This window comes from Tauraco erythrolophus, chromosome 8, assembly GCF_009769465.1.
Source record: "Tauraco erythrolophus isolate bTauEry1 chromosome 8, bTauEry1.pri, whole genome shotgun sequence".
NCBI lineage: Eukaryota > Metazoa > Chordata > Aves > Musophagiformes > Musophagidae > Tauraco > Tauraco erythrolophus.
This window is the reverse complement of record NC_141472.1, coordinates 44006586-44078259: the sequence shown is the minus strand read 5'-3', so window position 1 is coordinate 44078259 and position 71674 is coordinate 44006586. Positions and strand designations below refer to the sequence as shown.

The 71674-nt window shown below is 49.0% G+C and overlaps 1 protein-coding gene across 1 annotated transcript; it reads right to left on the bottom strand.

Moving 5' to 3' along the window:
• Positions 1-30003: 30003 nt before the first annotated feature.
• Positions 30004-70711, bottom strand: KCNJ3 (potassium inwardly rectifying channel subfamily J member 3). Its single transcript, XM_086615403.1, has 3 exons — positions 70034-70711; positions 64131-64347; positions 30004-30587 (listed from the first exon to the last, which is right to left on the bottom strand). The coding sequence occupies exons 1-3, from the start codon at positions 70709-70711 to the stop codon at positions 30004-30006; spliced, it is 1479 nt and encodes a 492-aa protein (XP_086471529.1).
• Between the last annotated feature and the right edge of the window lie 963 nt (positions 70712-71674).

The window sequence follows — 71674 nt, the reverse complement described above, 5'->3', positions numbered from 1 at the left end:
GTTTGGAGGTGATTCTCAGGTACTCCCAAAGGCAGCTGAGCCGTGTCCCACAGGCCATGCAGACTCCCAGGGACTGTACATCCACCCTGTAAATCATAGTTTAGTGACTGCTGCAGCCCTGTTTCACCTGGTTTCACCTCCTGAGCATTTGCTGCTTCAGGATTATGAAGTGTTTATGTCCTTACAGGAGGGATTCTGACCACCCGCTGCTGATCCTGAATTTCATGCGCAGATACCCTGATGCAAAACAAAGCTCCCAGGAAAATAAAGTGGCAATTCTCAGACTTCTCCAAATTGGTGTAGTTTAGTGTTTAGATCATAGAATGGTTAGAGTTGGAAGGGACCTCAAAGATCATCTAGTTCCAACCCCCCTGCCATGGGCAGGGACACCCTCCACTACACCAGGTTGCTCAAAGCCCCATCCAACCTGGCCTTGAACACTTCCAGGGATGGGGCAGCCACAGCTTCTCTGGGCAACCTGTGCCAGTGCCTCACCACCCTCTGAGTGAAAAATTTCTTTCTTATATCCAATCTAAATCTCCCCTCTTTCAGTTTAAAGCCATTGCCCCTTGTCCTATCACTACCTGCCCTTGTCCAAAGTCCCTCTCCAGCTTTCCTGTAGCCTCTTTAGGTACTGGAAGGCTGCAATAAGATCACCCTGGAGCCTTCTCTTCTCCAGGCTGAACAGCCCCAACTCTCTCAGCCTGTCTCCATAGCAGAGGTGCTTCAGCCCTCACATCATCTTCGTGGCCTCCTCTGGACCCGCTCCAACAGCTCCACGTCCTTGTGCTGGGGACTCCAGAGCTGAACACAGTATTCCAGGTGGGGGTCTCACAAGAGCAGAGTAGAGGGGAACAGTAATTCTAAAGGAAAACAAATACTGTAATTAAAGTGTAAGGATTACATATTTTAGTTCTGAAAACATAATAATCACAATAATGATGTAAATAATAAAACGAATTAAGAAACTGCTCCCAACCCTGAGGTCCTCAAATAATCGGTGCTGCAGCAGGCGCGGTTCGGTGGCGGCGATGCCTCCAGCTCAGCCTAGCAAAGCTTGCTTTCCACCGACGGTGATCTATTTTCCGAGGCAGTGTGTAGCCGTCTCGTCCTGCCCCCTCCTCCCCAGGACCCTGCGATGCAGCACCCCGAGCACTGAAGACAGAGGGGGAACATCTGGAAGCACATCTGTGTGACGAGGGTGTCCCGTCTGCCTTCACCGAATGGACGTGATGGGCGGTGGGGAAGGGCAGGGTGCCACTGCACCCCCTTTATTTCTGTGGATAATTAAGTTTTTTCTTAAAAAAACAACCAACACCCATCACTCTGCCTGTCCCATTGGAATGGCGAGCTGGGGCTGTCTGCATGGGGGGGCCGAGGGAGTGAGGGGTCGTGGGAAATGCATAACAACAAATCCCAAAGCTGCGTTAAACTTCTGTGGAGAGTAAATGCAATTTCGTCTTTATTCAATTTTTTTTGCCTTCTATTTTTATTTCCCCAGACGATATGCAGGAGTGGGGAGATGTGGGGGTTTGGTGGCTGCGTTCAGACCTTGGGGTGTTCTGCACTTGTTGTGGCTGCTCCCAGGGCCCAGAGCAGCAGGAAAGATGGTGATGTTTCCAGTACCCTCAGAAACCGTACTGGTTTGGCACAGGCTGGGCACGGGGGTCCCACGCAGCCCCCAAGAGCACTGTGCAGGAGGTGGGGCAGGACAGTAAGTTAAAAGAGCAATAGAGTATTTCTTTGTTCTTTCTCTTCCTAAAAGTAAACTGATGATGTAGCTGTATTTTAAGTGTTATTCTGACACCTCTTCCCCTTATCCAGGCTCTAAAAGACCATGGAAGTGATAATTGCTGTTGTTTTTCTCTGATTTGTTTTGAGTATGGAGTGATTTCTAGAGGGAAAAGTAAGTAGACTGTGCTTCTTCAGTTGAGAAAATGACAGAAAAAGCACCTGAAATGAGTGAGCAGGATATATAAAACAGTCAGTGTCACAGAGAAGGCAATAACATGAGAAATAGGAGACATGAAATTCATATGAAGCTCAAGGGAAGATGCAGAGGAAGAACAGGTTCTTTCATCCTCTGTAATGAGGCTGCAAAACTCATTGCCCCAGCAAATTTGTTTGAAAGACAAATTTTATAAAGTATTAAAAAAACCAAACCAAAACAAACTTTTTCAGCCCACGTACTGGAGCTCATGGTGAAGCTCTCGAGACAGCAGTAGGAAAACAAGAGGGTGAGTTTGTGGAAAATAAACCTTTAGTTGGCTTTATGTACAGGGAGGAACAGAAGCTGTGGCATTTGACTCGATTGGTGTTTTCCATTTACCTTCTCAAAGGCCAAACTTGGGTTGGAAACATGTAGCAGGGTGGGAAAAGCACAACTAACCTGTAAACAGAGCACGGATGAGCTGATGTTACATGGTGGTCACAGCTGAAAACAAAAAAGGTAACTGCATTTTTGGGAAAAACATGCATGTCAGCTGACGTTGTCATTGTGAGCGGTATTGACCACCACTTTAACTCTTATTTTCACTGGTGCAAATAGACTAATAATAGTTTTTCTTCTTTTTTTCCTGGGTTTACGATTATTTATTAAGCAAATTTTAACTGTTGACAAAACAAAGATCAGAATGTTGCCTTGTTACATGCATGCCCCATCAGAACATGGATGTTGAAGGAGTCCAAGGAGATACACTGAGATATCTGTGCAAGAACTCTGGCACATGGAATTATATGTGGACCTCATGTTTTACTTTGCTAGCAAACCTGAGTAACTCCAATACACGGCCTGTATCTTGAATAAGAGGTATTATTGCTGGTAACTCCAGTGTTTTCGGAGTCGTTCTTTCTTTCTCCTGCCCCAGTGCTGTGTGGTCCCTTCCCACCTGTCACCCCAAAAGTGGTGGGGTGCTGGTGGCCCCCAAGGGCTGCCCACTGCCATGGCCTGGGAGCTGCTGCAGAAGGCTGAGGAGCACTTTGCTTTTGAGAAATATTTCAATTATGCAAACTTGACTATTTGTTTCACACCAGTGTCGCAGTCCTGCTCGATAACGCTCAGGTCTGGTGCAACGACAGGAGAGAGGGAGCAGAAATCCCTGTCGTGGGAATGTCGCTGCAGACAGGCTCCCGCGCCAGCGTTCAGGCTGGGTACTGTGCAGAGCAGCTTTCCAAAGGATAATCGGGAATCTGGTGATGCGCACAAATCCAGGAATTACACCACAGGCGAGATGCGCCCCTGTAGAAAAGAGCACAACTCGCTGCAGTGCTTCACATTACCGGAGCGCTAAACGCTGCCCTTTCTAAGCCAGGTTGTTTCCATGGCACCCGGGCACCACCGCTGGGACCGCCGTGGCTCTGCTCCGGGCACCCGTGGTGGGAATTCTGTTCTGTGCGTTTTCCCGTTCCAACAGGCAGCGTGTTGCCGTCAGCGCAAGGGATGGTGAGAGTCTTGGGGCTCCAGACCTTCTCCCTTACGCACTCCGCCCCTTTGCGGAGAGAATTGCGTGATTTTGGGATGTGAAAACTTGTAGTCCCATCAAGCCGACGGTTAGTCGTGCGTTTGAGGTCTCCGTAGCATCTTACCGTGATCCCTCTGTTCCTCCAGTGCCAGAAAGCCCCAGTCTTCAGCTGGAGACCAAAATCCTGGCGATATCCCTGCACGTCTCCCTCTGTTTGCCATGCGGTTTTGCTTTTGTTTTCAAGACTGGCTCGAAATAGCTCGAAAATGTCTGTAGGCTGCAGGTGATGGGGCTGGACTGGGAGCTGGCGGTCATTCAAAAGGGAAAAGTAGGAATGCTTATTAAACAGCAAGGTCCTGAGGATTAGACTGAACTAATTAGTGGGTGCTGTATCCGTGACGGGCAGCAAGTTCAAAACTGCATCGTTTTATTGGCCATTACAGAAAGAGTATCTAATGAGGTTTTTGGGGGTGTGATGCTGCCACAATGACACCAGCTGCTGTTCCTTTTTATCAGCTGCTTTATCACTTTTTTAACAATAATGATACAGAATACGTATATAACAACTCTTCCTTTGAAAAACTCAGCAAGAAGGAAAAAAAAAAAAAAAATCCTTCCCTATTTTCCGTAGCTTTTGAATTATGCTTTAATCAGGATTACCGAAGTACTGCGTATAAAATACGGCGCATCTGTAACGAGAAATTATAGATGTGGAGCCAAGCTTTGATAAATCACTGCTCCCCTTTCTCGAGGGCTGAAGAACACGCACGGTGGGTATCTGTAAGCGGTTCTCCCTACGGTGGATGCTTTATGGTCTTGAAATGGAATGTGAATTACCTGCAAATACCTAATGAGTCTCAGCCTGTGACCTGAAAAAAAAAAAAAACGGGGCAAATAAATCTTTCCCAAATAGCAGGATTTAAGTGCCTCACGGAGTAGGGAGCTCTCATGCAGCTGGCAAAGTTCAAGGTGTGCTCGTATATACCTCAGCTTCTGTGCCCCTTTTTAACCCAAATTATTCGTGCTAACTGCAGCGTGGCTTGGGTGCCAAAGCTGGAGATTGTCTTTGAGTGTGGGTTGTGTGTGTTGTGGTTTGTTTTTTTTTTTTTTCTCTCTTTAATGCCAGATGTAAAGGGTTTTTTGAGTAGTTTTTGGGTATTTTGATTTTTTGGGGGTAAATGCATTTCCGTTGGTGGTCACAGTCAGCACTACTCTCCAGTTGAGTTAAGCCTACTCCATCCCCAGGTCGTAGGAATGGTGAAGCTGGTCCAGGGAGGAGGGCATACGTGGGATGGAGCCCTGCTCTGCCGGTGAAAGTAGGAATCCAATGGCAAAGCCATCAGGTCCTGCAATCTCTTTACAAACAGTCTTTCACTAATTAGACTCATCTGCAAGCTCGAAATCCCGGCGGATTGCAATTATCCGGCATATTTAATGTTGTCCTGGTGCCTTGTCCTTTTTTCCATCTTTTTTACAAACCTTTCACTGAATCAAGACAGACCTGTCTCTATAGAAACAGATTCTGGGGTTTTCTGCAGTCATTTCTTAAGTGTTTCATCTAATAAACGTTTGGAAATTTAAAGGCAGAGGGCAGATATGATGAGGAATAAGAAATGATCAGTTATGAAGATCTCAAATCTATGAATTGAGGCAATGTTTTACCCTAATGGAAGGGGGTAAAGGGGAAGAAAAATTACAGTTACATATATTTCATCAACATTTGAATATACATGAAAGAATAGAAGTATTTAAATGACTTTTCAACCCACAGTGGCCATCTCGAGTAACCAAAGTTTAACGGAAAATAAACACAAATTTAAAAGAGCATCAGTCACTGACAGATTTATCTCCCTGCTGTCAGTGTTTTCCCCTCTCTGGAGGCAATAGTTCAATGCTTCTTTGGTTAAATTCTCTGCTCTTTCTACTATACCTGCTGGTTTTCAGAGCACTATCAGTTGCAGATTTCCTGCTTATTTCCCAGCCAGTGCTGTAGTTCATTCCCATATAGACCGTGCTTCCACCGCGGGGGGAGCACACCCAAACACTCATTTCCCTTGGGAAATGGAGTTAAACCAACCCGGCTGTTGGGGCGGCCTTGGAGCATCCCCCCTCTCTGCAACGGGAGGCTGGAGGGAAAGATCTGCATGGGCTGGGGACCAGAGGGACTCCATCCCCCAGCAGGACTGTCCCACCAGTCTCACCGTCCCCAGCACAGCCACAGCTGTGATTCCATGTACCAGTTGTATCTCCTTGGGAAATCCTTGACTAGTACCACATTTATTCTTCCTCTGTGAGCAGCTGTCATATGAATATACATGTCTTTGGTTTAAGTTCCTAGGAAATTATTCAAAAGGGTGAGCTGACTACATCTTAGGTTAGATTTATCTTTATTTTAGGGCATACTTTTAGCAAGTAATAGAAATTCTAATAAATGCTGGAACAGTCTATACTTTCAAAATACCCTGGAAAAATAAATTAATGTGCTATTCTAGCTATGACATTAGCAGGTGCTGTGTGGGCAGTTGTTTTACAGAAACAGTAGCGATCTCTTTAATAGCATGATGAAAAGTGAAAGAAAAAAATAGAATGTTTTTACTGCTGCGAGTGACTAATTTTAAAAAGTCTTTATTGTCTTCTGTAGAAAGTAAAGTCTTCTCATCGGAAACCCAACCAACCAATCCAACCTATTGCTTCTGAATGCTTTTTTTTTTTTAAGAAATTTCTATAAAAGTCTAAAGACAGCTCAGAAAATGGCAAACCAAGGAACTCCAGAGCCTTCCCGACCTCGAAGGACTCTAAACAGCACGTATGCAGCACTCTGAAAGTACTTGGTCTGAGCTGTTTCTCAAATTACTGTTATTATTCCAGGGATGGGAGTTGATGATGTGACCATCAGAGCCTGTTTTGGGCAGGCTGAGGGGCCCCTCTTGCACCAACCCCCCCTCTGATCCGTGGCTGCCGTGGTCCAGCCACAGCATCCCTGCCCGGCTCCGGCCACCTTGCTCACTCCCTCCTCAAAGTTGTCATTTCTCTCTGAGTAAAGAGCTCACAGAGAATACACTTTTAATTTTTGACATGAAATTTCTTTTAGAAAGTACGTGCATCCATCAGAATAATTTACCGAGAGAAAATCACCTTTTGCTCTCAAACCTGCATCTGTATTTCAGTCCCAAAATGATCTGGCTCGCAGCCATCGCATTGCCTTGTTCTCATCTGCAGAACTGAAGAGCATCTCTCCTCCCCTGAGCTCTTTGCCTCCCCTTGGATGAAATCTGGGAGGCTTTCATAACAAAGCTGGTTTTTCTACTCTCAGAAATCATTCTGGTAGCTTCCTTCTGGCACCCCTTTGGATACATCATCTTTTGCTGGGAGCTGAAAAAAACCTGCAAACTATTTCACTCCAAAAATCTGATCTTATTCTCTATTAATGAGTGCTATAATCCTGTTTTTCTTTGTAATTTCTCTCCGGGTTGCTTAGGCTTTGTGGTGCAAACCTGCTGAGGCACAGCCTGTAATTGCTTCTGTCTGGTTTTTGAACATTCTGGGTTTTTTTAACTTTATACACTTTGGGTTTATATTTTAACATAACAGTAGTTGCCAAGGGTTAACACTCCCAGTTTTTCTCTCTGATTCGCTGGCAAGCTCCAGTGGATTAGACTCACCACCAGCACCACACCGAGATTTCTGCAGTGCCATGGTTGAACATCATGGAATCACAGAACGGTTTGGGTCGAAGGGACCTCAAAGACCATCTTATTCCAAACCCCCTGCCATGGGCAGGGACACCTTCCACTACACCAGGTTGCTCAAATAGATGTTGGAAGTTGCCCAGACGTCCTCTCCTCCTCTGTCTGGTGGTTGTGGAAGTCTCTAGAATTGGCTCCTGCACTGATTAGCTAATGGCTAGCCAGAAATCAGTGTCCAAGTGAATGTGGTATTAACTGTGGTCGTTAGGGAACTCTGATGCTTTCAGCAGAATTTACATGTACAGTCAACGCAATTAAGGCACTTATTCGGAAGGGACTAATGCATCTGGCAGCACTGCAGTAACATATTTACCTTTCTTGATGTCAGTCTTTGACATCTGGAATTGAAATCCTATTTTATTTATATTTTGCTACATGGTAGTTAATGTTTGGCTTTTTCCGTTAAAAGAAAAAAAAAAGCACATTTCCATAATAAACTGTTTTCTTACTGGCCAATTGTTTTCTGGACGGTCACAGAAAACATTAATGCTTCTTTAGTTTTTGATTGTTTAGGTTTTTTTATTCTCTAGAGGCTATTTTGTTCCTCATGTTTTTGTAATGGGCTTTGTGCCCTTTGTTACATGTGCTGGGATTTTGTTCACAGGCCCTGTAAAATTTCCGTGGAGATGATGGTGCTGATAATATAATTCAAGGATAACATAATTTAGTTTTGTTAAACTGACTTCATTTTGCTATGAAATGAAGAGACTGAGTTTTTCAAAGTAACTTCCACGACACTGGTCTTTGGACTGCAGTCCTGCTCTGGACCCTCCCGCTGTGGCACCTCCTTCAAATTTTGGCAATTCCAGCCTGAAATGACCCTGGGTGGCTGCTTCTGGCTTTGTGAGCTGAGACAGCAGGACTTGCTTCCTCTTAAACACTTCAGTGCACTGCTGTCTTCAGGGAATTAAAGATTTGCTGTTTCTGACATCCCGGTCTATTTTGGGGAAGATGCGGCTCATCAGTTGCCACCTCCTTTATAGGCTCAGATTAAAAAAATAAAAAACTCACTTAGATCCCACTTTTGTATAGTCTTTATGGGGATGACCCTTGAATCCATAACGTGTGTCAACACAGGGGACTCCATGCAAAATGGGATGAACTCTCCCTTGGGGCAGGTTCCTAAATAGCCTTAACTTCCAGCTGGGCTTTTAACCCCGCGGGTGTCATTCTGGTGGCTCCCAGGTCGCGTGGTGCTGCCTGACCACAAAGGTCACCAAGGAAAACACCGGGCGAGTCGCAGGCGATCACTTTTATACTCTAATCACTGTCCTCTTGGCTGGTTTTCCTCCTAATCCTTGTGACAGTGGCTGTTTCCATCAACTGTGCGTCCTGCAGATTTTTCTGTATCCTCTGTTTCAAGCAGAACTTCAATAGAAACTTCCGAGATTGTCGTGGCCAGAGCTGCACTAGTCTCTCCTCTTCTGGCACGACAGCCTAACAATAAAAATGTGGTCAGCTTGTTGTAGTAAAAATAAGATTTTTATTACTGTTGTTATTATAATTTGAAAAGCAAAGCTTTTTCTAAATGTGCAATCCATACAGAAAACAAGGATGTTTATGGGATTTCTTTCGCATCCGTCTCAACGCTGGAGAGACTCTCTCCTCTCCAAGTAATTTCACCTGTTTCTCACCTCTAGAATTTAATGGTCACTTAAGACATGAATGAAGTTTTCTCTACATGTCTCATGGAAGTCAGAGCTTTCCTTTCAAAATAAAATTTTCAAATATGCATTTTAGAAGGAAGCAGACACTTGCAAGCTCTGTTAGAACTTGCAAGCTAACATTGCGTTCCCTAAAGGAAACAAATTTTGTTTGCATGCTTCTAATAGAGCTTGACATGACAAGTAAATAAGCTTTGGCCTCCTATACGTTAGCATCTTTTAATATTCCAGACATTACCATGTAGTAGTTCCATGAAATTGTTTCTATTAGATATACTTTGTGCAACTGGAGTAGGCAGAGTAGATGTAAGTGACCAATAAAGCAGAAGATTTAAGATCATCCTTCAAAGTGATGGATCTCATGGAGCCAAGTTCTTCAACAATCCATGGCTTTTAGAAGGAAAAAGATGAGTGGTTAATCTCGGCTTTACTCCTCGTAGCTCCTTAGAGAAAAGGAGGTAGGTAAAGGAAAAAAATAAAGTTAAGTCTTCTTAATAGACTGGTTTAGTAATTATTATTTCTACCAAAATGTATAGACCTTCCCTGAAAAATTAGATTCTATTGTATCCCATAAATAAAAATAGGGGATAATATACATTAATGTGCCCTGTAAATGAGGGGAAATAAAACTCACAACAGAGATCTTTGTAACTGGCAGTGGGAAGTCCAAAATTTATATCAAGTTTAAATATTGCAGATGTGAGCCAGGGCACTGGCAATGACAAATATCCCACCAAGCTCACTTGGGTTCCCAAAGGAGGCTGTAACAGGCCACAGGCAGGAAAACCAGCTCATAAAGTATCTATGAAAAAATCTGAAGTCTTGAACTTTCTAGGTAACAGACCTGCTTTTAGCAATAAAACTCAGTTAAATTTGTTTTTACTGAGAAATTGTGCTGCAGTTCCCTTGTGAAATGTGGCTGCAGCAGGGTCAGTGGTGAGCCTGATGCCCCTTCTGCCCTGAGAGCTGAAGTAGTTGAGATGTCCAGGGGAAGTGGTAGGGAGAAACCTTTTAACTGGAAAAAGTACATATATTTTTAACAAATACGTTCTATTCTGGCCAATAGGATCAATTCCCTGCTATACCTCCAAATCCCAAATATAACTCACAGAAAAACCACAATCACCTCCTTACTCTGCTCAGACCTGGTGTTCCTGCCCCAAGTCCAAAGCTGTTAAATAGAGAAGGAAAGCTCTGATGGAAACGCCTGCTGGAAGCGCACAGAGAAGCGGTGAGGGTGAGCGAGCACCTGCTGGTTTGTAATGGTTCCCTCGAGGCTGAGCCTGTTTCTGGTGGGTAAGAAAGAAATCCTTGAGAAGCTTCGTTATGTTAAAATTTTAGGGAATCAGCTCTTCGGCTCACTCTCCGCTGTATTCCGCCTGTCGTCATCCAGGTCTGGCTGCTCAAACCGGGGGTGGAGGGAGGGAAGGGGCTCGGGAGACAGTGCAGAAATCTGGGATGCTGAGGACCTGAGACCACAGAGTGGGCTCCTCCTGCCCCAGAGCACCTAATCCCTTTGCATTTGCTATTAGAGTAAAACCAACGCCCTGGGAAAAGTTAAAATTTGCATCTACATGTGGATTTCCACTTCCCTGAGTTGGCAAATATGTGTGGATTTGGGATTTGTGGATTTGGGATTTGTCGCTGCAGGAGCTCTTGTGTTTGACACCCCTGTGTTTCCCGGTGGTATAGTTCATAGTGGAATTAATTAATTAGAAAAATAAAATAAAAAGAGCAGTGCCCACGTGGTCCTTAATGTCAGCATGGAGAATGTTCCTCTACATGGAGAAATTGAACACGGAGTTGGTGCAGAGTCGGGCCGTGGGACTGGTGGGGTCTGCTGTGTCCCCCACTGCTCACCAGCCCAGTCAGCAGCCCCCGTCCTGTACCATTGGCTCGAGGTTTTATTGTAAATAAATATAAATCAAGACCAGGCAATGTTAGCCCTGAGCTATGTTTGTACAATAATTTTAGGTTGTTTTGTTGGTTTTTTTTTTTTAAATCCCTATGAAATAACAATGGTAGAAAAGAGTTCTGTAAAACATGCTGCTGACTTCCTAAAAAATCAGATATTACCGGTGCAGTAAATGGAGCGTAACTTTATGTGGCCTCTAGATTATTTTTTTCTCCTAGATAATTTTTTTCTTCTCCCTGCAGTAACCAGCAAGCTGTGGCTCTCAGTGCTCTGGTTTGCTAATGAATTTTACTGAGAGGACAGTCCCCCTCTCCTAGTGCAGTCTTCTAAAGCTGCTTTAACAAGCAGCTTTCTGTGCAAGGGAGGGGGACTGAACCAAAAAGGAGAAAACTCCCTCGGAAATTTGATACTTCAGGAGTGGCTTCGTTATTTTTGACCATTGTATCAGTAAGTTTGGGAGGAGGAAAACAAAAAGTAGAATTCTATGTGTTTTGAATTCTTGATTATGCTACTTCAGGAGGAAATGGCTTTCTTAGGGGGGAAAAAAAAAGCATTTTGTGTATACAGGCAACTACTTGAATTTCTACTACTACTTTCTGCTACTACTGCTACTTTTGTTTCAGTAAATAATGTACTTCAGAGTGTACCTAACCAGGAGTGTCACCAGCAGAGGTAAGACCCAGCCAGTGGCCTTCACTCCCACCAGTTTCTTTAAGCTCACGTGAATCTGGGGCTAGGGGAGGACTTCAGATTTCACCTACAAAACATCAGGCTCCAACTTTTGTTCATTTTCCAAATAACTACATTCTTTGGCAAGAACAGGAGCCATCTGCGCCGCGTGAAGATTGCATTGCAAGAAGCTAACAAGGAAATGTGTATTTTTAAAAATATTAGTAACATTTCTCATGACCCGGTGGCATCCCCTGTGCTGCGTGTCGCAGGTTTTCAGCAGCCACAGCCAGGGAAGCTGGCTGTGGCTGCTGAAATCAGGTGCAAGATAAGCCTGGATCGCTCCTGACACACTCCAAGGAAGTAGATTATATTTTTTTTATCTGTACACACAGTCTAGGATGCTGAGGGTCAGGATAACAACACTGCTAGGGAGGAAAAGGAAAGAAAAGGAGAACCTGACCCCAGAGCGGATCAACTCGGGGCAGCACAGGAGAGGGCTCCCGTGGAGCTGCAGGAATGGGATTTTTAAAGGAAAGCTCATCTGTTCTCCTGGGGTTCTACATGACGAGGTGCTTGCAGATCCTGCATGGTATGGGTGCCTTCAACACTCTGTTTATATGCTGAAGAAATGCATTAAAGGTTTATTTAAAATACTGCGATGCCACTTCTGTCCAAACAGATCCATATAATGATTATTTATTAGTAATAAATTCAATCTGGCACAACGGAAACAGCAGCAGGAGAACCTAAATATAACGGCAGCAGCAGCAGGCCCTGGTGTATCATTTTTTTTCCAACTGCCATATTGGTTTTTAATAGGGCAAGAGATGCTGTCAGGGCTCGGGGAAGCAGCTGTGCCGCACTTGGCGCGTTCAGAGTGTTGAAGGTGAGCAGACTTGGTAAGGAAAGGGTAAATAACGGCTGCATTGGAAGGATGAGGTGTCCCGGAGGAATCGATCAACCTAAACGTATATAGGGGATGTTGGAAGCAGCCTACATGTATATAGGAGATAAAGGAAAGCTGCCTAAAATGAAACGATCAATTAGTTGTATAACAGATGGAAAGACTTTCTTAAACCTTGCTCTTGTGAGACCCCCCCCCGCCACCTGCAGTGCTGCGTTCAGCTCTGGGGTAACCAATACAAGAAGGACATGGAGCTGCTGGAGCGGGCCCAGAGGAGGCCACGGACATGATCCGAGGGCTGGAGCACCTCTGCTATGGAGACAGGCTGGGAGAGTTGGGGCTGTTCAGCCTGGAGAAGAGAAGGCTCCAGGGAGACCTTCCAGAGCCTAAATGGGCTACAGGAAAGCTGGAGAGGGACTTTGGACAAGGGTGTGTAGTGACAGGACACGGGGCAATGGCTTTAAACTGAAAGAGGAGAGATTTCGATTAGATCTAAGAAAGGAATTCTTCCCTCTGAGGGTGGGGAGGCACTGGCACAGGTTGCCCAGAGAAGTTGTGGCTGCCCCATCCCTGGCAGTGTTCAAGGCCAGGTTGGATGGGGCTTTGGGCAACCTGGTGTAGTGGAGGGTGTCCCTGCCCATGGCAGGGGGTCAGAACTAGTTTCTCAGCAGTTGGGGCAATCGTTGATCAGGTTTGCTCCCCTCCTCGCTCCTGCCTCTGCAGCCCCACTCAATAAGGACAAGACAGCTGCAAGAATGAAAATCACAATTTCTTTCCTGCTGAGCACCCAAACCCTCACACAGACAGACCCAAAGCACTCGGTCTGCAGGTCCAGCAGAGCCCCTAAAAGGCGGCAGTTCCGGACCATTAAGCTGAATTAATTTGGTATTATCATTACTCAGCTACCTGTTGGATGAAGAATTCTCCCTTTTTGTGAAGGACAGATTTTATTTCTGCCCAAACATTTGCAGCTCAATGAACAGAATTAATCCCTAATTTGGCAGTTAATGTGTCCGCAAGCTCTCGTGAAAGAAAAAAAAAACCAACTTATTAAACTTAATGGGGTTTTAGGTTTTCATTATTTCTGCTCTAATAAACGCAGGAAGCCAAACTGCAGGAACACAAATGGCCAGCGGGTTCGAGGGGAGGGCTGCCAGGGCCCTGGCACCCCAGAGAAAGGGCGATCCCGGGATGGCTTCTGCACAGCAGCTCCTGCATCCCGAGTCCCTGCACTCAGCTCAGTGCAGCCCCTTCTGCCCCCTGCACACACATACACGTTTATATAGCTAGATTTAGAAAAATAGGGTTGACATCACTGTGTTAGCAAACAGAATATGTGTCATAGACCGCAATGTTAAGGATATGCAACTATATATGTGTATAAATTTGCCAGCTTTGCTCCTTTCCCGAGGAGCTGCTGCTGATCAGGACCTTGCTAATTAGTTTCACAGCCAGAGCTGAAATTACCAGATATTTGAAAGTCTCTCTCTCTCCCTCCATCGATCCCCCTCCGTGTCCAGCTGCAGGCAGGTGGGGCCTCTTAAAGCTGGGGTGGGGGCAAGAAAAAAAAATCCCCCGTGGGCAAAGCCTGCATGGGCAGGGACGGGGCTTCTCCCTCCTAACGAGGCGTGAAGGTTTTCTGCTGTTTGGAACCCAAATTAACGCCAGGCAGGAGGTTTTTAGTTTCTGCCTCATCTCTCTCCCCGCTCTCCATCACCTCCTGGGGTTTGTGTCTCTCCCTGTGATGGAGTTAATTCCGGGGCTGCAGGATGGAGCATTGCCAGGGAACCGCTGAGAAATCAGACCTGGCTGCCTCGTACCTGCGACCCTGCGCTCTCCCAGCTAATTAAAAAAAGGTGTTTTCATTTCGACGGTGGCATATGGGTGACTGTGGCACAAAGACCTTCATGGCTCTTGACTGTTTCTTCTTTTTTTTCGCTGAGCAACTGCTGCATGACCTTTCAAAAAGCAAAGATCTTCCCCTAAAAGTCCACGGCAGGACAAGTGCTTCAGGTTTGTTCTGGCTCAGGAGCCATTTCCGTTACATTGAGCCCCGAAATAAGTGTCCCTGTGTCAGTCCAGACATGCAGAAATCTGAGGATGATGGGGAAGGACATGGCACTTGGGGTAGTGGTTGCAAAAAACCTATAAATAAAAGGTGTGATTTACTGCTAGTGTTACTTAGTATTGAGTTATTTAGTATTATGATATTCAGAGTCACAAAGACATTGTTTTAATCCTGCTCCCAGACCTCAATTTTAGGAGAAACAGTTGGAAACTAAATACAGTTTTGAACAGGCTGAATTTGGCTTAGAAACGTGTGGGGTTTGGAAGAAACTTGCATCCAGAATGACAGAACCCTGAAAGCTCCTGGCATTGCCGCTGGAGCTGCCCCCTCCATCGAGTGCTCTGGATCCTGCTGCTTTTCATGCCAGCAAATCCCACCAGAAATTCAAAATCAATACGTAAGTTATGAAAGCATTGACACATCCTGAAGCTCCAGCTGATGAACCTGATGTGAAACCCACTCGCTGCTGGCTGCTGAACCCGTCCCTGATGAGCTCCTCCAGCAACACTCACACAATCACAGAAGGGTTTGGGTTGGAAGGGACCTTAAACACCATCTAGTTCCAACCCCCCTGCCATGGGCAGGGACACCCTTCACTACACCAGGTTGCCCAAAGCTCCATCCAACCTGGCCTTAAACACTTCCAGGGATGGGGCAGCCACAGCTTCTCTGGGCAACCTGTGCCAGTGCCTCACCACCCTCGGAGTGAAAAATTTCTTCCTCAGATCCAACCTAAATCCCCCCCTCTTTCAGTGTAAAGCCATTGCCTCGTGTCCTGTCACTACTACTGCCTTTCTCGGTCCCAGTTGGTAGCCACGTACCTGCAGCAGATGCACAGCTCTTGACGCAATTTAAGAACATAAAACTGGAGGTGCTGCTGCTTCATGAAATCTCACAGGAATTACTGTGATGCCTAAAATACCATTTTGCTCGTTATACTTGGTTACATAATCCTTCTGGAACATAGCATTTGCCTGTTATAAATACACCGACTGCCAAACTGGTGACAAAAAGAGAATTTCACAGATTATGGTCTTGACTGGTGATTGGCCCTCAGTGAGCTTCAGACAGAGTTCTTTTTTTCTGCTTTTTTTTTTTTTAATTGCTCAGCGTTTGAATTTTCCTATGGCTGAAGTGAACTGAACACCACCCAAATAAAAATCACCCAATAAAGTGAACTGAATATCACCCAAAGCAAACACACACATACACCACGTCCCCCGCTGCTGAAGATGGATGGAGCTAGCACCAAAACCTTGGCTTCTGCAGTCATCTTAAGTCAAATGATCAATTTTTTTTACAGTTTTATTCCATTATTAACCCTGAGCCCTTAAAGCCAGGCCAGCAAATTGTGTCCTCGGCTGTACCGGGTTGGGGGGGTCCTGTCTATGTTCTGGTGTCACCACGTGCGTGTCCGTGGGACGGAGCAGAAACTGGTGGTGGCAGTGCCACGACCCTCAAATACAGTCGAGTCCCAGTGAGACCAGGGATGACGCAGTTCTAATTAACATTTAAAACTCAGAATAATGACTAAAACTTTAGAAAACCTTCTTTCAGTGCTATCTCCATCCTTAGTTGATATTGCAAAGTGTAACAGTCAGAATGATTATTCTGAACCTGGGAAGGTAATTAATGATTTTTTTAGACAGGGAAAATGCTCTTTGGCTGAGTCAGTGTGGATGTAGTCTCAGAGAGCCTATACATAATTCATTCCTGTGCTAACTTCTTACTCTAAAGAATGGGAATGATATTTAAATGGGAGTAATAACAACCTTGTGGAGCATTAGCCCATTACTCTTTTCTAAGGGATCCCTTTTGTTATTTCTCTAAGGTCAGTTGTAATGCAAAATCTACGAGAAAGGGTTTTTTCCTTCAATATACTTGTAGATGTATGGAATATATATTTTTTAAGGTGGCAGTGTTAATGGGGTTTTGCTCTCTTTCTATGCACATACCCATAAATACAGATTGATATGCACACAGATACCCACTTAGTACGTGCAGATAAAGTACAAACACACCTAAATATATTTCAAAGCTCCTGTGGCTCTTCTTGAGGAAATACAAATCACTGTTAAGATGAAGGGCTTCGTGGTCTTTAAATTTGAATAGTTGCTTTCTGTTACTTTAATTAATAGATAGGAAGTAAGGTGATTAATAATGCCAAAGTAAAATAGTCTTAGATTAACACAAGGTATTTTAAGTGTGCTAATTTTAAATCTTAAAAAAAAAAGCATCTTACAAAACAATTAATGTTGCTTTAAGTGATGCATGACAATTACACAAGCTCTCCCTGATTGCGTACCGCACGTTTCGCACAGGACTCACAGCCAGGGCTTGCAAGAGCTGTGTGTGATTTATGAACACACACGAACATCCTCGCTCATAGGACGGGTTTACCTGATGGTAAGATTTAGATTAATTTCCATCAACCAATGTTTGGTTGGGTTTTTTTGTGTTTTTTGTTTGTGGTTTTTTTTTTTCTTTCAGTTGACCGAAGTGTTGCTCTTGCCATTTCAGGTCTGGCCATGCAACGAGGTAAGAGCATTGTGTTGGGACTAGTGTAGGTCGTCTGCATGTCAAGGCTTTAAACTGAAAGAGGGGAGATTTTGATTAGATCTAAGGGAGAAATTCTTCTCCCTGAGGGCGGTGAGGCACTGGCACAGGTTGCCCAGAGAATCTGTGGCTGCCCCATCCCTGGAAGTGTTCAAGGCCAGGCTGGATGGGGCTTTGGGCAACCTGGTGTAGTGGAGGGTGTCCCTGCCCATGGCAGGGGGGTTGGAACTAGATGGTCTTTGAGGTCCCTTCCAACCCAAACCGTTCTGTGATTCTGTGAAAAGCAGAGATCTTGGGGCAGCACGGCACCTTCATGTGTTTCACTTAAGAGTAGGGAAGAAGTTCTGGGCCTCAAAACCAGCTCCTGTATGCTAGTTAAGAGCAAAGAATTCAATATAGTCAGTTCTGGTTTATGCAACTAATTACAAAACTATGCTACGAAATAATTAGCACATTATTGCCCCATGAAAAGCTAAAATTTTGGTGACTCAAATGTTATGTCCAGTGTAACGAGGCTATTTTCCCTGTGCTCCACTTCCCGTTGTGTTTTCCCGTGCAGCCCAGAGGCGCATCGATTGCCACGTCCCTCCCAAGAGCTGCTCACGGGGCTGAAGTCCAAAACCAGAAAATCCCAGTGGTAATTCATTGTCTGTTGGTAAAAGAACTGAGGTGTGACTGTTTTTCCTTTAAATACCCCAAAGGCTCCACAGTGTTACTTCTGGGGGTGGTGGGGGATGGGGCAGGGCGGCATCCCCCGAGGGGTGCCCGGGGCTCCCTCCCCACCTGAGCCAGCTCAGTTGACTTAAAATAATTTCACATCCGAAATACTTGCTAAAGCAGCCATTATTTTAAAAAATGATAAATATAGCCCAAAAGAATGATTTTAAAACATTTTTCAGAGGTATTATCTTCAAACAGTTACCAAATTGGTTCTGAACATATTCCAATCCCTAACATTCTGTGATTCTGTGATATTGGCGGACTGAAAATCAGTATGTTTTCAGTAGAAGAATGTTGGTTAAAAGATGTTTCAGGGTTCTGGTAACGGTTTTGACAGACATGTCAGTAGAAACACAAAATTAAGTCTATTAAGGACTGCGTACACTTTTTATAAAGCCCATGTTTCATATAATTGTATCTTTTGATGCCTCTCAAAAGATAAAGTATATGGTACAGATACAGTTTTTGCACTATATATAGTGTATCCTGTACGGGGGGGTGCACGGCAGGCACGGCAGTGGAGCGGCAGGATGGGGATGGGCACCCCTGGGATACGGGACCCGATCCCCAAACCAGCCCGGTTGCCATCAGAGATGCTGGGCTGTGCCGAGAGAACAAACGCAGCTCGATGGTTTCTTACAGCTGTAGCAAAGCCTTAACAAAATGCGTGCCGTTTACAAAAATCCCTCTATTCACAGGGAAACGGGATGACTGGCATGCTCGGAGCACAGCCCCAGCCGCTGTTTGGGAAGAACGGTTATGGAAAAACCATCCCCTGGTCCTGGTCTCCCCTGGAAACCCCAGGAAGCTCTTTCTTCCCCGATACCTGCGGGACCGGGGAGGGTAATCTCCTTTTTGTTCCTGCTCTACGCTGAATAATTAATTTCAAAACACAAAATGGAAAACACCGGGGGAGGAAAAAAAAGGGGAGCTGTTACCATGGCACCGCAGGAGGGGCTGGCTCCATCCCCCCCCAGCCATGCCAGGCCGGGAGGCAGCTCAGGATTTCGGGTGGCAAAGGATGGGCTCCGGAGCCCGGCATGCCCCCGAGCACTGTGGCAAGCCAGACTGGGGGCTGCGTGCCCTGTGCCCAGCGGGGTACCCAGGAGCGGTTGGGTGGGTGCCAGGGGAGATGCAGCTCTGGCCAGTGCCTTGCAGTCCGGCAGACCCCTCCCTGCTCCAAAAAAAGTCTGGAATTAAGTCGCTGCAAGGGTTGATGTTGAAATCTTCTCTCCCTTCAGCTCTGCACCAGTCGAAGGCTGGTGCCTAATGGCTGCGCTCGGTGCCACGGCACGTCGAGGGCAGGGTGCCAGCGCTGCGCGAGGATAAATTCCCATCCGTAAATAGGGGATGCTAAAATTCTCTGCTATTAATAAGGAACGTTCTACCAGGCTGTACAGCGCGTGGGTCGGACACACACAGCGAACAAACCGCGCTCCCACTTCTCCATGAGCACATGTACTGTGCTCGCTGCTCCTCCGCTGCGCCTTTTAAAAAAAAAAAATCCATCATCTGGTCTATTAGCATTTCTCCTAATTAGCGTCAACTCTAATCACAACCACCCCCTTAAAAACACGGTTCCACATAAAATACAGGGAAAAGCTCTTTTTCCAACAGCGACGACGTTTCGAATCGGGCCGGCTGCGCACAGCGATGGGCCGGCAGAGGTTTTTATCGAGGGGAGAAAAAACTGGAAAGTACACGTAATGTGTCATCAAATGTGAAATCCTTGCTCCTGCTTTTCTTTACAGGCAAGGATGAAAACAAAAAAACTGGGAAAGGGCTTTAGGAAGGCTAATGAGGGTTCATTAGTGTTTATTACATATCGATGGCTTTTACCAGGCATGCTCTACATTCCTGCCCTGAGTATTTAATTCGCACACAATGATGATAACTTAAAAGATCTTAGCGAGACGTTTGTGAGACATATCTATGTAGGACTGCAAAACGGGCACCTTATGGATTTAAAGCCTGGAAAGGATCTCGGTGATCAGCTGTCTCCTGCCGAGCACATGCCAAACAATCAGCTGCTCTTAAGAAGCCTTAATTTCACTATCTCTGGTGAAATTCTCAGGAAGGTTGTTCCAATGGCTAAATGCCATCACCCCAGTGCTCTGCTCGTAAGGGTCATTGGCCTCGTCCCACCAACACATCAAGACACAAGTAGGCCATTAAAAATGGTAAGGTGGAGAAAGGTCTGATCAAACCAAAGGTGGTTGTTGGTCAGAAGAAACATTTTTTCCACCCCAAGTTCTATCATACGCATGTGCACATATACCCATGTGTGTCTATATTCTACTTCCATAAATGATGACATTTTTATATATCTCTAAATAGATACAGGACATTTCTCATTACAGCAGCTCGTTGCTTATTTGCAATCACTATCAACATCAAAACCTTCCAAAGCAAAGTGCCTCACTGAAACCGTTCAACATTAAATTTTACCTTTTAAAGGCTGGCTAGATGTCACACATCCCAAGGAACCTGGACCTCACATCTGCTGGATGTGGGAGCTTCGGCAAGTGTCACTTGGACGAGAAATCCCCGTTCAAGGAGGAGATGTGCCTCCAGCACCTTGGCTTGGCTTGTGACTTTGGGCTTTAACTGATAGAGTTCATGCTTGTATGTATGCATGGACACTGCTCACTGAAATAGTGAACTCTTCTGCTCCATAGAAGTGCAGTTTTCCAGTCACTCTGTGGCTTAGTACTTCGAGGACTGAGTAATCATGCAATTCACTTCTTTTCTGTTATTTATTTCTCATTTCTGCAAGTGAGGCGAGCAGTAAGCCAGCACTTGGCAGTGCAGCACATTTAAATATTCCCATTCTACCTCCCTCCAAAGGGCAACCCTCCGGAGCGCTGCGCTGAGGTTTCTCGTATCAGGAAGGCGCTGTCTAAATATGCATTTGAAATATTAAAGATTTAGCAGAGGCACGATGGCATCTGCTGTGGCCACCAGTTGTGATGTGAATCATGAGTAGGAGGATAATCATGCGGTTTTCACTCCGGCAAAACTCACATTCCAGGATTTTAGATAACGTTAAGAACAACTTCGGCCCCCAGTGGTGCTCACAGGTGTAGAAGGATCTGACAATATTTCCATGCTAAAGTCTACTGACTCCACACACAACACAGAAAACTCTCTTGGTGGGTGCAGAGCTCCCGCCGGCCGTGCCGGCCTCGTGTATTGATTGACCTGGGAGCCGAATTTGGAAACAGCAAATTTCAGGTCTAGAGATGAATGGGGAGTATTTTAGAAAATAAATGTCTTTCTTTATTAACTCCCCCCCCCCAAAATAATGTTATAGCTTTTAAAACTCATGCCTGCATCGGCCCCCTTTTTTATTACCATGTAGGGCATCGATGGATTTTCCAGTTTCTGATCTGCCCATGACAACAGGATATTTCCAGCTCTACAAGACTGAAATTGAAAACCATCTTTTTTCTTTTTTTTTTTTCTTTTTTTTTTTTTTTTTTTCCCCTCCCTTATAGCGATTCCTGTGTCCCTGGCACCAGGATGGTGGTTATTATTCACAGCACTGAACAACTCTCATACACAGTTTTGCCCTAGTGATTTTTTTTACAGGTTAAAGCCTGTGATCTTGTCCAGGAGCCTCAGCTGATGATGTACGGGCAACGAGACGTTGCATTTTTGTCGTTGACAACGGAGACCTTGCAGAAAACAGGCAGTCGAAGGCAGCCGGGACCACAACGTGTTTATTCCCATCTATCACCATAGAAACAGATAATCCACAAACGGTCCATGGCTACAAAACCAGTTTACAAGACGGAGCAGTGAGCAGGCTGCTCCTCGGAGCTTGGGGCTGTCACTGAGAGCTTTACTCACACTTTACCCTGATGTTGCAAACTGTAGAGCCTGATACGAGGCATCCCTCGGGAAAAAAGTGCGACGAGTGGGGAAGAAGGGACCTCTGCATCCTGCGTTGTCTTAAGCTGCAATACAGCCGCTTGCAACCTTATTAAAAATAGAAAAAAAAAAGAAAGAAGGCAAGTCTAGAGCAGGAAGCAGGGTTGAAATGAAGTTACAAAATCTCTTCCTCTGCTTTAGAGGAGTATTTTGCAGAGAATAACTAAGATGAAAGCAAGGACGCTCTGCAGGAGCACCAGGGGTTTGCCTGGCCGTTGGCCAAGCAGTGGAACCACCCCCACCCTACTGGCAGGGCAGTGGGAGCTGACGGGATTTCGGAACGATGGCTTGAGATGTGCTCGTTCCACCCCAAACCAGCTGTGGGACCTCCTGGCTCCGATGGAAGCCTCATGGCTCAAATGGGCACCTCCAGCATGTTGGTCATGGGGTGTTCGACCCGTGGGGTGGGCAGCCTGCCCCGAGGCAGAGCCCGGGGAAACGCCGGCTGTCTCCCTCTCTGGCCTGAAGAACAGTGATTTTCCAATTATTTTTAATATACTGGCTCCTAAAAACTTGGAAAGGAAGTTCAGCTCTCATCAAAAATATCCTTTCTGTGTCACTTCTATTTTTTGTCTCTTCAGGAGCAGCCCATGTGCTCCGAACTGCTTAAACGGCACCGAAGCAGAGAGCCAGAAACGGAATTCAAGTTTTCATCTCTGAAACCCCTTCCCTTTTAATACTAAGATTAGGTATTTATGGAAGCAGCAGCAGCCTGATTCCTACAGCAGTTGGCCTAACCAGACTAGCTGAACTTTTTACCATAGCAATAATCACGTTAAAAATTTGCTTATTGGGACTTGGGACTTCCACGGAGATGCCCGTGCTGGCATCTCCTGCCGGAGTGGAAGAGGCGCCCGTTGTGTGCCTCCTCCCCTCCTCTGGACCCTCTGCCAATATTAAACACAAATATAAATATAAATATAAATATAAATATAAATATAAATATAAATATAAATATAAATATAAATATAAATTGTAATAAATATAAATTGTAATAAATATAAATTGTAATAAATATAAATTGTAATAAATATAAAGCAATAAATAGTCTTCACAACACCTGGACCTACAAGCACTCAAAAACATTCTTCCACTGTCGTCCTTCTGCTCCGTTAACTTGGCACTGAAGTATCAGGGCAATAACTGGCATTTCTCACCGAGTGTGCCATTTCCTTAGCATTGATTTCCTGGGGTCTAAGCAAACTAAGTATGTATGCACAAGGAAAAATATAATATAAAATACATAAATTATGCAACAGCATTAAGGTAGCTGAACGGAGGCCTCGTGGGCTGGTCGAATGCTGTGTGTGCACAGAATTGTAAATGACTTGTTATAAAATATTTGCACCGTGTGGGAGCTGCAGTGGAGCCGATACGTAACACCCTCATTTTATAACAGACACTTTAGGAATATTATCTGAGAATTAAGACCAGGTCTTGTCAAAGAAACTGTTGTTTCTTGCTTTTTTAATATTCAATTCTAGATTATGCATTAGGGAGCGGTCACGGAGTCGTTGGAATGTTTATTGTTAATGCCTAGCACGCATTTTAAATTGTATTTCGTGTCCCCTATGAAGAGATATTCCTTCCCTGGAGCCAGCAGCAAAAGGAGCTGCGTGTAATCGAGAACAGGAGGACATTCAGCATATGGAGATAAAGGCGGCGGTGCTTCCCAGGGCACGTTTGTGATGGATATGTCTGGGATATTGCAACGCTGGATATACTGAGCGGGTTCTTCAGAAATGAGAAAAACTGTGTTCACAGCAGTCCCTGGACGAAACGGGTATTTCTGTGCACCGTGGCTTTGGAGTGTATGTGATCCGAGCACGACGTGCTCCGTCGGGCATCCCAGTGGGTTAGAGCCCCCCGTTCCCCTGCACTGGCAGGACAGCCCTGTGTGCCCGGTGCCAGGGCTGTTGGGGTACAGCCACCCCCAGCAGCGGCTGCAAGGCTGAGGGTCGAGCACCCGATCCCCCCGGGATCCCAGCAGCCACATTCCGATGCCACAGGGCATTCAGATTTTGGCCAACAAGTGGATTCCCAAGGCTTAACCAGCTGCTAACCCTGCAGCTGTGGTGCAGCATGTTTTCACTCCCATTTTTCAAACCTCCCAGGCCATATGAACAGTCCTATTTTCAGCTCCTCGCATAAGGCAGTTCATGTGTCGTCCAGCTGCAGCCCAGTATTTAAAAAAAAAAACAAACTACTGTCTTGAGCCTTAATGGGAATGATGGAATCTGCTGTTTTCTGAATTTCAGAATGGGGAAAAAACAGAAATTTGAAGTTGCAGGAAGACAGCTCAACGTTGCTCTCCCCTGTTGCACACAAGAGAAGAGAAATCAGTTGTCTTCACTTAGAGCTTTTCATTCGCTTATGCCACAGGGAATGGCTGAAGCAGAATAAATGACTATATTCCTATAAACATCAATGGGAAATCATATTTATGTGCTCTTTGGATGCACGTTTGTATTTTAGGATTTGATAATCTCATTACTGAGACTGTAAGATTGAACAGCTTCTGTAGAAAGACAGAAGAGACAGATGTGTTTATGAGATCTTTTTTTGTTTTGTTTCTGAACTCATCTCTTGTGATGCTTTTGGCACCCGGTACTGCTGCTGCGACGCTTTACGTCACGCTGATGCCATCTCCACCCTCCGTGTGCCAGGGTGGTGGCACCCACAGCTGCCCTGAGTCGAGCCACTGTCGGCATTTCTGTGGCCACTTTAGAGGCCACGTGCAGCAAACATTGCCCGGACACAGAGCTCTAGGAAAGCATCGTGGTTCAGACATCCAAAGGCATGGCTAAACTGTAATGATAGTTGGGAAAAACATTCCTGCATTGACTTGCTAGCGTTCCACATTGCCTTGCCAACTGTCTCAACGTACAAGCGTTGCCGTTTTTTTTCTTATTGACAAGGAGAATTTTGTGACTGAAGGAACAAGGTGTCATATTAAATAATATATTTGAGGAAATATGTTGAGAGTTTCCCCCCCCCCATGCGCATGAAATGAAAAAGATAAATTTGTAATGTACTAATTAAAAGAACAAAATACTTTGTTTTATCATCTCAAAGGGGAGCTTTGCTAATTCATTTAAAAAACTGAATTAATTTTGCTCTAAAGCGTGGATTTATCAGTGTATTGTCTATTAGTATAAAATATTTTGTATAGTTCCTTCTTGGAGCAGGGTGGAGGGTCATGTTTATAATCATCCAGAGCATCATCCCAGCATAAGACTTAAGGGTGGCCCTACGTTGGGACACGCGTTATAATTTGCCTTTTCTTTCCTTTGTTACTGACGAAGGCTCCAAGAACGCTTAAGGAAACGCTGCCTGGAGCCTGCCCAGGGAAAGGCTGGAGGATGCCAAGAGAAAAGTCTCCCCAGGTTATTCCGGCAGCGAGCGCCGCCGCTGTGCCCGCGCTCTCCCTCCCTCTTCCTCTCCCTCCCGTGCCCATCTGCCACGAGCCTTCCATCGCACGCCGTCGGTGTGGAAGGAATCCAAGGACCCCATTCCCAAGGCAGCGCCCAACGAGCTTATCTAAACCAACAAACGTTTCAGATGGAAAGAAATGGGAAAGTTTAGAGAGTGGAAATGGTGAGTAAAGCTGAATTAGCAACAGCTCTCTTGACTGCTGTTACCTACAGAATTCCGGATACACCGACAGCACAGATTCCGCATTTTCTTAGGAAAACGTACGCATTCATTACGTGCCCACTGTCTATTTCCTTACCCGTCCGTTGCCTTACGTCGCGTACCTGGGCACAGACAGAGCCGGCCCAACGCAGCGGTGAGGGCCTTCCAGCCTCCGACGGATGAGGCGCAGATGTTTGTCTTGGGAATAATAATTCAAGTGCGTTTTTGCAGCAATCAGAGAGTGCTCAGAAGCAGTGTAAACAGATTAACAAAACCAGTACCGCACTCATGCTAAATGGTACTTAACAACCACACAAAAATTAGGCTGCCAGAAAAGGATGAGTTCGCTTGCTTTCTCTTTCCAGCTTTTTCCTTTTTTTTTTTTTTTTTCCCCTTTTCACAACGTGGAAATGTGAGAAGTGTAACTGCAAATCGCCTCAAATCCGTGGAATTGCTGATTTGGTTATCAGACATGACAATAAAAAGGACTGCCTGTCCTTCCCCCCTCCGCGGTCACGGGGCGGCTGGAGCCCGTGGCACCACGTTCACCAGCCACCTGTCACCCCCAGCTAATGTTTTTTAAAAAATACAGGGATGCAGCTGCCTTCTGTGGCCACCTGATCCGTATTTCCCACCGGTGCCGGGGTTCACAGCTCAAACCACCGGCGGGGCAGTTAAAACCCACCCGCCGTTTCATTTCCGTACCTCCAAGCGAGCGCCACAAATTCCCTTCGTTTCAACCACGGCTGAGGAAGTAACTCCCGATGTATCCCGCGCCGCGTGACACGGGATGATGGATGCGGTCGCTTTGCTCCACCGCAGGCAGTGACTCCATCAGCCCTGGCACAGGACGGGTGCAGCCGGACGGTGCCTCCAGTCCTCGAGGATGCTCATCGCCAGCTGGGATACCCACTGGGTGATACACGCATTCCCAGTTACGCTGTATCCGGGATGTGGAAATAACGAGGAGAATAAAACCTTGAATGGGAACCAGGTGCGTAAACACACAAAGAAATCCCCAACTTCTACTATCTCATCACTTCTAAGAGTATGGAAAAATTGTATCTATAGTAGCATATAGGGTGGAGCAGTGATATAAGGTCGGGACTCAGAGCAAGGCGAGCGGTTCAAGGGGAAAAATAACACATGGCTACGCTCTAGGAAGCATCATTTGGGCAACCTGGTGTAGTGGAGGACTTCCCTGCCCATGGCAGGGGGGTTGGAACTAGATGATCTTTGAGGTCCCTTCCAACCCAAACCATTCTGTGATTCTATGATTCTATGATTCTATCATTCGGGAGCCTCTTGAGGGGAAGGAGTTAATGACTCAGCTGTGGGCACACAGCTTTGGTCAGTCTTTCAGCATTTTGATTTTGTTAGCACAGAACACGTTTTGCCCACCCTGCGCCGTGATACCCAGCCCCTAACGGGGCAATACAGAGTAAAAACCAGAGAGGAAGATCTGCTTTAATGGGGAGAGAGCTGATGGCCTCTGTTGATTTCTGGAGCTTTAACTCCTGGGGCTGGATGGGGGAGATGACAATAAAATAAAATTCCTACTTCTCTGTGCAGAGAAGGAGAGCAAAAGGGCATTTCATAAATTAATTTAAAGTCCCAAAATTCAGCAGGACCTTGGCATATCGGGGCCACCTGAATTATAGATACCACGAGTTTCCAGCACGTACCTCGGGCTCTGCTCTTCGCCATCCTTCAGGAAGGAGCAGGCAGACTTGACTTGGCGTTTCCAGTTCTGGGCTCAGCTCAACTAAACTCAGGTTTTATTTTTGCTGCTTCAAAAGCGATGGAGAGATCAGCCTTTTGCACCCACGAAAGGTGAAATCAGAAGCCCTCAAACAGCTTGAATACAGAGTCATTTATTAAAGCAATAAAAAGTGGACCGGACGAAAGACAAATACATTTAAACCGAACAATTTTCCAAAGTTTAATAGAGCTTTAGATAAAACTGAGCTTGCAGTATTAACGAATACAAGAGTTTGTTATTTTGTATCGTTCAAATAGACTTGTACATTTATACAGTTATAGACTGCATGCCAGAAAATGCATTTATTCTCATTTGGATATGTACAATTTACAACAGAATTCAAGCGTAAATGCAGCAGTAGAGAACACAGACCGGCTGTGCAATTGAACAGTTACTTCTCCTTAGCGTAAGCGATAGTGCCGGGCCAAAATGTTCATTAGGGAGGAAAGAAAAAAAAAAAGGTGGCCACACCAATAAAAATGAAATATTAACCAGAGATAACTTCTGAAAAAGAATAACCAAAGAAAGTGATCACTCCTGTTTGTACTTTCACTCTTACTAACGGCAGACGCACACATGGTCACCCATGACATTGACCATGAGCCATGCCCCAAGCTGAGCGCTTTGGCTGGGGGGAGACCTGGGCACAGATGGGCACCCCCCAGGTGGGATCCCGATGTCCCGGGGAGGGGGACCCCACCTCACAGCTGCACTTTCATACCAGAGCCACAAAACCGGGGGGAGCCCGCACCACAGCAGCGTCACTAAAGGCAACAGATTGGCTGAGTCACCCTCTGGCAGCATCCCGGGAAGGAGGCAGCGGTCCTCCACCTACTCCAAATAAATCAAGGGGGTTTTTGAGGAGAGGTCAAACTGCTGGAGACCCTTCTTCCAAACCCAGAGTGACCTGCTCCAGTCTGCGGCCAGGACTTGGCTGTGCTGCCGCCGAGTGTTTCCCGTGCCGATGAACGTTCCTTGGCTCTCTGGTTTGGACTCGGTGGTGTTTTAACTGTCGACACCTGGCAATGGTACATGGCTATTTTTGTGTCAGTCAAGGACTGGTAGGAGAGTTCTGTGCGGTACAAAAACCAGCAGTATTTTACAAGACAACCTGAGCAAGTGTCAGCAAACGGGGGTAGAAGTCGTCCAGGTTTTACCTTGCCACCTCAGCGATGTGCTCACCACCCGTGTAGAGCACGGGACCAGCACGTAGGGAGCAACACGTGCCCTGCCCTTCAACGGTAACATGCAGAGACCTGAAGTAGAGCTGAAGGTGGGAAAAGCATGCAGTGCCACTCAAAAATCATGACAAACGATGGAAAGAAGTATAAAGTCCTTGGGTGTACAACCGATGGGTCACGCACTGCAACTCCTAGGGAAAGCACTGAGCCACAGCGGTGCCTCAGCCAAACCCCAGCAGTGCAGAGTTTCAGGGTTCTCCTTCCATTCCAACATTTATAACAAAAACCCACAACTTTTTACCCCTGAAGACCCAGCAGATCTCTTGTTATTAGCCATGTAGCATCAGCGTTTGTGCCAGATGCTCCAGAGCCCTCAAGTCAGACCTGCCCATCCACGGCTGCAGCTACGTGTGCGTCTCCTGACCCACCCGTGTCCATGCCTGGGACCACCCCGCTGTGGGCTCAAGGGTTGTACGTACAGACGATGCCACGTGGAGCCCTCTTCCCGGCTGCTGCTGGCGGTGGTATCGTACCCGGCTCTCCGACGGTGCTGCCCATCACTCCGTCTCACCCGGATCTCCTCCTCCAAGAAGGAGCCTCCAGGAAGCCATCGCGACCCAGCCCCCAAACACAGACCATGGGTGTCCCTGGGCACCACGACAGCCGACCTCCGGCATTCCAGGGAGGGTGTCGGGCGGTGTGGGGTGCTCCGGCACCGCAAGCCACGATGACAGGAGCACCCACGCAACACCCAGCCCCACTCCGGCTCACCCCGCCGGATCAAACCGAGATGGATAAAGGAAACCCAAAGACAAGCACAGAAGGATATCGAAGTGAACGTTTATACAAAGTATGACTCATTTTGAAACCCACAGGGTCAACTTCCGTTAGGAACACGTTGCCTTTGGGTGGTGGTTTGTCCGGAACAAACGCCTGCCTGGCTCCACGGAGACAGCAGCTATTTTCATGTTCGGCTGTTCTATCAACAGGAGAAATCAAGCATGTCCTGCTTATTTAAAATGGTTTTCTTGCACATGTATTATAAATCACGAAGATTTAAAAAAATTTTTACTAATCGTATCTAAAGTGTGAACTTTATTCTTTTATTTATTGTTTTGCCTAGGCTTATTAATACAAGTTTCTTCTCTAAACGATGCCTTACGAAACACATTTAATTTTTTTTTCCGGTAGCCCAGACACAGGAAAAGAAACCCCAAGAAACCAGGAAAGCAAAATAGAAACCAGCGGATAATTTAAGGCTAGCAGATTTGGTGTGAGGAATTAACTAATACACCTTCTTTGAAGAAAAAAAGACATGCACCATAACTACTCCGTTGAACAAAAAACATCACCATCCACACCAGGAAAAAAAAATAAATAAACATTTTCAAACCAAAGTTTAACTTACCCTGAAAGATACCCACTCGTGTGTTTTACCTACTTCGTACTCTTAAGAAATACAGGGGAAAGGAACGCCCCTTGCCGTATTTTCCAGAATATACAGTATAAATATAGCAGGAGTCATGCCATAAAACTATATGCAGAAATTGCACACTATTATTGCATGCGTGTTGTGATACTACATGCCAGCGCACATCAGCTCGCCCATCCTCCCCTCGCCCGTGCTCCCGGCGCGGCCACCGCGGCCCCGGGGGCTGCTCCCACCTCCCGGCGCGCCGCGGCTCCCAGAGTTCGGCACGCGCGGCCGGCGGGGGACCGGCTCTCCTGCCCGCGCTGCCCTCGCCAAGGTTCCAGCTCTCAACGGCAGCGGGAAGCGCCGTCGGGTTATGTGAACCGATCGGAATTCATTTTTCGCAGTTTGGGCGGAAGGTTCCCTTCCATCCGGCCGCCGCCCGACAGCTTCTGCAGCTTGGGCGGCAGGTCGGCCACCGACTGGCTCATGGGATCCGACATCATCTTTGTGGTCTTAGACACCAGTTTCTCCTCCGAATTCCCGGGGACCGAGCTGATCCGCTGGAGTTTCATGGGTAAATCCCCCATGCTGTAGGCCTTCTCGGAGGTGGTGGAACTCATCCTGAGGAGTTTTTTGGGGAAGTCTTCCCTCCCGGTTATTTTCTGCAGTTTTGAAGGTAGTTTTGTGCCAACTTCGTCGAGACCATCCAGGCACTCCACCGAGTTATTCCTCTCCTTGCTGTTGCTCACGGCAGGTGCTATCAAGGGAGAGGACATGAGCAGCATCTCCTCCTGCTCCTTCACGCTGTACGGTGGGGTGGGGACCTCAAACGTCGCGTGGAACTGGGAGTAATCGACTTTAAAGAACCCCTCTTCCAAGGAGATAACAGGGAAGAACCGATGACCCCAGAGCACCTCATCCTCGGTGTAGGATGTCCTGGCTTGGCACGTCATCCCTGCAACGAGCAAGGGAGAAAAACTTTCACCAGTTACGGACAATTGTGGATGCACGTTAATCCTGGGGTTTTTTGAACATCTCAATGAAGCGCATTCTACGGTTTTAAAAGTACAAAAGAAAAGGCCCTGGCGTGCCTGCCATTTGCAGACAGCAGTTACTAAATTGTCAGCCTCAAGGCAGAAGGAGCCAATGAGAGGGGAAGGAGCATCACTGTTGGAATAAAACATCTCCTATTGCGGCCGCTTCCGAAGGTGCTGCTGACAAAGGGAAAACACAGGATAACCCCGGTATGGAATTAGCAAGAGCTGCTAATTGCAATGTAAAGTTGGACTTGTCAGGATCTGGAAGTACTACTAAGTTATTCCATGTTTTCATCTCATTGAGACACGCGCACAAAGCCAGACCCTACGCGTTACGCACCGTATGCACAAACCAAGCCCGTGTCGGCGCATCCCGACCCGCCACCGCGCAGTAGGTATGTCCTACAAAAGACGTTTTTTCCTTTTTAAGGGCTTCAGCAGCAATCTGCTCAGAGAACCAGCCTGCTCTAGGGGAAGGTGTCCCTGCCCATGGCAGGGGCGGTTGGAACTAGATGGTCTTTCAGGTCCCTTCCAACCCAAACCATCCTATGATTCTATGATCCATCACTGCCAGGCTCAGATCCAAGCTTCAAAAAATTAGCAGGGAAGAAGAAATACGACTAAGAGGCACAACACTATCCTTCCCCTCCTCCCGAGCACCCAGACTTGGCCACCCCGCTGACCCATCCGACCTTGGAAATCAGAGAGAAACGATGACTGTGGATCACTGGAGGCTTCTAGAAGAAATCCTGCTGCTTCTTTTTATTCTATTTCTCTAAACAGTATCTGTAGCAATCTGTAAATAGAATTACCCTGTCGTTTTATCCTGGTAGAGCAAACTGGAAATATGACATTTGGTTTTCAGGAAGTCCAATCTGCCTCTGCAAACACATCCTCTGCCTAGCTGGCAAGAATGCCTGTAAGTCAGGAGAAAAGGAAAGGAAACTTTGGAAGGCAGAAGAAGAACGCCGGCGGGGCTGTAGCGAGGGGGAGCAGGGGGTGGACTCACGCCTGGTGACACACAGCCAGGAAAAGAACATTTTATTTATTGCACTTGACGTTACCGCTAACGGAACCAAACTTTTTGCTCTGCGTGGCGACTTCTATTGCGAATCGCCCGAGTAGATCACAAGATGTAAAACTCAACTTGCTGGTTTCTCTCTCGGGAACAAAATAGGAACCCGGGGGTCTGGCACGGAGCGCTGCTCCCAGTGCCCGGGGAGAAGTCTGCACCCAGGAGCGCTCCCCGGGACCAGGCACCCCCACGGACCCCCCTGGCCTTGCACAGGATGGCATTTTATACTTTATGGCGCGTTTTCACCCCGTCACCCTGTGTTTCAGTTCTGTTTACCAAGAGGAGTGGAAGCAATCATATACCTAATGGGTTTAGGAAAAAAAAACCTGCAATTTTTAGAAAAATGGTAATTAGTGAGTACTTCTCCCATCTGCGTCCCTTACTCCGCAGCTGCTCATTAGCCGTGCCCTCGCCGTGGAAGCCCAGACCTTTCCCCCTCCGCTTCTTCAGACCTGACTTCCGAGGGAGACCTCATTAGCCAGCGGCCGCGGCTAACACGGTGTGCGCACGGCGGGAGCGCTGGGCATCGGCTCTGCGGCGCCGCTGAAGCAGATGGCGGGTTAACTCGGGCGACCTGCACTTTAGATAACAAATTGCTTAAAATGCAAATTCCTCCATACAGAAAAGTCGGTAATTGTCAACCTCGCCGCGCCGCGGGCTTTGCTGGAGGGGGTGAGCTGCACCTCCGGCACGATCTCGTGGTCCTGCGGGAACACTGTCGGGGCGGCCACCCCAGCCATGGCCCCGCTGCTCTGCAGAGAGCTGATTGGTGTTTTCTTTGTGTTGGCAACACTAAAAAAACAGAACTAAGTTTTATCGCAAAAGGTGTGCTGTCATAATGCCATGGGGGGTGCAGCAAGAGGCGTGGGGGGGACATGTGGGTCAGCAACACTGCTGGGGCTCGGGGAAGGGACCAGTGCACGGGGCTGGTCAGCACCTGCATCCCCACTCACATTCCCATCCACATCCCCATCCCCATCCCTATCTGCACCCCCATCCGCATCCCTATCTGCATCCCCATCCTCATTCCCATCCCTATCTGCATCCCCATCCCCATCCCTATCCGCATCCCCATCCCCATCCCATCCCATCCCCAAGAGATCCCGCGGCCGACGCTGCCCGCCCAGGGCAGTGCCAGGGTACAGGAGCGGGGTTCGGCTCTCTGGTCCCCGCCAGCCCCCGTGCTGCTCCCAGACCTGCTGCTGCCCACAAGCTTTCAAAGGAGGAATTTTATGCCTGCTTCCGATCGAAAAGTGTATCAGCTGAACCTCAGGAAAAGCAGCTCCAGATTTTGTTCCGTTGATGTAACCTTTGTGAGCTCACTGGAGAGAGAAATATTCGCAGGTATGTAATTTTTCTCGGAAATCAATGTATCTAACTCACTAACAAACCCGAGGGTGCAGATGATTTAATGGCCTCTGGGGATGAGCAGTGGCAACTAACACGCCTGTCGTTGCAGGGAACGCCCGTCCCGCTGGGCAGACCATGCTACCGTGCTCGGATCAGCCCTCGGACAAGAAATCAATACCGGCTCAGGTTTTCTCCCAGCTCCGCTGTGTCTCCCAGCTCTTCCTTCCCCTCCCGTTTTCTCCGCAAAGGTTCGGGGCTCATCAGTTTTCCTCTCCTCCTGTTGCTAGGAAAGGCTTTTCGTATTTTTGTGCTTTTTTCTTTAGAAGTCATCCTCATCCATCCGCGGGGTACGCGGCAGCACATCCTTCGGTGCCTTCATCGTGAGAATGGGCCTGTTCAAATGTTACCAAGTTGTCTCTATCATTAATATTCATTCGCAGTGTGAATTTTAAACCCTCGTTTGGAAACAAAGACACTGGATGCAGCACATCCAGTTAAAAACCCACCCATTCATCATCCTAAGGGGGCTGTTTTGTCTGAATATCCCCTACTTTCCCAAATCTCCCTCCTGGGTATTCGGGACCACCCCTACCCCAGTCATCTCTCACTGCTTCCAGGTATTATATTCCTTCCATGGAAATCAGGAGCTGACTCATGTTTTCAAACTTGGAAGAATAATAAGCTTAAAGGAAGGCGAGGGCAGAGTTTTGGGACTCTTCTCGCCACGGGCGGAGGCTGAAATGGTGTTAGAGAGAGCTTTAGCGTTAGACATGATTAGAAATTGTGCTACTGATTAAATTCACTCATTTCCACCCACTCGTAGTGATCCGGCATCCCTCTGTAGAGTCCAGCACATAATGCCACAGACCATAACACAGGAAAACCCCAGCCATACACATTTAGGAAAATTTTCCATTAACTTCCTTAAATAAAGTTGAGCAGAGCAGCTCTGGAGGACAAGCATGGGTTAAAACGATGTATTTCTCTCCTCAAGTTTGATATGAAAGTATCTTTTATCTTTTTTTAATAATCATGCCGTCTTCTCTCTCCCTTCGCTCTATCTGAAGCAAGTGTGTGCATTTTTCTGGAGAAAAATGCATCTGTCATATCATAAGTTATTAATTACAAATTGTTATTTCTAATGAGGTAGAAGTCTTGGTTTTAGAGCCCTAGCTGAGCCAAAAAAGTAGATGCAATAATCCCCCCCCACACTCAGCCAAGCAGCAGGCTATTTAAGCTTTTATTTTTCTCTGCCTCTGGCTATGGGCAGTTTAGACTCAATACCCCATTTCCAGGAAAAAACAATGTGAAACAGCGTTGTGCAAACACTTAGACACAGCTGAGAGGGACCAGAGCTCCCAGCTCAATAAACATGTAACCCAGAGGGGGCTTGGTGATGTTGGGATGATGCTGGGGTCAGAATTCCCTGGCACCTGAAATCTTAATAATTCAGTTAATCACAGAGTCACAGAACGGTTTGGGTTGGAAGGGACCTTGAAGATCATCTAGTTCCAACCCGCTGCCATGGGCAGGGACACCCTCCACTGCACCAGGTTGCTCAAAGCCTCATCAGTGACAATCCTGATGACAGCATCTAGCTTTCATAGATAAGGCCAGTTCCACAGGAAGGCAAAGGCATCCCAAAGGACAATGGTTGTTGCCACCAAACCCACCAAAAATCCATCTTGCATTGCTCAAAGTTCTGTCCCGTGTATGTTGGCTGTGGTGTCCCCATCGCTGCAGGTATTGGACACAGCTGGACATGGACAACCTGTTCCTTGCCACCAGCACATTTGCCTTCCGTCCCGACGCTGGGCTCTATAAACCTGAGCTCAATTACAGTTGTCACAGTTTAATCAGACAGATTAGACACGTTCTAAAGTGCCCAGGTACATGGTCCCTCCCGAAGTGGCCAGAAAATGGCAAAAATCCAAAGCATCCAACCGCTGCGACTCGCTGTCAGCCCCGCTGGGAGCTGCCTCCCCGAATTAATAAGGGGGCAGATGGAGGACAAAAAAAAAAAAAATAAAAATCAGTAAATAAGCACTTTGACTAATTCTATCCTATAATAACCCTCAAATTATTTCTAAATTTCTAAAGCACCCAGATGGAGCTGGCTGTATTCAGGCAATTTCTAGAACTCGTAACACACTGCCTTGAAAAAAAAATTGCAGGCGCGCCTCTTATTTCAACGGTCCTTTTACACTTCCTTGCAGAAGTTGGCTGATAGTTGACAAATCACAGATCAATAATGAGCTTTCAACAGCCCCTCCTCCCACCCAAGTCTTCAGAAGCCACTGAGGCACACAAAGGTTACGTGGCTCTTTTCTCTCTCCGAGGTATCGCCAGAAATTCCACCTTTAATCTTTTTGTGTTTCTGGGCTGCAATCTGCTGGCCAAGGGCCGGGCACGGGGACACCAGGAGTTGTCCTTAACATGGAAAAGTTAATCTTAACCAGTCAGGGAAAGAGACAATTATTTTGGCATTACAACGACTCGACAGCGCATCGTCCCAGCAGCATCCAAAAGGGGCATCCTGGCATCCCACCTGCCAGGACGGGAGTGGAGAGAAATCCTCCAGCAGAAGCTACTGGCAAAAATGCACAAATAGGCTTACTTTTTGTCAGATTTTTTTCCTTTTTTTTTTTTTTTTTTAATAAAAGCTAGAGCCCTGCATGTTAAAACGCCTCGACCTGAGCCGGACCCAAGAGCTGCCCGTGCAGCCGGGTAGTTCTTCCCTTCCCATGTTTTCTGCGCATTTCGGAGGGTGTTTACCACCCTTAAACCTACAATTTATCTGCAGAGCCTCAAAAATATGAAAAAAAAAACAATTAAAAAGTTAAAAACTAATCAGCCAGCAATGTTAAATCAATTACTAAGAATTAAGCTAAAATTTACTGCCGCGATCTAAGACTGATTCTGCGCTCTTGCAGGCCTAAGGGAAGATTTACAGCCACGGAAAAAAGGAGTTGCATGACTTCCACAGAAATCTCTACCCTTCCAGGGGAGAGAAACCTTCCAGGGCTGTAGAGAAAATATGGGAAAAAGCAGCTGGTTTTATCACGTTTAGCTAAGTAATGGCATGAGCCCCAGATGTCAACATCTGGCCACTTGGCGCCCTGTACCTGAAACGCCGACATCTGCCTGAGCTCTGCCATGAGCCGGAAAACGGGAGCCCAAAATGGGAGGTCAGAACCAAAACTGGGAGCGAAGGATGCTCTCAAGCTTCTCCTCTCAACGTTTGTTGCCACGTTGTTTTTTAATGGAAGTTAAACTGCAGAGCTGTACTTCGCACGGCTGAGAAATGTGCAGCCTGACGGGGGGTTTCTCGGCAGGCAGAACTTGTGGTGTCTACACTCTGACGCTTCCCATCTCTTTGGAAAGAACAGCTATTTTTAGCATTAACGTTTTCCCATCATAATTTAAGTGTGCTGGTTTTTTTTTATTCAACTGAAGATAGTTTGAAGTGCAATAAAACTTTCTGACAACATGCGGTTGTTAAAGAGAAAATCAAAAGGCATTTGCTGAAATGCAAGAGACAAAATCAGTCTGGAAGGTAACAACTGCAAAAAGGTGCTCTACAACTGAGGAAAATGCAAGTGGGCTACAAGAAAGCTGGAGAGGGGCTTTGGACAAGGGCGTGGAGTGATAGGACAAGGGGTGATGGATTTAAACTGAAAGAGGGGAGATTGAGGTTAGATCTATGTTAGAAATTCTTCCCTCTGAGGGTGGCGAGGCACTGGCACAGGTTGCCCAGAGAAGCTGTGGCTGCCCCATCCCTGGAAGTGTTCAAGGCCAGGTTGGATGGGGCTTTGGGCAACCTGGTGTAGTGGAGGGTGTCCCTGCCCATGGCAGGGGGGTTGGAACTGGATGGTCTCTGAGGTCCCTCCCAACCCACACCATCCTGTGGTTCCATGGCTCTATGATTTCTCAACACACTGAATAACCAACCCGGGCTCCTGCTCCGCTACTCGATTTAGACGCGGTGTTTATGCCGCGGCTCTATAAATACCTCCCTGGTTTATTCAGATGTGCTCTTCTCCCAGGAGATATCTTGACACAGAAAAAAGAGTGGTGACAGCCGAGGCATTTTTCTTATCAGCCGGTCTTCTCAGGGCAATTTTAAATCGCTCCTACCCACATAGTTTTCTGACATCCTGTGGACGGCTCACCCTGATGCTCACCAGGACCACAGCTCCCATCACCAGCACCTATTACAGCCAGTTTCGAAAATGTCATAAAACCCGGGTGTCAAAGCAGGGCACGGCCACGTCTCCATTAGCACCGCTCCCGTGTGAAGGAGTGCAGCTGGCTCTTCCCAAAAAATAGGGGAAAAACCTAAAAGCACGGCAGCCTTCAGCGCTGCCCTTCCGCGCTCAGCCTGCAGCCGCCCGCAGCACAATTTTCCATTCTTTTGAAAAAACAGCTATCTGAACAAAATGGTCTAATGCACATTTAATGCAGCGACAGAAATTTATGCTATCTGAGAATCTGGCCTCGTACTTTTCCTTGTATTTTTGATTTTTTAACCCAAACCCCATATGATCCTGCAAGCCCCTGATCCGCTCCCTCCTACCTCCGTGCAGGAGTGCGTCAGGGCTGGTTTCAGCCCCTTCGGCTCCTCTCTTTGAGCAGATTTTTTTTTGCAGAGCCATCTGCCACATTCCCGTTTTTGCAGCGTTTCCCTCCTACCAGGATGTCGTTGAAGGAGCAGCCGCAGCACCGAAATGGAAGTTCTGAATTCCTGCTCCGTGCAGCTCCCTGCTGGGATGCACCCGGAGCACTGCCGGCGTCGGGTGCGGGCAGGAGGAAGGGGCAGGGGGAAAGGGGCAGAGGGAGGAACGGAGGGTGGTAATGGGGACCCATTTTCTCTGGATGGGGATATTTATGGGATGCTCGGACACAGAGCTGGCAATACTCATAAAGCAGTTCTTTGGCATAAAACAGTCGCCTGTCCATGCCCTGAAAAAGTGCAGCAGATGCTCTCCAGAGCTCCTCCTCAGCCCCACGTATTCCATAATTTTTACTGATAACACAGTCCTATGATAACTCTCCTCATGCTAATCACAGAACCACAGAACGGTTTGGGTTGGAAGGGACCTCAAAGGCCACCCAGTTCCAACCCCCCTGCCATGGGCAGGGACACCCTCCACTATACCAGGTTGCTCAAAGCCTCATCCAACCTGGCCTTGAACATTTCCATATTTATTTTTTCCTCTTGGACAAGTGATGACAACAGTCGATAATATTTCCAAAACAGACCCTGGAGCAGACAGGGAAGGTTCACAGCCGATGGCAAAGTGCACTACAGCCCTCCTGTGCCGGGGAGCCGAGTGGCCAGTGGCCGTGGTGGGGAAGGTCAGGATATCCTCGTCCACCTCCTCAGCCCCAGCCCGGGCACCGCACGCCCCATAAAGGACTGGAATTCTGCCTGGCTGTGGACACGTTGCAACTGGGAAGGGTCATCTTCAATAATCCAGTAACTCTTTCTAGCTCTGAGCTCCCCACATTATCGTAAAGTAAAACCGTTTTGTGTAACATCAGTCTGTGCATAACTCCCATCACAGGAGAAATAACTTCTAAAAAAACCAAACCCCAAACACTCACTATAAAATGCACATTTCAACCTAAAATGACGCTGCAAGTTTCCCACCATGATGCCCTTTTTGCTCAGCCGTAGGGAAAGGCAGTCCTGCCTGGGACCCCCCTGGACCCCAGCGGTGGCAGCCGCTCTGTGCTGGGTCCCTGTGGCCACCTCCAGTGGCCACCAGCCTTGGTGCCACGACCTGCTCCTCCACACTTGCAACGAGACCCACCGCCCCGTGGACACGCCGGAGGAGAGCGGGGAACCACCACTCTCATTATTTCATGCCTGCTCCATCAATACAAGCTTTAATTTTAAAAGCAAGAAGTACTCAATGATCCTTAATTAGCAGCAGGGTAACATTCTTCCCTCATTCAGCATCAGCAGTGGTTTCCCTCGACCTCCAAACTGCCTGAACCACCTTCTCGACTGCTCCAAGGAAAGCCCAGGGCAGCTGCCTCCAGGCTGGATTTCTCTTCAAATCGCAAGTAGAGTTTTTCAGCAGGAATTAAAAAGCTGGGTTGGGCAATTAACGGAGCTCTGGCTCCAAAGTGCGGCCAAAACTGCGGTGTTTTTATCTGTAGCACGAGGAAACTGTCTGCTGGGGACGCCGGGGAAGAGACACGGGAAGAAAGGATCGTTTTGTTAAATCGGAAGAAAATTTGTTTGTGCTCAGAGGACGTTTCCAGAACACACCGTGGGAGAAGTCTGCCCATCGCACAGGTGGGAAAGGGGAGTAAAACCCACATTTTAAATAAATTATTCTCTTGGAACGAGAAAATTTTAATTGTGAGGCAAGAATCACAAACCCAAAGCCCAGCTCTCCCCTGGGAACGCACGATTCCTGCAGCAGCCCCGTGCTTCTCCGAACACCCACCCGGCCATATGCCTCCCGGCACCAAAATAGAGCGCTTGAATCTTGGGGGGTTTGGCAGAGCGAAAGGAACCTCTGAGGAAGTGTTTCACGTTCCTGGGGTGGAAAAACTACTTCTCTCCGTATTGGAGAGTGCCGTTTGCCGGCGCTACACAATAGGGCCGCGTAGTCGGCACGTTTTCGGGCTCCAAATGACGTGAGCGTCTCCCGATTGCCGCGGGCCCCCGGCTCCTCAATCCCTGCCCGCACCCACCATATGGGAAGAGGCTCTCCGGAGACACCAGGGAGACTGACTTAAATACACCATAAACCTGGCGGCCGATTTCTGAGCCGAAAATAATGCGCCATTCGCTACGAACTGCATCAATAGAAGGATGAAACGCAACACGGAGCTGTGTTCGGAAATAAACGTGCCTTATTTAGTGTACTTGGTCTAACATACCTGTTCATTTGTGGAGTATCTTCCAAGGCTAAACCTCTAAAGCAATCAATCCATCCCAGAACTGCTCCACAGCAGCCAGCTCCCGCACTGGTGTGACTCCTGCTCCTTCCCCCCAGCCCCACCTGGTCCCTGGCTGCTCCAAACAGAAAATTCAACGTGGGACATCCCGCACAGACCGTGAGCCTCCCGCCAAAGAGGGAGAAACCTCATTTGCTGTCCTCTCCTGGTGTACGAGTATATAAAAATCATGGGGATCACCGCCTGCCCTAGTACCCCTATGCAACCCATAGGTATCCCTGGGCTGGACCCCAGGGTGATGGAGGTGCTCGGCTGCTGGGAACCAGGGGACAGCCCCAAAATAGAGGGAGGAGGGGACAAACGACCTCCTGCTTTGGGACAGGGGCTGCCTACAGCAAACCCACAGCAAACGCCTGGAGAAGGGCACTGCCCGACGCTGGCAACCCTAACAACCCTAAACCCCACCGTCCACGCTGCGGGACCACCCTGCTCCTCTCTGCCAGGCAGATAAACTCCCACGTTATGTTTAAAGCAGCTTTTCCAGCCACGGCTCTTTCACCCGCATCCATCCAAGAGCGCCTGTCTGGCACCTGAAATATTCATCCTTCCCAGCTCCATCCCCAGCATCCCCCAGCCTGGCGCAGCTTCTGTCGCGTATTTAAAATTAATGCACGGTGCTTAACACGAGATCCCTCCAACTAAACACAGCGTTTGCCACGCAGTCTTCGCTTTTACCTGACAAACGTCTCTTGCAAACATGTCAGGAGCAGAGAACTTCCCAGGGAGGAGATGCATCAGTTCTGCCAGCGCTGGGGGAAATGACTTTTGGGCTGTAGAAGTGTCTTAGGGAAACCCGACACACCTTGCTGCACCAAATATATACATATATATATATACCATATATATGTTTAGAAAACAAGTCGTGGTCAGCAGAACGGTTCTGAAGGCTCCTTGGCAGGAGACTGGCCTCATGGGTTGCTACAGGGACCTGAGCACCAGCATCAACTACCTTTGCTGCTTTTTAATGTCAAGGATTACACTTAACGGCAACGGCTTTACACCAAAAGAGGGGAGATTTCGAATAGAGATAAGGAAGAAAAATTTTTTAAATGAAGGTGGTGAAGCATTGGAACAGGTTGCCCAGAGAAGCTGTGGCTGCCCCATCCCTGGCAGTGTTCAAGGCCAGGTTGGATGGGGCTTTGAGAAACCTGGTGTAGTGGAGAGTGTCCCTGCCCATGGCAGGGGGGGTTGGAACTGGATGACCTTTGAGGTCCCTTCCAACCCAAACCAGTGTGTGATTCTATGATTCTATGAAATTACAGCAAAGCCGCGACAGCAATAGTATTTACTCAGATCTTCACAAGTGATCTGCAAGAAGAGCATCCATGCAAAACCTGGGAGAAACAGTGTCCCTGCAGGACCCACCCACAACCCCTTCTTGTAGGACCACAGGGGTGCGCAGGCCTTGTGCTGCCCTCTGGAAAGGTGGGTCTTCCCTTGGCAGAGAGCTGTCAACTTCTTCATTCTCCTGGAGAAGCTGCGGTGGAAGTTGGCTGGTGTTGGGGTGAAGGACCTCAAGAGATACAGGGGCCACAAGAGATACAGGGGCCACCTGGCAGCTGCTTTCTTCTCTTTGAATTAATGTGCTGGGCCAACATCTCAATGACACATAAAAAGAAGATGTAAAGAAGTTTTAACATTTGTAACCGAAAAGCAGTGGGTCTTCCCATAAATTCAAGATGCGAAAATCAGACTGTCCAAATCTAAGGTCTCCCCTTCCTATGTGGTAAACAGAGCATCTTCCCATTACCTCCCCAACCTACTGAGCTCTCACTCTGCTAAACTTCAGCTTCCCTCTGGACAAACTTCTAAAAAAAGCATCTAGCATCTTCATGCATTCAGTAATTTTACATTGTTTTCCGTTTCTTTTTTTTTCCCCTTAGTAATATATTCAACTGATCTCTGCAGATTTCCCAGGTGTATTCATATCACCAGACGCACAACATTTCAGAGCCGTTCCTCCACTTGCAGAGTCATCAACCCTCTCCCGTACCCAAATAAAAATAAAAATCCCAAAATAAAACCGGACCAAAATTTCCTGATGCCACGGCAGGAAAGGCAGATAAGGCTCCCAGTTATTGAACGCCGTTTGCTTCACACGGCCCCGTCTTCCAGCACGGTTTGTGTACAAAGCACCAAGAAGATAACACAGCACAAAATCATTTCCTGCGGCGTGCACAGGAGCGAGCCTATTCCAGCAGTCGGCGAAGGTTAATTAGTGACTATATATATATTGCAGTGTGATGTCATGCAGCGTACTTGTTATTTCCACGTGCACCCCAGGAGAACAAATAAGCCACAACTCAAAGCTGTACTGTACAAATAACCATCTGCCTATGAGGAGCTTCTAATTTTATATACAAACCCTTTTCCTTACATTCCAATCGCACTGATATTAACTCTCCCCAGGCTGGTTTAAAATCCTGTAAGTCTGAGCCCTTTTTGACATTCTGGGGAAAATCATTTCCTTTCTGAGCATTTCAAAAGCAAGACAGTATTTTTGACATTTCCTTGTGAATTTTGTATGGTATTCTTCTTCATTTCCGATCCTAAATGTCAGCGTACTGCTTTTGTTGTGGGAAAAGAGCCGTTGGGCTGCAGCGGTGCCTCGGCACCTTCCTACGGGATGAGACTGAATGGAGTCATGGAGTTAGCATGGAGTTAACATGGAGTTAACATGGAGTTAACTCATCTGCTTGCGCCGCGACCCCCGGCACTCACCCCCACCCAGGTGGTCCTCATTGGGGTTAAGCCGCACGGCGCAGCAGGGAGCACAGAGAAGTGACAGCTTCATACAGCAGGGAACACGTTAAATGGAGGAAAAAATAAAATAAAAGATTTTACAAGCTCCTGTACGCACAGCCTTGCACACAGTTTGTTACAAAGGCACCGTCACTCACAGTTTTCCGCCACAAACTCCACATCCTACCTTCTCAACCATGAAAAGCACTCAATAAAAATGCCATTGTTCAAAGTCCCCATAGTTTTATGAAGAATCATAAAATCACAGAACGGTTCGGGTTGGAAGGGACCTCAAAGACCATCCAGTTCCAACCCCCCTGCCATGGGCAGGGACACCCTCTACTACACCAGGTTGCCCAAAGCCCCATCCAACCTGGCCGTGAACACTGCCAGGGATGGGACATCTACAACTTCTCTGGGCAACCTGTGCCAGTGCCTCACCACCCTCAGAGGGAAGAATTTTTTCCTTACCTCTAATCTAAATCTGCCCTCTTTCAGTTTAAATCCATTGCCCCGTGTCCTGTCACTACATGCCCTTGTCCAAAGCCCCTCTCCAGATTTCCTGTAGTCCCTTTAGGCACTGGGAGGTGCTGGAAGGTCTCCCCGGAGCCTTCTCTTCTCCAGGCTGAACAGCCCCAACTCTCTCAGCCTGTCTCCATAGCAGAGATGCTCCAGCCCTCGCATCATCTCCGTGGCCTCCTCTGGACCCGCTCCAACAGCTCCGTGTCCTTCTGATGTTGGGGACCCCAGAGCTGAACGCAGCACTGCAGGGGGGTCTCAGGAGAGCAGAGCAGAGGGGCAGAATCCCCTCCCTCGACCTGCTGCCCATGCTGCTCTGGATGCAGCCCAGGACACGGTTGGCTTTCTGCACTGCCAGCGCACATTGCCGGCTCATGGTGAGCTTCTCACCCACCAGCACTCCCAACTCCTTCTCCCCAGGGCTGCTCTCAATCCCTGCAGTTACATTACACTTAATATACTCAACTTTGTAATAATTTCATATTGTTGAGCGGAGACAACTTGAATCACCATTTGACTTGCCGATGGCTAGTGGCCGGCTGGCACAGGGCACGGCAGGCGGGGGTCTGTGCAGCCGCCCACGCGTACAGCCCTGCCCACCCTCTCCGTAGGTGCCTCTGGGCGTGCAAAGCTGGGCTTGCACGTATGGCTCAGCAGGACAGCAGCTTGCTGGTCACCTTCGATTTCTTGCAAAGTAGTAGTAGTAGTAATAATAATAATAATAATAATAATAATAATAATAATAATAATAATAATAATAATAATAATAATAAATCATCACCAGGGTTGGGGTCCTGAGCTGAAGCAGGGACCCTCACCACGGCATGCAGGGGACAGGGGCTGCAGAGCAGCAGGCTGGGGAGGGGGGGGTGTTCAGGGCAGCCCTCGGGCAAAAAAACTTCCTTTTTCCACTCAAAGTCAGCCAAGCTGACTCCTTCTCTTGGAAGGGATGCAAGGATGCCCTTTCCCGGCTGCCAGCGCCCATTGCTGGGATCTGCAGCTCCTTTCCTCTCTCTCCGCCCGAAGGACTTTTCTCTGCTTCCTACACATGTTTAAAAAAAACAGTCAAATTTGCACAAATGCAAAGTGAAGTTGTTAACTCCAATCCCTTCCTAAGACGAGCCCAGCCATGTCTCAAAAACTCCGGCTTCCGGCAGGAACCGCGCGCTGACGTGACCAGGGGCTCTCCAGAGAGTATTTCTTCTCTCCATTTGCAAAAAAATTTAATATTGCTTTTTTTTCCCCCCTTTTTTTTTGTGTGTGTAAGTCTATTACTTCTCTGTGCACCGAGGTACAAAAACCCATTTTGTGCATTTTCAAGCCATTATCCTTCTCTCTCTCTCTGAAAAACGCAACGTTCCCGAGACCAAATGGAGAGACGGGGTCTTCTGCTGCCGGGTTGCTGCTGCGTTTCTGTTGCAGCCCCCGGAGAAAACCCGACGTACGTGTGCAGTACGGCCAGTACCCAGCACTGAACACGACCATGAGCATCTCTCACGTAGCACTGGAAGAGCCCCAAGATCTGCTCCACCCCACCGCGCTGGGTCCCCCCTCCATCTCCCTCCCTCCCACCGAACCCCAAGGAAATTATCTTTTTCGCAGCACACCCGGAGTCCCCAAAATCCAGCTGTTCCTCACCGCTCCTGGGCCAGCCCCATCTCCGTGTTGACAAGGAGCAATCGCGGCAGCCGGAACGGAACGGCGTATCGCGCTACCTGAGAGTCATTAATTATTTTGTTTGTGTTTGCTGATGCTCTCAGGTTGATCTGCTCGACGCTAATGAGCCATTTACTCTCAATTAGAAGCCTCTCTCAGAACAGAGCCCTAATTCCAGCGAGTTTTGCTGATGAATTAATTACAACGTGAGCTCAGCCTTCTGCAGGAGCCTCCTGTCCCCTCGGAGAGAGGTCCCCTGAGAATATTATTTACCTGAACGCTACTGTCAGTGACACATCCCCATGGGTAATATATAGAATCATGGAACGGTTTGGGTTGGAAAGGACCTTCAAGACCATCTCGTTCCAACCCCCCTGCCATGGGCAGGGACACCTTCCACTACACCAGGTTGCTCAAAGCCCCATCCAACCTGGCCTTGAACACTTCCACGGATGGGGCAGCCACAGCTTCTCTGGGCAACCTGTTCCAGTGTCTCACAACTCGCAATGTAAAAAATTGCTTCCCTATATCTAATCTAAATCTCCCCTCTTCCAGTTTCAAGCCATTGCCCCTTGTCCTATCACTGCACACATACCCACAAACACACTTGGAACAGAAAGATGGGATGGTTCCACAAGCATCATGGATCAAGTAACATCTTGAGGTATGTTTGTTGGGCAGGTTTGGAACTCTTAAGCTCTTCCAGGTTAAAAAAAAATACTTTAAAAATCCACTTTTTTGTTATGTATGAGGCACTTAGTATAAAGCATTACACGAATTTCCCACAGCTCAGGTCTGGCTGCTGAGCGGTACTGCGAGAAACAGCCACAAGCAGAGAAATCTCGCACTGCCGGCGCCTGCTCGAAAAGAAATATTAAATATGAATCCGAGCTATTTCATCACGCAACATTAAGTCAGCAATGTTCCACTGTGGGAAATTTCATCCCCATTACTGTGTACCGTGTGAATTTAAAGCATCTGCAGCATAATGAGGAAGAGGAAAGGAGCTCCAGCGAAACGCTTCGCTTTATGGATTGCGTCCCGTTGGATGGGCGCAGGTAACAGACGTGAAGTGTCACGCTGCGGAATAAAAAGGTGAAAAAGAATGAATAATTAATAGGGCTTGGAAGGGTCATTTGGAAGACAGTTCTATTTCGGGAGAGGTCCCAGGGTCTGCCTTCTATCCGGTACGTGGCCTGCGGACCCGCGGTCCGAGCAGTCGGATGGGGCGAGCGCCCCGGACTCCCTGCAAACGGCGGCGCAGCGACGCATTGTCCCATCGCCGCTCTTAACACCTGAGGTTTTACAAGTGCAAGTACAACTTTGGATACAACCGACTTCTAATAAGATAGTGCCAAAGATTTTCTCCAGGCCCCAAGGCATGGATGAGCTAAATTGAACGAGAACGAAGGAGGAAATTCTTCCCTCTGAGGGTGGTGAGGCACTGGGACAAGTTGCCCAGAGAAGTTGTGGCTGCCCCATCCCTGGAAGTGTTCAAGGCCAGTTAGGATGCGGCTTTGAGCAACCTGGTGTAGTGGAAGGTGTCCCTGCCCACGGCAGGAGGGTTGGACAGATGGTCTTTGAGGTCCCTTCCAACCCAAACCATTCTGTGATTCTACGAATCTATGACACAGATAACCTCGATACGTTTCCAGAGAAGTTTCTATACCATAGACATCAGCATCTCCAAGAGCAGAAACTGCCATTTTGAGATGCAAAATACTTGGGAGCAAATTCTGTGTCACTTGGAAGGTGATGACCTGCAGACCAGGAACTAAGAAGAAGAAAACCACTAATTATTGCACTGCAGAAGCTGGCTGAGAAGCAAAACCTGTGAGATACACAGTCACGTCACGGCAGCACACAAAGTAGGTGTACATGGAAGCAAGGGCAGGGAAACCAGCACCTCGAGAGCATGTCCACGCTGGCTTTTCTCTTTGATCACTGTCACAGCTCCGTGCGCTTAAGTTGCCTCCAGAAACTCCAAACTAACTATGGAGAAGACACATCCCTGCCTCCATCCCAGCCTGGCTCTTTGCCACTTCAATAAAAGAAGGGAGGCAACCAATTCTGCTCAGCTTCCCACAAGGGTTTTTTTTCACGACTGGAACTCATGTAAATGTAAATAGTTCTTTAAGGGTGAAAAAGCATAAAAATTTCAACAAGCAGCGGGTTGGTGAACATGGATTGCTCAGGAATAATTCCTATGCAATGCATCATACAATTTGTTGGAAAAGGAAACGACAGGGCCATAACACACGCCGTGGGATGGAGATGCAAGCTTCTGGCTGTAATTAGATATTAAAATCTCATTTTAAGTATTTACTCCTGTGGGCAACAGCTATTTAAATGGGAAATCCTGGGGGCAATGACTGCAACTTGTGCACCACTGCAAAGTGAAAGCTATCGGAGATTCTCCTTCCTACCCCTGCCCCGCATCTTTCGGGACATCGTAATAAATCTCACATCCCCACACTTGTCAGCTTCCAAATATTAAAAAAAAAGCACCTTCCCCTGGGTCGAGTGGTCCCATACACACATAGGTAGCAAAGCCACCCCCCTGTCACCACTGCCCGCACAGTCCCGACTGGGAAAACCCTCCTGGAATATTTCAGCTTCAAATTTTAAGACACAGATAATCACTCTCAGACAGCATTGCTGTCACAGGCACCAAAAGGCTGTTTCGATGTCGCCCTGACATGGTGCCCGTACAAAGCGACAGCACAGTTTCAGCTTTTCTTGGGCAAAGTTCTCCTGAAGGGACAGGAGGAGAAGAAAAAAATTGTGTTTTCACAGGTGAGCTAGAGGAAAGGTAGGTTATCACGAGAGAACAGAAAATTCATACCCAAATGACAAGGTCAGTAGAATTTCCCATTAGGAGTAACGGTAATAGTATGATTTGAACAATAAATCCTAATGCCAGAGTCACTTTAGAAACACAGCAATCTGTGTGCTCTGCCAGCACCAAAACTGGGCTTATTATTTAAAAAAAAATATTCTTGCAATGTAGTTTGTTATGTGTTATTCCCCCTCACCCCTTTTGGTTTTAAATATTCTTCTAAATTTTTCTCTCTCTTTTTTTTAATGCCATTTCCTTCCTTCACCAGCAAAATACTTGTTGGCACGTTCAAGCCCCCATCTGGCAGCACAACTGCGAGCGAGGAATTCAGAGGGTGACATCAGCTACCAGCTAACTCATTATTAACTACTCCATTGCCCCAGGGCACCCTCAAGCCAACCTCCTCTTTGGATATTCTTCGCCTAAAGACCCAGCAGTAACTGGGGAGAATTCGGTGGGACATCCACCCCTCTGCTGCTGGGCAGTCACATCTGAAAAACGGGAGTAGCTGAAATTAAAGCTGCCTGTGTCATATCCTTAGCCATAGGAATAAAAAAACACAACAAAAACAGTTTCCTTTTCACAAACGTTTTCATAAAACCAAAGAATGGTTTGGGTTGGAAGGGACCTTCAAGACCATCCAGTTCCAACCCCCCTGCCATGGGCAGGGACACCCTCCACTACACCAGGTTGCCCAAAGCCCCATCCAACCTGGCCTGGAACACTCCCAGGGATGGGGCAGCCACAGCTTCTCTGGGCAAACCTGTGCCAGTGCCTCACCACCCTCAGTGTAAAAAATTCCTTCCTTATATCCAATCTAAATCTCCCCTTTTTGAGTTTCAAGCCATTGTCCTGTCACTACACGCCCTTTTCTAGGGTATCTTGTAATTCTTCAGTAATTTCAGAAATTTCCATTGAGTTTTGTGTGGTTCTGGGTTTCTGTGATAACTCGCAAACACCGACTGGCCAAGCACGTTAAGCAGGAGGAGGGGGAACGGAGCCGGAGCCCCCAGGCTCGCCACGCCGGCACACGCACTCCACAGCTGGAGCACCTCTGGACCCATTTCGGCCTCTGTACGGCTTATTCCCTGGGATAGAGGGAGGTAGATTCGGATTGGATATTAGGAAAAAATTTTTTACCATGAGAGTTGTAGAACACTGGAACAGGTTGCCCAGGGAGGTGGTGGATGCTCCATCCCTGGAGACGTTCAAGGCCAGGTTGGACGAGACCCTGAGCAACCTGATCTAGTTGGAGATATCCCTGTTCCTTGCAGGGGGGTTGGACTAGATGACCTTTGAAGGTCCCTTACAGCCCTAACCATTCTATGATTCTATGATTCTATAACGATTCCTGAGTCAGAGACCTCATGCTTCCAGTGCCATTACAGCACTCCCCACCGCAGCTGTGAACTTGGTGGAAAGGTACTTTTTAACGTGGGAAAACTCAAACGGCAGCTCCGGGAGCGAAGGCGAAAGGGGGGTGAGCAGCACAAAGAGCCCGGGCGGCCGAGGGGCGGCAGTTCTCCGCATGGAAAGGGGACCGGAATCAGCCCTGCAGCAAGCACATCACTGATCCACAGCTCCGCCCAGGCGCTGCCTTTAAGCATCCTCACACCTTCCTACGCTCCGAGGTCACAACTTTAACTTTGAAATTGTTCCAACTTGCAGTGGCGCCGGTCCCAAATGCCAAAATCAGCCAGAAAGCCCTATCCACCCAAGGTTAAGAACGCGGCGGAAGGGAGGGAACGCGGCGCGGCGTGGCTGGAGAAGCCCCTTTGCCATGGGAACCCGTGACACAGCTAACGGCGGCCGCCAGAAGATGATGGAAGGACCTCAGCACGGTTGGACACGGCGGGTACACGTGTCCTTAATCACACACAATTAGCCACGCCGTGCCCTCCGTTATTTACGCAGGAGACGGGGGCGCTCAGCTCTGTCCTGAATTATCCCGCCGCGGACACGGATCAATATCTTAACGAGGAGCAGAGGAAATTTTGTCTGAAAAATTGCTGCTCTGAGAGGCCGCCTCATTTTTACTACATTTATTCCTGCGTTATCTTTCCTTAAACCTGCTTGAATTAAACACGTGGTGGTTCCCAACGGGACCGGGGTGCCCAGCTCGCGCTGGAGCAGCCATGGGACCCCACAGCATCGCCAAGTCATCACTCCCACGCACATTCCATCAAATCCATGCCCTGCCTGTGGAAGGGCCACGGCCACCCGCAGCACCCACGACGCGTGCACCTGCAGCATCCCTGCCCCAGGGGTTCACCCCAAACCCAGTGCCCCCCGCGCCACAGGCAGGGATGCGGGCGCAGAGCGGTGGGCACAGCAGTGCTCGCCCCTCCCGCCTCTTCCCATCATTTTTCAGGCATTTTCAGAGCCCTGGCTGCTACCTGAGCCCATCCATGCGTGGGCATTCCTCCCGTGGGTTGTGGCACCGCCTCGTCACCTAAACCAGCTGTTCCAGACAGTGCCTGTGTGAGGGAACCCATTAAGGGGAATGGCTTCCGGAGGCGATTATTTTTTTAAACCTTTGCTTTTTTAATAGGTAAGTAGGCTTTTTGTGGTGTTTGCTTAGCTCAACTGCAGGTCATTAATTTTTTTATTTTTTTTTTAAGCTGGCAGAAGCCCTGCTCGCTCTGCAGGGGTAGAGCTGGCTGGAGATGATGGACATTAAAAAAAAAAAAAAAAAAGGGAAGAGTTTCTCTTCTTTTACTAAGCATGACCTGACCTGGCTGTGCCCCGCACACGGGCGGGCAGGGACCCCGATGGGGCTGTGTGGGGTGGGCAGCAGGTCTGCACCCCTGCAGGAGCTCCCTGGGCAGACGCTGGGCTCCAAAAGTCTTACTCTACACACCACGCCTGTCACCAACACACACATTCTCGCAATTCTAGTGAAATTTAATGCGTATCATGTTCAATTTTTTTTTTTTTTTTGTCTTAACTATGTCAAGGAGCTGACTTGCTGTAGATAAATTTTGCAAGCACAATCGGCGCTGGCAGAACAAAAAAAAAAAACTAAAAGAAACAAGCAATTCTGCCACCAGACAGTAAAACAATCTATGAAGTCTATTTCTCCAGAGATTTATTGATTGTAGGATTAGAGCGAGTTCAGCACGTTACCTGGGTGAGACTGTGGCAGGCACGGGGCAGCCCTGCACTGGAATCAGCCCCTGTATATTTGGCTTCTGGCTCACCCGTTGCATTAAAATTCCTCCTGTTGTTATAGATTTATCCCATTTCTTTCCTAGAAGGCTTCCTTGAGCTGAGTTTTCATCAAAAAAAAAAATGATAAAGATTCAAGGAACCGTTTTATGTCGTGGATGCTAAGACCGTGGCAATGAATTTAGTCTGTTTACGTGACTGTAGTGCTCCCCGATGCACAAAATACTGATGAAGTGTCTGGTTATCCTGTGTCCAAGCACAGATACCGACAGTTTAGGCACAAAGTCCAGGCACTCCTTGCAAAGCAAAGCTCCATACGTCAATCCCGAAGCTTCACGGCACAGAGGAGTTCTGGACAGCGACGTTTGTGAGGGCTGATCAAAAAAATAAATGCCAACAGTACATACTTTAAAGGATTTGCCAGTTTTCCCTCTCTTTTGCAGTATTTTAGTGCCAAATCACCGTGCTGGAGACGTTCCTGCTCCAGTGGACATCCCAGGTGCGTTACCAGGCTGCCTCCCCACCGCTGCCAGGTACTAAATACCCCCCCGATTCTTCCCACAGTTCACACTTTGGGGACTCAAGGAAGACCAGGACCTCAAGGAGAACACAGCGCTAGCTCCCAAGGCATGGCATGACACACGAGGAGCATCACCAGAAGAGCGTGCAGGAGACGCCAACAAAACAAGCTGTAGGTCATCGAATCATAGAATGGTTTGGTTTGGAAGGAACCTCAAAAACCATCCAGTTCCAACCCCCTGCCATGGGCAGGGACACCCTCCACTACACCAGGTTGCCCAAAGCCCCATCCAACCTGGCCTTGAACACTTCCAGGGATAGGGCAGCCACAGCTTCTCTGGGCAAACCTGTTCCAGTGCCTCACCAATACCCAGATGCAAGGAAGTACTTCAGCCCTGACAACCCAACCAGATCCAAACCAAATTCCCCAGTAAACATAGACTTTTTTTGCTAATAAATGACAAGAGCAATAGAATCCCTTTGCCATAAATGGTCCCGGGGGGGGGGTTGTCTGCATTGCCGTGGGCAGCAGGGATGCTCCCGCTTCCCCCCACGGCGACCGTTGCTCCGGCCACACCACCACCGATCCAAAACCTCCCTCCCATCACGAACCATGCGTCCATCTCCCCAGGGAACAGAAAACAGGGCTGAGCTCTATATCTTCACCATGAAGCAAATCACCACCCACCCCTGGTGACCAGTCACACCACCAGTGCTGCGCAGGACGCCGTGGATGCCGCACGGGCTCGGGTCCAGCTGGTGCTGGAGGAGGCTGGGAAGGAGATAGGAGCATCTGAGTGTGCAGAAGGAAGCTCTCCATACTCAGACGACCTCTCAGATACTTAACTTCCACGCTGTAGGCAGACAGGAAAGAGCAAAGGCTTGTCACAACTCTTCCAATGGCCGTATTTAGCCGGAAAAATCAGCCCAGTGAGTTTTCCTTACGGCAATAATCCAAAACAAGAATCGCCATCAAGAGGCATCTACGCTGTGGGCACCGGATATCAAACACTGAGCAAGGCTCTTCCCAGCTTTCACTAAGAAATTAATTGTTAGATAGCAGACAATTATTTTTTTTTTAAGAAAACAGAAACTTTCCAGAACTTCTGAGGCAAATTCCATGAGCTCTAAGCATCATTCCATGGAAATGCATCGGAAATTCTGCTTCACGCTATGAAACGCCTCTCAGTATTTAGGGATCCTCAGGCAATTAAGGAACTCTTTAGCAAGTCCTACATGACAGCAGATTGAAATCAGGTCAGACTAAGAAAAAAACCTATCTTTTAGCAATGTTAATTCTACCTCTTTTGGTGCATTTCTGCTCCCTGCCTACCAAGAGCTGTCTGTACCGGCCGGGAATGTGCAGCTGTGCACCATCAATGCACAATCCACAAAAATGCAATGATTTTTTTTGTCTACCAACTTGCCAAAATACATTTTCCTCCAAGCAAAGACCAAGCAAGAAAAACTCCAGTCTTGGAAGTTAATTGACTGGAAAGTTATAAATAACTGGAAGCAGAGAATTACAGCTCAGGCGCGGCTGTGACCCTGCCAGGAGGGCAGGCAGTGAGCACGGCAGGTCACCCAACAAGAATAAAAGTTCCTAATCTTGATTCAGAAAACGATGATTTACTGAAATAAAGGGAAAAAATGCACTTTTTGGCGTTATGCTTGACCGTCCTCTGAAAGTGGTGGCTGCAGCCCAGTGCAGCCCTCCCCTCCCCTCCCCACAGCGGTGCTGGGTCCCGGGTGGGTGGGTGTGAGGTGTGACATGGGTGGAGACCCACACCCCCCAGCCCTCCTCCCAGGGTGCTTCTGAGCTGTGCCAGAAATAGTATTTCATAGAATGATAGAACGGTTTGGGCTGGAAGGGACCTTAAACACCATCTAGTTCCAATTCCCCTGCCATGGGCAGGGACACCCTCCACTACACCAGGTTGCTCAAAGCTCCATCCAACCTGGCCTTGAACATTTCCAGGGATGGGGCAGCCACAGCTTCTCTGGGCAACCTGTTCCAGTGCCTCACCACCCTCAGAGGGAAAAATTTCTTCCTTAGATCTAATCGAAATCTCCCCTCTTTCAGTTTAAAGCCATTGCCCCTTGCCCTGTCACTCCACACCCTTGTCCAAAGTCCCTCTCCAGCTTTCCTGTAGCCCCTTTAGGCACTGGAAGGCTGCAATAAGATCACCCTGGAGCCTTCTCTTCTCCAAGCTGAACAGCCCCAACTCTCTCAGCCTGTCTCCATAGCAGAGGTGCTCCAGCCCTCGGATCATCTTTGGGTCCTCCTCTGGACCCGCTCCGGCAGCTCTATGTCCTTCTTGTGTTGGGGACCCCAGAGCTGAAGGCAGCACTGCAGGGGGGTCTCATGAGAGCAGAGCAGAGGGGCAGAATCCCCTCCCTCGACCTGCTGGCCACACTTCTTGTAGTCATAGCCGCAGGCAGACAAGCCCCCCGGGCTCGCCACCACTGCCCTCCCCGAGCAGCACGTCTCCGCCGCATCCCAGCCCACCTAAACAGCTCAGGATATCACGTTATTTCAGAGCAAGCAAACCCCAGATAAGCTCTTTGGAAAAAAAATAAGCATCCTTCAGCACTCTGAACACATACACGATATTAGAAGGGGCTCTTCTCGGGCTTGCAGAAGGCTGACGGGAGTGGTTTCGGGGATATTTAATTTGTTTTTTTTTTCCTGGATGGCAACTCGTGATCCCTTAGGTGAGCAAGTGCATGAGGAACCACCCGGGAGGGAGCTGCTGTGAGCTGAAATATTTAGTAAAAACCTCCCATCGTGTAGCTCTCTAAATAAAGACTAGTGAGCACAAAGGTATCCAGGACATGTAACAGGTATCCATGGAGAAGACGGCTGCGTGTTTCTCCCAGGTTTTAAGCAGACAGAACATCTGCCGGAGGCAGGCACCCTGCTGAATATTTTTTTTTAAAAATTAAATAATACTTAAGAGGTATCAATTGGCTGCTGACAAAAAATACTGGCAACATCATCAAGGATTCATTGAGGATAACCAGCCAGGGAAAGTCTGTGTTGCTGGGTGATCTGATACATTAACTAAGGAGAGGAAGTAAGTCGCTACATAAAAATAGTGGCTAAGACTTCAACAGGATACACAAAATACTCTCTTTAAAGCAGAGCAGCCCCAGTGCCCCCCCCGCTGCTCCCCAGCACCCTGGGGACCAGAGACCCCATCCCAACACTGCGGCCACGGCAGTGTTCCGGCAGCGGAGTGTGCGCCGCTCCGGGGAGCGCCGGCTCCCTCCTCTTAAAGACATGCGATGGAGCACAGGGAAAAACACTCCTGACCCTCCTCCCAGCTATGGAAAAATCCAGAACATCACCTATTAAACTGTAAAAGGAAAGGCCACGTGGGCATTTACAAACACAAAGAACGCAATGCTTACCAAGCGCTTGGCACGACCACGGGGCTCGACTCTCAGCCTGGCACAATCCCCACATAGGCAGAGCTGCCAACCCATCAGCCACAGAACGGGCAGCTCCCATCGCCCACCCCGAGTCATCGCTTCTGCCAGCTCCGAAGGTGAAATCACACTTATAGAATCACAGAATGGTTTGGGCTGGAAGGGACCTTAAACACCATCTAGTTCCAACCCCCCTGCCATGGGCAGGGACACCCTCCACTACACCAGGTTGCCCAAAGCCCCATCCAACCTGGCCTGGAACACTTCCAGGGATGGGGCAGCCACAGCTTCTCTGGCCAAACTGTTCCAGTGCCTCACCACCCTCAGAGTGAAAAATTTCTTCCTCATCTCTAATCTAAATCTCCCTCTTTCAGTTCAAAGCCATTGCCCCTTGTCCTGTCACTACACGCCCTTCCTTGTCCAAAGCCCCTCTCCAGCTTTCTTGTAGCCCCTTTAGGTACTGGAAGGCTGCTGGAAGGTCTCCCTGGAGCCTTCTCTTCTCCAGGCTGATGCCCACGCCCTGCCCCGCACATGGCATGAGGAAATTCATGCCACAACTGCATTTCCACGCCGTAAGCGTATTTTCAGGACAGAAACAGTTTGTTGTTTTGCCTCTCCTGTGGTTCTCATTAGTTTACCTGTAAATAAAGAGCGTGTGGGCACTCACGTTCGCCGGGGGCAGAAAACAAATCTGCCAACATCAGATTCTTAAAACAGGGATTTTTGGGTGACCAGGTAAGACGTTTCCTTTGCTTGCCTCGCTGGGTGAGCTGGTATCTCAGACAACAGAGAACTGGGGAGGAGTCAGCACAACACGGCTTGTTCAATATTAAGTGAAAAAGACAAAATTTGGTGTTTGAAAACCATGCCCAGCAGAGGGTGGGTGCTCTAGGATACATCTTAAAGGGCACCAAACCGGTGGGTGAATAAATACCAACCCTTCCCTTTGTCACCAGCACAACAAAGCTCTCTTCTCAGAGAGGGCACCTGGTGGTGAAGAACAATGTTGAGCATTACACCAGAAAACCCACCCACGGCGTTCAGCACCACGGCACTCCCCGCCCGCGGACGGGAAAACCTTCCTCCTTGTCCGACTGGGCTTTGGAAATTTTACAAGTGATGCAGGAAGGCTGTTAAATATACAGAAATAATCATAAACTCAACCTAAAAGGCAGAATTTTTGTCAAGTACGGTACAGCAAATCTCTCCTTATTTCCCAGCAGTGATCAGGAAACACCACCTCATTGGTTTTTTTTTCCAGCTAAGTATCTCAAAGACATAATTTTTCTTCTATGAACCCCATGACTTCCAACATTTAAACAGCTTCCAAATTCAACTCCAACGTCAACACAAGACACGTAGGATGCAGATTTTGTTTCTCGCTTGCAGGTCCTGCCTTCCTTCCCAAAGAAAAGCACTTTTTTTTCCTAATGGGGCAGCTCTAGGGACTCATCTCAGCTCTGACAATAGAGACAAACGGGCAACGGGACATCCATTTGGCCCATGCTCTCACCCAGGGGATGTTCCCACCTCCTCACCGGGACTGTCATCGCAGGATCCAGGATGACCCAAACTCCACCATCCTCTCAGGCACCTCCCCAGTAGCTACAGATCCAGGGAAAGGCCAGGCTACACCGACTGGGTTCTCAAGAGCAACGAAGACAAGAGAGTCCGTGATTAATAAGATGCAGCCCAACAAGAAACAGAGTCAGCAGATAATTCTTTATCCTAACTAAGTTTAATGGGTTTAATTTCATTGTTCCTGCCTTCTCAAATGGTCCTGCCTGCCCTTCCTCCCCTCCACCCTCATCCCAGAGGACTCTTCCTCCCATCCCTCCCACTGGGAAGGCCACAGCCTTACATACTTAGACATACACTTCATTTAAGATCCCAAGGTGGGAGGAGCTCACATTAAGTTTAAAAAGGGTGAAACGCAGCTCCTTATTTCATTTTTTTTCTCAGAATGAAACAAACTCCAGATACTGTCCATGTATTTTCCCACCAACTAACCTCTCTCTAACTACAGCAGAAATTAAGATACACGTATGGGACATATCATCGAATGCGTTACGCAAGGTACGTCATCAATATGTTTGGAGATGGGTCTTTATCAACAACCTGCTACACAATCGTCTTCTATTGGTACCTCAAACCTTCTTCCTACTTAGTCCTGGAAGCTGAATTCTCACCAGTACTCAAAGGAGTTATCTGAAAGCACTCGTCGAAGTCTTGAGGCTTTGTTTGATGCCTTCCCAACCACGCCAAGACACGCCACCTACGGTGAGAACATGGGCGGCCGGGTGGTCCTCCAGAAAAAGGTAATTTTGGGTACTTCAGGGCATTCTGTGCCTCAGAGGCACGGCCTAATTCTGACTGCCAGTGCCATGATGGCAAATACCAGGTTTGCTTGGGTGCAAACAGCACCCAGATGAACAGCAGTCCCTGTGTCAAAAACCAGAACCACCACCCACCCCCGCCGCGGTGCACGTGCGGACGGGACTGGCGTATGTGCATCGTTTGAAACAGTGGGGGGAAAAGCAAAAATGTCCTTTTTTCTCTTTCCTGACACTTTGGTGAATTGGCATAGTTTCAAAATCGAGGTTCCACTATGAGAAAAAACTTAAACCAGAACGAACTTCCAGGGACTTGGTTGCTAAAAATACACTATACGCTACGGACCACAGCTTTGTGCATCAGCCAGAAGTGTCCACCTCATCTACCCCTCTACAGGACTGAATGCACTATATTCATACATAATTACTTACCTATACTGACACACTATATTTATTACACTATATTATCACCCTGTGGTCTGGTCCAGTATCAGTCAACAAAAACGACCCGCTAAGTACCAAAAAGCAGCAAGAGACTCTCTGAAAGTTGAAACTCATCCTAGTGCCTTTATGACATCGACAGCCTCGGGAGGGATCGTGAAATATCGTCACTTCAGTGATTCCAATATGGAATAAAACACCTATAAAAATTTTAACGAGTTTTCAAAGTCCACATAAGTGATTATGCAGAAGTTAAAGCGAATGGAAAGTCTTTGTTAATAACCAAAGCACACAGGGAACGACTGCTTATCTCCTTCTCGGGAACATGGGCAAATCTTTGACACTTCAGATGCCTCCTGGACACTCCTAAAGACTATTTCTGAAATTTTTTATTAACGTCCAAATGAAGTGCTCACCAGCTGAGAAAATCCCACGGAAACTCCATGCAAGGCAGATATCCAAACCCGCCCATTATGTCCCTGGGCAGATCATTCCTTGTCATGGTACCACTGCAAAATTTAGGGAAATCCTACAAAGAACACCATAGTGCAGCGGTATGCCAAGGGGCTGGGGGACGGACACACGGCATGGCCTCGCCTGGTCCATGCTGGAGTAGACAGCACTTTTTTCTGTGCAGAAACAGGAAAAGTCACTAAATCATTTACACAACTCAGTACAAGAAGCAGCAACGGTGAGAAGAGAAGAATAAAACCAAGACCTTCAATGTATGCTCATTAACATAAAAAAAAATAGGAGAGAATCAGGGCGATTTGAGCACTGCCGAGTTTTCTTATCCATTTATGAATTTCTCAGAGAGGAGCGATTGGGGTCTATATTTAGCCGAGCAGCATCCCCCGGTCCCTGCCTGCTGCTGGGTTTACAGGAGCGAAGTATTCCCTGCCCAGCATGAGAAAGCAACACCCCTTGCAACCACATCACCTTCGCTCCCTGGAAAACCCAAGCCCTTTGCCTCCAGCACCTTTCCGACCACCCCACCGGGGTGCTCCTGTCCCGGCCCCCCCGCACCAAACCGAAGGGACTCGCGTGGAACCGGGTATTCCTATTTTCCTTCCCAGACACGTTCGATTTCCTGGCGGATTGGTCTCAGAGATCAAGTTTTAGTGCTCCGGAGTTTTCTGGATGATTGCACGTGTCGCTCGCCCAGAGATCAGGAGCTGGGGCGCAGCCCTCCCGTGCTTAGTCACATCAAACCTGAATGAGATGGGCAGAGCGATGGCAGGGTCCATGACATCAGCTGGATGATGGTCTGTCATCCAGCAGATGACAGGGTCCGTCTGCGCCGGCAGGAGGATGTATTCTGTGGGATTAAGCACGAACAAGGATTTTTCCCCACAGACACGACTTCTGATGAATCACCGGTTATTCGGATTATACGTGGTGAAAGGGAAGCTCCTGCAGAGCTCCAGGTTAAAAGCACTACCATTTTTCTCTCTTCTATCTCCAAAGAGATCTAAGAGGAAAAAAAAAAAAAGAGGTGGCTTTTTGCAGTGAAATCCAGCGCTCCGGGGAGCTGCTGCTGGCGCAGCCGGGGCTGCGGTACCGAAACGCCACGGGTTACGTAAGGGATGCGCTCACCAAAACTCTTCCCTGCCAGTCATTCTCCCTTGGAGCCAGCACACAACCCACACGCTTTTCCTACCTTCTCCCAGAACCTTACACCTTTTCATTAGCATCAAAAAATGCCTTTTTTTCCCCCCTCTTTTTCAATCCAGCTGAGCCCTTCGGCCGTGCCGCCCCGGGCAGCGGCCACGCGAGGGGCAGAGGTCCCGGGTTCAGCACAGCCACGCTCCGGCAGTGACGAAGGCGTTTGCCCACACTGCCAACAAATATTGGTTTTTCCACTGATGGATCTTACATAACGGCTGCGTTGGAAAAAGATTTGCTGAACTGCGAGGAGCACAGGATTTTTAAGTGACTATTTTATCAGCTTTAGGGGGGGGAAAAAGGGAAAAAAAAGCACACACCATTCCTGCTGGGTTTCGGTACGTTTCAGGTTTGTGTTGACTGTTTGGTTTTTTAGCCATTTCGGCAGCTCATCAGTGGGTCACGGGGTACCACAGCAGCTGTGGAAGGCGACGTACCCCCAACGGGGGCAGAGGCAAAGCCCCAGCAGGGACACCCGGCGTCAGAGTCAAAGCCTGTTCTCCCTGTGAACCCCTCCCCGGGAAGGGCTGCTGCCAACGCAGCTCCAAATCCTCCACCACGACAATGTGAAACCAGGACTACAGGTTTTGAAAATAAACACTTTGAGCCTTCTTCAAAATTACACGTTACCCTAATAACGGTGGGGTTGAACGTGTATCAGAAATGATCCTAAATGATCAGCAATTACCCTTATCAATCAGAACCACCTTGGAGCTCTGAAAAGCCATCTGAACATCTCAGCTGTGAAACTCCCCCGCTGCCGACTAATGCTCCAAAACCCAGAAATGACCTAAAGCCCAGAGCTGAGCATCCTCCAGCATTCCCAAGGAAAGCTCCCAGGACAACCTCAGAGCACTCCCCACCCAGGAGTCTCGGTCTGCGGGTCACGCAGGAGGTAGGGAAGAGTCACCTAAAGCATCCGTGGCTGTCACCCCTCCTGTGACCTCCTGAAAAAAAAAAAAAAAAAAAAATATCTATCTGTTGAGATATTTTGCTTCATTTTCCCAGAAGAAAGGGCTGGCTGGAGCGGGATCCCCCCCTCAGGTTCTGCGGATCTCAGCCCTGCAGCTCTCCCCGTGGAGGTCTGGGGGGTCGGAAGACCCCGGCTGCCTTCCCTCCTACCACCTGTTGTTATCCAGACAACCTAAAAGCTGTAATTAAGGAAGGTAAGGAAAGCATAAAGAAATGTTTATACTTCCAGAAATTAAAATTTCAGTGATGAGGCAGTAAATTAACTTAATCAAGTTAGGAGGCATCTACGAGAAATCATCTTTATATGATTTAATGAGAGAAGGCATCGGAAATGGTGATTTTAATCAGCCAAGTGGGATTTATAAGCAAGAAGATCCTGCTTAAAGAACTCATTAGACTTCTCTGAAAAAATCTTTACTGTCCCTGCAGACAGTCAAAACAAGATTTATTGTATATATTTACCAATTCTCTAAACCCCCTGGTAACACTGCATATCAAAAGTCAACTGATTAAAGCAGAAAACAAAGTTAAAGGAAAAAAATAAAAATCTTCATAAGCACCTGCTAGAGAAAACCAAGAGGCTCTAAGTCCCTATCAAAAGAGCTGAATCAAATCAAATGTTATTGGGATGCCTAAATCCCTATTTATTACAACTACAAGGGCTATATTAGAGTGAGAAATACTCATTGCTACTAATACTTTTTATAGTTTGTAAGACATTTGCACCCTGGCATGCACCAGACAGCAACACCGGAGGACAGGAACGGGAATAACATGGAGAATGGCAAAGTGAGATGGTTTGTCCCGAATCCACCCGCTGATCCTTCCAGTGACTTCAACTCTCTCTTATTTTTCCTCTCCTGAACCACAAGTCCACATTCATTTTTTTACAGGTATTTCTGCCTCGTTCAGTTCCAGACTAAAGGCAAATTCTGTCACGTCAGCACGAACAGAAGAAAGGGAGCGCTGGGAGCATCCCATGAAATAAACATTTTCGTTACTCGTTATCACTTACTCGCTGTGTAACTCCTGACGTAGGGGCCAGATCATCATCTCCACGGGGCACAGGAGACATGTGAGTAACTCGGCCCTTTGCAAAGGCTGTTGTAGATCCGAGCACGATCTCACAGCGCTCTCCGGGCCGACACCGAAAACAACTGACTCGGAAAACAAACCAGGAGCGTAGGCTGGAAGCACCGGCTCCCCCTCGGAACCCTGCGAGCCGAAGAACTTTGATGAATATCAAAGGCTTTTTCCGTTAAATAAGCTACAAGCTCCTGTTGGCAGAGCTCCAGGGAGGGACCTGGAGGCAGCCCCGGCTCGGTGGCGGCAGCGACGTGGCCGTGGGAGCCAATGGTGCAGCTCCTCTGCGCTGCGCTTCTGGGACAGGTGAGAAAACATCTCCATGGTGGTGATGCTTTCCAAGCCAATTTGGGGGAAAAAATAAAAAAAATATAAAAAAAATAAGGCAGCAGCTTTAGAAAATTGGCCGTGTCCCAAGGTTGCCGATGCGCAGAAGCCGTGTTGTTATTCTATCAGATTCTCTGAGCCAGTTGCCAAGCCAGGAGCCACGGCACAGAAGCCAAGTGGCACATCCAGCGCTGGGGGAAAGTTCTTCCCAAAAGTGCTGCTCTGCTCAGTACCCATCTCCCAGCTGGGAATGAAGACATCCCAGTGAAATTAACTGTTCCCACAGGGAAACAGTAGAGCTGGAGTCCAATTCTAAACTAAAAAAACAGCTCCCAGGGAGGGTTGCCCAGAAGATGCCCTAAGGAAGGATGCTGCCTTGGACCACAGTGGCACAGGGGTACGGCCGTCGTGACATCAGCACGGGAACGGGCACAGCCATCGTGACATCAGCACAGGAAGGGGCACGCATCACTACCCGGCTTCAGTTTGGCTCTTGGACCTCTTTGCCTTTGGAAAGGAACCAAACGCCAAGACTGCATCGTTGTACAAATTCATTCATTTTCACTGTGTTCTCGTATTCCAATCTAGTCTTCCGAGTTTGAAAATCCAATTCAATTTCAATTTGATTTAATGATACAAAATGATGATGATTTTTTCATGCAGTAATTGATAGGACGGTAACAGATAACTGCTACGAAGGCGGCTTTCTGCAGGAAGTTCTTCACTCTGCAGTAAACTTCTATTTTACCCCAGGGACGCAAGAGAAACCCACCGTAAGAAGAGGGCTGCATGTGAGACTTGCTCTCTGGAGGCTGCTGTCCTGGCTGCACAGGTTTCACTCAAAATTAAATTAAAATTAAATTAAATTATATCCTCCCAGTAGGATCAACAGAACACTGTGATTGTACTTCAAAATTCACAACACAAGGTACTACAGCTGAAGTCTGAGACAGCAGCCATCCGGAAGGACTTCCACCCTGCTGGAAGGGCTGGAAGGCAGGAGGATCTCCTGCAGTGCCAGCTGGGCTGATGCCAGCAGCATGAGCCATCCATATGTAACTCAACCTTCCTTTCTGCTCGGCCTCGGCTCTCACTTCTGGCTGGTCCTTTATGGGCTCAACTGGACCAAAACACAAAGAATCATAGAATGGTTTGGTTTGGAAGGGACTTTCAAGACCATCCAGTTCCAATCCCCCCTGCCATGGGCAGGGACACCCTCCACTACACCAGGTTGCCCAAAGCCCCATCCAACCTGGCCTTGAACACTTCCAGGGATGGGGCAGCCACAGCTTCTCTGGGCAGCCTGTGCCAGTGCCTCACCACCCTCGATGTAAAAAATTTCTTCCTCATCTCTAATCAAAATCTCCCCTCTTCCAGTTTCAATCCATTGCCCCGTGTCCTGTCACTACACACCCTTGTCCAAAGCCCCTCTCCAGATTTCCAGGATGTGCCGAAGGTCGCTTCCTCCTCCTCACCACCTGCAGCACCTCCATCTGCATATCTGTGTGCTCTCACCATCGCCGATATTGGTTTTCCTCCAGCCCAGCTGCCCTCTGGCTCTATATTCTCCTCCTTTCTCATTTATTCACATTTTTAAAGATTTTTTTAACTTCAAAACCCTTTCATCCCTCTATTTTTTATCAAGATAGAGGACGTTTTGCTCTATTTTACCCAATATTCATCTCATCTTATAAAACTAGGTCACAAAATTTGCAAGCTTAGGAGTTCGGCTTTACAGATCCAGAAAAAAAACACCTTTTTTTGTTGTTGCTGTTCTGTGTATAATGCCTAAGTCTGAAACATTTACAGAAACAAACTCAGAAGTATACAAACACAACCACTTTGTTTCCAAACTAATGAGTTATTTACAAAATTCCTTTTTTTTCACTCGTTTGTGGTTTCAAACACTTCCACAAAAAAAAAAACCAAAACCAACAAACAACACGGAGCCCTCTGGTCTGCGAGTTGGCCCTGAAATCCACCCAGGAGGCAGCTACGCTGACAGCAGGGAGGTTCCTGGAAACAGCAGGGAGTGTTTCTCCAACGGCACGGAGAATTCCCCATCTCCGCTGCCGGGCGATGCCACGCAAACCACAGCACGGCCGATCCCCCCGCCACATCCCTGCACCGCGCCGGCAGCACCGGCCCCGGAGCATCCTCCGCCGTGCCGGCAGCACCGCAGCACATCATCTTGGCAAGGGACACGTGGCCAAAAACCCCTCAAACGCCGTCACTCCGTAGGAAAACTTGACCCAGGTCCAGCCAGCCACGCCGCCGGGCGAAGCACCCGTTTTTTGGGAGGCGGACGGCAAGACCCGCGGGGCCGCGTCCGTCCCACCGAGCGTTCGCTGTCTCTACTCACCCGTCGTCTCCACGATGCCCTCCAGGATGACGACGATCTCGAACTGCTCCGTCTGCATGCTGCGCTGGGAGAGGTCGTAGAAGGGGCTCTTGGCATCTATCACGTGGCAGATGGTGAGCGGGGACACGAGGAAGAGCTGGTCGGCCCCCGTGCTGAAGCCCACGTCCAGCTCCAGCTGATCGAGCGGCAGGAACTCACCCTCCGGGGTCTGGCGGGACTGGATGGGCAGAGAGGGCAGAGACAGAGAGAGAGAGAGATCATCGCTGGAGTGGCCATCACCAAGGCACCCAGACAGCATCCTGCATCCCTGCACCACACTGGACAAACCCCGGTCCAGCCCTGCGGCTGTGAAACAGGTGGAAACCCTGCAGAGCAGGGATGAATGATTTGTAACGCACACCTTACTGCAACCACAGCTCACCAACACAGCAGCCCTGGAAGGACATCAGCCACCAACACGAACGATGGCCCTGCCACCGACCCGCAGCATCACCCACCAGGAGAAGGTGAATCATTGAATCACAGAACGGTTTGGCTTGGAAGGGACCTCAAAGATCATCTAGTTCCAACCCCCCTGCCATGGGCAGGGACACCCTCCACTACACCAGGTTGCCCAAAGCCCCATCCAGCCTGGCCTTGAACACTTCCAGGGATGGGGCAGCCACAGCTTCTCTGGGCAACCTGTTCCAGTGTCTCAACACCCTCAGAGAGAAGAATTTCTTCCTTAGATCTGACCTAAATCTCCCCTCTTTCAGTTTAAAGACATTGCCCCTTGTCCTGTCACTACACACCCTTGTCCAAAGTCCCTCTCCAGCTTTCCTGTAGCCCCTTTAGGTACTGGAAGGTGCTGGAAGGTCTCCCCGGAGCCTTCTCTTCTCCAGGCTGAACAGCCCCAACTCTCTCAGCCTGTCTCCATAGCAAAGGTGCTCCAGCCCTCGGATCATCTCCGTGGCCTCCTCTGGACCCGCTCCAGCAGCTCCATGTCCTTCTTGTGTTGGGGACCCCAGAGCTGAACGCAGCACTGCAGGGGGTCTCAGGAGAGCAGAGCAGAGGGGCAGAATCCCCTCCCTCGCCCTGCTGCCCACGCTGCTCTGGATGCAGCCCAGGACACGGTTGGCTTTCCGGGCTGCCAGCTCACGGTGCCAGCTCACGGTGAGCACACCCAGCCCACCCTTCGCCCAGCTCCACATCCCATCCCTCGCACAACCCCCGTGCCCAGAGGGGCGCACGCAGACAGGGTCCCTGCGCAGGGGCTCAGATGAGAGGACATCTCTCCCTGAGATACTCAGAACATGCCAATGAGCACTGACATCAGCCCCAACCAGCTGCACTGGGCAAGGTCTCAGCTGGCCGTCCTTCCAACCACGGAAGGAGCAGCCGGCAGAAGGGGATGCGATGCCATCACTGCTTTGGTTACAGCTGCCCGCTCAGATACCATAAACCACAACTCACACCTACGTGACACGTCCATAAAACCATGCCTGGAGCTGAAACCTCAAACCCCGCGCCCCGGCTCGCCGCGCTCTGCCGTCCCCTGCCCGCGCGCAGCACCGCGAGCGGCACAGCCCTGCCCAGACGCTCCCTCCCCGGCTTTCATTTCTTCTCCCCGTGTGATGAACAGGCAGGAACAGAACATCACAGCCCTTCCTGCTCATTACTTTTATTACCATATCTTCTGTTATTTGCTACTCAGATTTTACAAAGAAGTTTTGCAAACTGTTGTATTCCTCACACGCAGCCAAAACCCAACGCTCAATCCCTGCTTGAGATGCGTTTCCATCGCTCCGGCATTGTGAGCTGATGGGAAACTTCCCATATTGACTTGAAATGGGACTTTTTTTCAACAGGAACACGATTACACTTGCGGGAAGGAGCACAATCCTTCCACCAACTCAGTTTCCATTCTCCTCGGTACTCAGACCTGCTGCACTATGTATGTAATTGGGGGGAGACAGGGGGTAGATGCCCCATTGGACAGGGACCAGCACAGTCATCACCTCCGGACTGCCAACACTCCTATGAGTGATGCCAGCGGCTCCCAGACAAACCCAATCCCGTGTTCCCAGTAAAACATCCAGCACCAGCAGCTGCAGTGGGGATGGGAGGATGCTGAGTGCCCCTGGGGCGCAGGGCAGCCCCCGTAAGGGTGCGAGGGGTGCAGCTACGGCCGAGCCCCCCGGACACGGGGGTTGGAAGCAGTTGGGAGCCAAAAAGCAAAAGGCAGCAGACAGAGCAAAACCCGATTATGCGCCTCGCTTAGGATTTGGTTTCTATTTTTAAAATTTTCCCTGAACGGCGGCTGGATTTGAAGGAGGTCTAATCCCAAACAAACAATCGCGCGTTTCGCTGCCCTGAAGTTTCGGCGAAGAAACGCGCTGACGTTTTTTTTTTCCCGCGTGAAAACTCCGATTTCTCAGCCCTGCCTCTGCTCCCCCAGCCCGGTGTACGCTGCGTGGTTTTAGATGAAGACATCAGAGCCAAGAAACGTCTAGAGCACATCTGCATAAATATCCTGCCGGCGGGGTTTTGTTTGTTCTCTCTTTAGAGAGAAGTCTACTTTTCCAGGAAAAGACAAAAACACACACAAAGCACCAAATAATGCCCGTAAGCAGGGCAGGGAGCAGCTCCAGGGAGGGAGCTGCTTCCATCAAGAAGCCTGCACCCCTAAAACATCATTATCGCCGCAGGGGAGGCGAAGGGTGGCCCATTGCTGGGTGACACTGCCGTGGGGGGACACTCAGACCCGTTCACCTCGCTCAGCTTTGGGATGGAGGACACCGGTGGTCCCGGGTCAGGGCCAACGAGGCGCAATTAGGAGTTGCGTGCACCAGGCTTTGTTATGAACAGTAAAGGTTTGGGGAAGTCCTTTAAAGGTCTGGTTGTGAAATTGCTGCTGTTTCTGCCCTCTGGCTCCTCTATTTAGGTCTCTGGCTACCACTGCCAATGTTTCAGCTTTACGTGGCACTTCTCCAAGGATCACCCAGCAGTACCTGCCCCAAAACCATGGTCCAAACCAACCAGCCACAAACCCCCGGCTGATGCGCAAGAGAGGATGAAGAAGCAGGGAGAACCATCATTTTGCAAAAAATTCACATATAACGGACACCTTAATGGATGGAACAGCAATGGAAAAGACAAGTTAAAGATGAAGCAGAACTCAGGGGACACGGCAAAGTCCAGAGGAACAGGCAGGAACTATGGATGGGGGGAGAAAACAATGGGAAGAACACTGGTGGGCTGCTGGCGGGGCGCCCACAAGCTGCCACTGATGCTGGGGGGGACCCTCCTCCCACTCCCCTGAAGCCCACGGGATGCCCAGGGCACCTTGCCCAGCCCTGTCCTCTTTCACAGCTGCAGTGAGACCAGGAGTGACGTCATTCAGCCGTGACGTCATTCAGCCGTGACGTCACACACGCGCAGCGGGATCACCTCTGCTCTGAGGGCACTGGGAGAAAGACTGAGAGACAAAATGTTACAGACAAACCAAATATTGTTTTACAGCTGCCCCCGAGCTACGGGCAGGATCCGACCCCCGGCAGGGCGCGAGCGCGTACGACCGACTGTTCGAGCCAACGCATTTGTCAAAATAAATGACCTTGGGTGACTCTTGTCACTCGAGGTAACGTCGGGGGGAAAGCACAGGGCTTCTAAGATTCATCCAGGCTCTTCACAATCCTGGAGATCCATTAAAACCAGTGAATATTACAGCAAATGACTCTTTGCACTCGTCACTTTGAAGGCTTTGTATTTGTTTTTTTCTCCGGTATGGTCTAAGCTTACCAGGGTTAAAAAAAAAAAAAAAAAAAAATTAAAATAAATTAAAAATAGTGAATTGGGATTTCCAATTTTGCAAGCAGCATAACCTTTTACCAAAAAAGCAGCGTTTCAGCAGAAAAATCTGTGAGCAGCCCTACGACTGGCTCTGCCCTCCCAGTTTTGCAACAAACCTGCAGTGAGGTTATATGCAAACCAAAGCGGAAACCCCGAAGCAGCAGTTCCCCCCGCCACAGACCGTGCTCCTGCACGCTGGAATAGCCCATCCGTGCGTGGCAGAACCCCCTGCAAGAGAGATTGCTCGCCCTGCTGCAACCCTTTATTTTTTTATTGTGGGTTTTTTTCCCTTTTTTCCCTTGCCCAGGAGGCCTGGCCGGGCACTGCTCCCCCCCGGCAGCGCAGGGACACACCGTGCAGATGTTTGGCAGGGGACACGCAGGGTCAGCTGTAACCTCAACTATGGAAAAACCCATTTTAGCCCTTTATTAATCTTCTCCCTCTCCCTCCACATTTACGGCTCCTCTCCATTTCTCACTGCTTTCAAACCAGCTGCCAACCCCCCCACCCCCGGCCCTGGCACTGCCTGCGCAGAACCGGAACAAATGGTGGCTCTGAAGCCACTTTTTCAGGTATTTAAAGGTCAGGACATTTTTTGGAGCCACGCTAAGTTTTAAGCTCCAACTTTTAAAATTCCCCCTGCGGCACCTCTGGATATAAAAAGGGCTATTTTCAAAATTTTTGAAGGAAAAGACTCATTTGGCTTCTTTAAAGCTATTAAAGAGGTATGTTCACTGCGACAGGCAGCCGGAGGGGTCAGCGGTGCCCTCTGAGAGGGACTGACTACTTACCAGGCTGGCTGCACGTCATTCCATTTATCCATCTGAACTCCGGATGCGAGGAAGGAATCAGGGAGAGCTCGTGTCGGGGGAACGCGTGACCGAGCCTCCAGCGGGTTGTGCAAAGAGAAGAAGGGCAGATGCCTCCAGGGCAGCTGCAGCAAGAGCATCTTCGCCAGCGTCGGTCCTCAGCTACAGCCGGCATCCGGGCACGGCACGGAGGAGACGAGTGAAATCACGGAGATTCTTTACGTTCCTCTTCCCTGCAGCCCTCCCCGAACGCAGCGACGATCCTGCCTGCAACACCCTCCTCGAAAACGCGTATTTGGGCCAAAACACGACAACTTTGTAGTGGAGGGTGTTCCTGCCCGTGGCAGGGGGGTTGGAACTAGGTGACCTTTGAGGTCCCTTCCAACCCAAACCTTTCTATGATTCCAAGGTTCAGTAGCCCCTGAGCACAACGCGCCTGTGCTTCGCCGGATCCGGGCACGGCAGCCGGGGGATGAGCATCCCTCCGCGGGGGGCAGCCAGAGGAGTGGGGCAGGAAGCAGGGCAGCCCTCCAAGGGGGTCCCCCCCCACGCCGGCAAGGGGACCCCGCCTGCTCCTGCACGGCACCCACACCGAGGGCAGAGCACCCACATCCCCTGCCAGCCGCGGAAACACGCGGGATGCTCTGCATGCGTCAGACGTCACCCGAGCCGTCCCCTTCACCCACCCCACGCTTCTTTCAGCTCCCCTCCGAATTGCAGCGAGTCCCAAGGAAAGGCTCATTTTTCCCCAGACCCACAGGGCCATTAGCACCGTTTTTAAACGTCTGACCCCGGCGTCCTGCTTTCCATGAACTTCGCGTACCATATAAATAAAGTTCTGCCTGACCGGACTCGCTGTTGCCCAAAAGCACAGAAATATGCCAGAAAGACAAACAGCTTGCTTCTCAAAGGCACACCAAGGAATTCGAGCTACAAAGCACTTCCTTGTCGGAGAAACCTATTATTTCTATTATACAGAAATATATAAATATGCATGTAACCATTATCCTACAAGGCTGCTGGTAAATCAGACAGTTGCGAGTAAATCCGGTGCCCAACGCGGAGCCCCAAGAGCATCGCAGGGCCAGAGGGGCAGCCCCGGGCAGGAGCGAGGGACGGCAAAGCTCTCCTGCCCCAATGGCACGTGGTGGGTCTGGCAGCTCTGGAGCACCGTGAAGGTGGGGACGTGGAGGGGGGGACAGCAGGACATCCCCAGGGGAGTGGCGGTGGCAGCGGGGCGAGCGTGGTGGGCACTGCACTTACTTTGAGCAGCTTGCAGCGGATCTGCGCGGAGACCATGTGGCTGTTGCGGAGGTTGCCCACCCTGAACATGAGGGTGAGCTTGCCGTCCCGCATGGAGATGGCGGCGTGCTCGCTGAACATCAGGGTCTCGGCCCTCTTCTTGGGCTGCGACATCTTGATGAACATGCAGCCGATGAGGAAGGCATCCACGATGGAGCCCAGGATGGACTGGAAGAGGAAGAGGATGATGCCCTCGGGGCATTTGTCCGTGATGTAGCGGTAGCCGTAGCCGATGGTGGCCTCGGTCTCTATGAAGAAGAGGAAGGCGGAGGGGAAGTTGTAGACGTTGGCCACGCAGGGGGTGTAGCTGTCGTCGTGCGCCTTGTTGAGGTCGCCCCGCATGTAGGCGATCACCCACCACATGGAGGCCATGAAGAGCCAGGCCACGGTGTAGGTGAGGATGAAGATGAAGAGGTTCCAGCGCCACTTGAGGTCCACCAAGGTGGTGAAGAGGTCCGAGAGGTACCGGCTGGTCTCGCCGCCCAGGTTCCCGTGCTGCACGTTGCACCGCCCGTTCTTGTCCACGAAGCGCTGCCGCTTCCCCCGCGGGGCCGCCCGGGGCGGGGGCAGCCCCCCGCCGCTGGCCGACGTGCTCACCACCTGGTACTCGTCCCCCAGCTTCCGCCGCAGCGCCGACATGCTCCGCTCCGCGCTGCTCCGCGCCCGCCCGCGCAGCGCCGCCGCCGCTCCCGCCCCGCCGAGCCCAGCCCGGCCCGGCCCGGCGCCGCCGCTCTGCAGGCGCGGAGGCTCCGCTCTGCGCGGCCGCCACCCACGCGGAGCCGGCGGCAGCGCAGCGGCGGCGCGGCCCCGGGCAGGGCACCACCCGCCCCCCGCGCACCGCCCCTGCGCACCGCCCCGCGCACCGCCCCTCGCTCCGCCCCCCGCGCAACGTCCCTGCGCACCGCCCCTGCGCACCGCACCGCGCACCGCCCCTCGCTCCGCCCCCCGCGCAACCCGCCCTGCGCACCGCCCCCCGCGTACGACCCCGCGCACCGCCCCTGCGTACCTGTCCGCTTGCCTCCCTCCGCGTATCGCCCCTGCGCAGCGCCCCCGCGTATCTCCCCGCGGAACGCCCTCCACGCACACACACACACCCCCCGTGCGCCGCCCCGCGCTCCACCTCGCCCGGCGCCCTGCGCATCCTCTTCCTCACCTTCCTCACCGTCATCATCCTCCCCGCCGCCGTCCTCAGCCGGGTCTCCTTCCCTCCGTGCCTCCTCCTCCTCCCCTCACCGCGCTGCTCTGGCTCCCGCGGAGCCCCGGGGGGGTGGGAGACAGGACCCCTGGGGGGCCGAGGGAGGGTGGAGCACCCCGGCTCCTTCATCTTTCGGTTTATTTGTAATTTTTATGGGTGCAAAGGTGCGGGAAGGGGGAGAGGGAGCGCTTTTCCACCCTTCAAGCCCTTAGCTGCGCTCATCGGCCGGAAGAAAAATTGCTAAAAGTGACAAAAAGGACAAGGAAGATCGACCGTCAGCAGAGACGATTAACGTGGTTGGAAACACACGTTAGCAGGAGCAAAAATTGTGCCGACCGAAATGCCAAAAATAATACACAGAAGGCTGAAAAGGTTTCCGGATGTGTTTGTGGGAAGGGTGGGCGATG

Bases quoted from the DNA above. Each gene is read 5' to 3' on its own strand.
- KCNJ3 (XM_086615403.1), bottom strand. From the start codon at position 70,711: ATGTCGGCGCTGCGGCGGAAGCTGGGGGACGAGTACCAGGTGGTGAGC. The intron at 64,348-70,033 runs GTAAGTGCAGTG...CTGCCCATCCAG, and splicing joins TCCGCTGCAAGCTGCTCAAA to TCCCGCCAGACCCCGGAGGG. The intron at 30,588-64,130 runs GTGAGTAGAGAC...TGCTCGTTGCAG, and splicing joins GGGCATCGTGGAGACGACGG to GGATGACGTGCCAAGCCAGG.